At 40.3% G+C, this 60948-nt stretch overlaps 1 protein-coding gene across 2 annotated transcripts; it reads right to left on the bottom strand.

Moving 5' to 3' along the window:
• Window positions 1-23260: 23260 nt before the first annotated feature.
• On the bottom strand, window positions 23261-44502 carry CDCA7L (cell division cycle associated 7 like). Of its 2 annotated transcripts, none has more exons than XM_062569212.1 (9): window positions 44442-44502; window positions 33194-33325; window positions 32337-32693; window positions 30590-30664; window positions 28946-29131; window positions 27331-27462; window positions 26273-26422; window positions 25154-25290; window positions 23261-24485 (listed from the first exon to the last, which is right to left on the bottom strand). In XM_062569212.1, exons 2-9 carry the CDS (start codon window positions 33314-33316, stop codon window positions 24455-24457), a joined length of 1191 nt encoding a protein of 396 aa, XP_062425196.1. In that variant the 5' UTR covers window positions 33317-33325; window positions 44442-44502; the 3' UTR covers window positions 23261-24454. The 2 variants fall into 2 exon arrangements, with proteins under 2 accessions (XP_062425196.1, XP_062425195.1); XM_062569211.1 differs by having other exon boundaries at window positions 27331-27465.
• Window positions 44503-60948: the final 16446 nt, after the last annotated feature.

The raw sequence follows: 60948 nt of genomic DNA on the forward strand, positions 1-60948 counted from the left end.
TAAATTGAGGAATCAGATGTGGGGAAGGACAAGAAAACAGGAATCGCCTTACACAATGTAAGTGATTCCACAACTGGGAGTGAAAGAACAGACAGAAATATCTAGAAGAGAAAGGAAGGAGAAAAGGAGTGGGGGAAGAAAACTGGTGATGTTTTCTCTGAATCGTGGTACAGGTTAATTTATTCATGTCACTCACGCTTTTAGCACTATCCCGCTTAACTGTTGCATTTTTGGTAGGAATGCTGCTGGAATAGATCAAGAAGCATGGGAGTCTTTACAGTAACTGAGAAGCAAGCTCTGTCATAATTACAGAGTAGACAGAAAGCAGAGTACAGGGCACTATCAATTTCTAATTTATTAAATAATTTTTTAAAGAGAAAGAGGGGGTCTTTCAGTAAGGGAAAAAAGATTCATTTGTGTGAGAAAGCAGAGAAAATACATGGTAGCAGGGCAAAGGTGTGTCTTTTTCCCAATATTTTTTTTTTGTTAAAATAATAAAAGGACTAGTAGAAACTGAGATTTTTTAAAATGTACATTCAGCTCATGTGCCCAAACTGATTTACTTGATATAGTTCTGCAGTCTATGTTTACAAAGTCTTAAGTTTTCAGTAGAAAATATGTAGAAAATCTATCCTTCTATTAGCCAACAAACAAAAAGGAAAAAGAACAAAAATAAAGTTAGGGTTTGCAAATTTACCCAGAGTTTTGTGACAGTTTACAATCTGGAGAGTTTAGAATGATACGTGGCACAAGTGTGGTCTACTTGTCCTTCCTTCTATCTTTCAAGAGATAAAAAGGATATGTAATTAGATGGAATTCAGAACTCTACTTTTTCAGTACCAGAGTGTAAAATAATTTATGGCCAATTTTATGTAAGATTAACCTCTCTGTGTAAGAATTATGTTTTCATGCTTGTTTACTTTACCATAAGCAAAAGAAATACAACTGTTGTTGCTTAGCTCTTTTTAAAATCTGGAAGGCTTTGGCTGTCAGTACATAGATGTACAACAATTCATTTTCTGCAAAAAGTTTTGACAGAGAAGTTACTTTTGGTTTTGAAGGTCTTTTAAACAAGTTAAGATAAAAGTTCAGCTCTGTGTGAGTGTGTGAGCATGCATTTAAGAATGGTTTTGCAAAAATGTTACACAAAAACCTAAGAATATAATTCTCTCTATTATAGATTTCAAATAAGTATTTTAAAATACCATTAAAGCAAGATGTAATTATTGGAGTTTTAGAAAATGCAGCTGTAGAAATTCTTACTGCTTTGTGCTCGCTACTCACTAATATTCAGAGTGGTGAATATTTTAGGGCAGAAGCAACTCTGAAGCAAGACCTTTTTCAGTTTTGTGCACTGTCAAGATTCTTCTAAGAAGCAAAGAGATAGAATTCCTTGAATTGGATGTCCTTCTTCAGTTCTCAGTTAAACAGACTTACAAGAGTCCCATTGACTTTTTAACTACTCAGTCATGGAGGGCCATTAGGGTAGGTTTATAAAATTACTTTTCAGTTCTCAGTCTTTTTTGATGTTATTTCTGGAGGCAAGGTATAACTAGATAATGTCAGATAAGGTCATACTTCACAGTAAATTTCAGTAGAAATAGTGATGCTTTCAAAGAGTTTTCTTTGCCTTTTGCATGCATTTTTCCCTTAGATTCTAAGATCATGTATTGTGCTTTATGAGGAAATACTATTTCACCAAAATTTGTACAGTCCCCTACTAATATCATTTTGATTTTCATACTGCTCCTTACTGTATGAAATGTTCAGTGCAAAGTTTGCAGTTTGTGCTACATTGATATTTAACCATACATGGATAGTATGATGATACTGACCAAAATAATCTCTTACAAATAATATTATCCACTTGATATTTATGGCATTTTAAAACAAGTCTTGAGTCCCTTTTAATAATGCTAAACTATGCTTTTTGATTTATCCCAATAGTAGCAATATTTTTCTTCCTATGTAAGACTTTACACACAGGGTAAATCACTTGTATTTATGTCTGTGGTATGTTTCCAGGCTATTGCACTGATGGATGTGTTCAGAGGGTTAGGAAAAGATATTGAAGGATCCACCAAGAGATGGAAGAAGTGGGTGGACTTAGAATGTCTAGAAAAGGAAAAGTTGACTCAGGAATGGAAAAAGCAAAAGCTCCTTCCAGAAACTAATCATATTGAGGGCGCTCCATCCAGATAGAATGACATATGCTCTTAGGTATAAAATCTGATGGTATCACATACGAGGGTTGCTTGAATTTGTCAGTACAGAGAAAATTCATACATACTAAGCTATGCTGTTAATATCTAAACATGTATTTCTCACCGTTAGTTCTCATTGTCTTTTTAGGGCTAGTAGCTAGCACCGTAGGATGACAATTTTTCAGGTCACTTTTCTTAAAAATTCTGTGACACCAAAAAATACCAGTAGTGGATATGGATACTTACCCAACCATTTTCAGTTGTTTGCCTGTTGTACTGTATTAATTGTTTGATCCCAAGTGCTGGTCTTGTAGTCCTGATCCTCAAAACCCTACCACCACTGCTGTTACCTCGTTTGATGCCATATGAGGGGAGCAGCCCAGCCACTCCTGTGTTTTTCCTTTTGTCTCCTGGAGCAGACCTTCCTAAAGGTACGGATGCACTAGGTAAACTCTTGTTTTCTTCTGTTTTAAGGATAACTCGAGTGTGCTCCCACTAAAGAAATAGAATTTGACCTTGAAAGTGAAATGGAGGATACAGGGGGCCATATTTATAAATATATCAGTATATAATATCTATATATACACTTGTGTGTATGTGCAAGCGTGCATACATGAAGTGTATGCATGTATTTTTTCTAAACAGAACAAAACCCTTTAGGACAATCTGTCATTGCAATGAAGTATAAATTACTGTGGTAAAGTTGGACAAGGTTTATTTTCAGCAGAAAATTCAAGTTTTAAAGTTTCTTCCACCCCCACCATGTTCATGCTAAAAGGGGTGGATGAAAAGTGCAAGGCCATAAGCACTACAGTATGAAGAAATTTTTAGACCGAGCATTCCTCTGCTTGGCATAATGCAAGTTTCCTTTGTACTGTTTTCTACCTTTTGACTAGATGAGGGCCAGAGGGCAATTTTCTCCATGCTCATGTAATCTTGTGCCCCCTGTGACTAAATAATGGTCATTATACAAACTATATTCAATTGTATAAGGCTCTGTCGCTTTATGCTTAGGATTACTATTCCCTGCAGACAATACTGAGAATACCAGGTTAATACAGCTGTGACCTCACTGTGCTCAATTTAAACTCGGGCCTCACAAGGTGAGAGGCTTGTGCATTTACCCACTGAACCAATCAGTTAAAAAACTGATGTGATATCTACCACATGTTGCTCCCTTTTTTATAAGGGAATTGCTCTGTACCCCCTGTAAGAGTTTCTAAAGCTCAGTAACAATGCCGAACATCTATCAAAATGTCAAAAGGTTCATTATCTTAAAACCAAGGGAACAGATTTCTGCAGGCTTTTTCTAATACCAGCAATAAGGCCACTGTTGAGAGCTCGCAATTTTGCTTGTTGAAATTTTAAGGGCTTAGTGAAGTGCTTCAGAAGAAGTAGTACACTTTGCACCAGTGATAGTGAAATTAAAGGGGCATTATCATTCTTTTTCCTTTTTTTTTCTCTACTGATTTTCCTATCTCCTCCCCTTCTGTCACTCACCCTCCTCCAAATATTTCTTTTGTAGGCAAAAATCTTTGGTTTACTATAGACTCTGGAAGACTTCCTAACGTCTGTTTAGGACAAGGACAGGATTTGGTTGCAGAGGAGGCCCTAGAGAAGGCTGCCAAACATGGCCATTGGGTCCTTCTCCAAGTGAGTGTCAAACAGCCTCGCTGATGATGACTGTCTGCCCACTTGGAGGGATGTTCTGCATTCTGAGGGATCAGAATGCAAACAGATGTGTGCTGGATTTCAACAAAAGATTTAAACTGCAAATAATCTTTTTCTTTTTTTTGCTTTGCTTTGCTTTGCTTTTGTTTCTGATTGTAACAGGGTAAGTATCATGTTAATTGAGTGAATGTCATATTTTGCTTTGCGTTTTGTGACACTATCTTTGCACTCCCAGGAGGAGCAGGAGAGATAATACAGAAAGCCTCTGGTGACTAGGTAGGATTGTGTCCTCAGGAATACACTTTGCCCGTGTAATTAAGAACTCCTGTTCCATTGAGTAGGCCATAATGGAGACTTGAATAAAATTGGTCTGAGTAGCCCTTAGGAAGCTGGATAATTAGTGCTGAAGTGCTGTTCTTCAGAGATAGCAGTAGCAGCTTTGGCCAGCATTGTATGGTTTGAGAACCCACTCTGCAGCAAACAAAAAGATCTGCATAATACCCTAGTAAACTGTCATTCCTGGCATAATCACGGAGTTGACAGGAGCACTACGATTGTTAATGTTACTGAAAGAAGGTGCTTCCCTCCCACTTTTTATGGTAAATAGCCAGTGTATCTTGTAACAATCGCTTTGTCCTGAAACCCTACCAGAAATGCAGGTCCCACACCTTGCTATTAAGGAGCTCACGTGGATGAGGTTATTCTGGTCATCATTGAAATATTATTGGGAAGGAAGAACATATGGCTGGTTTTCAGTGGAATTTGAAGGTACTCAGCTGTTGTGGGAGCAGAGCATGAAAATGGAAGATGGTAGAAGTCCTAATTCAGCAGTATTGCATGTCTGAAGCAACAGTGATAAATGACGAACATCTGAGAGATTTCTGGTATTACAGATCTTCTCCATTTTCTAGCCAGTTATGCCTCACTTCTGAGGAAGGAGGGAGGTGAGAATTTTGCTAGGAAGATTTTTAGTAGTGAAAGCCTGGGGAATGTCCTAAATCAAACTAAATAAAGATTTTGCACCAAATTCCAAATGGTGCTAAGCCAGCTATAGCTGATGTAATTTGCATGTACTCAGTGTCTCCCAAGCTTCAGTCTTCCGTTTATTGGCCCAAATAGCTATAACCTAAACTATTATGTTTAAAAAAAATTAAAAACCCAAAACAGGAGCAAAAGAGGTAACATTTTTTGTTGGGAGGTGGGGTTGAGTTGGATATGCTACATATTAAAGAACCCTCTGATATTCCAACTAATCTACTATCCTATCTGGGAAATACTAAAAAAAAAATGCCTAATTGCCTTGTCTCTGGGGCTTCCAACTTATGCCCCTGAAGCAGGTACAAAATTTATTGTTGTAGGTGCTTTGAAGGCAAATACTTTTCCGTTACAGTTAAGTTTGATGGGTAACTTCTCTGACCTATCAGTGACATTACACTCTCTTCATATATTAAGAATCTTAAAGATTCTGAAGTGAAATGACTTATGTTTTTAAGCAGTAGAGTAGCTGTAAATATTTTCCTTTGTCTAGCACTTCCTCAGTCTTGATGTTGATATGCATTGGACATGATTTGTCTTAGGTTCCAGCTCTACAGGGAATTGCAGAGAGTCTATCTTTAAACTGTGCTTTAAGGGTCTATGCTAACTTTAAATATAAGCCTTACCCGTCACACACGCACACGTGCATACACTCAGCCAGGTCATTTCACCATGAGTTTGTAATGATTTCATTAGTTGCAGAATCAAGGCCTGAAACTTTAGAGGCTATTGGTAAACACTCTTCTGTTGCAACAGATATCAAGAAATGGCAGCAGCTTAGAATCCTCAGGTTTGCTCTTTGTACCATCAGTTTATTTATTAAAGTGAATTTGAATTAAGTTCAAACTTCAAAGGAACTTTGAATTAAGTACCTGTAAAGGCACACTAACAAGGATAATGAATTTATTTGCTATCTCACAAAAAACATGCTGGCTCTTTTTCAAAAGAATATTCATCTAGTAGCCAAGTGGGTAGGAACCTTGGAAAAACTCCTCGAGCAATACAGTGAATTAAGTCATTCTGATCTCCGTGTCTTTATTAGTGCTGAACCAGTTCCAACTCCAGAAGAGCACATCATTCCTCAAGGAATACTAGAAAGCTCAATTAAAGTTGCCAGTGAACCTCCTGTGGGGATGCTAGCTAATTTCCATGCTGTACTCTACAATTTTGACCAGGTAAAAGCAAGATGTGCTCTTTTTCATTCATTTATTTTAATTATTGCTTGCCCTTTGGAGAGAATTGCTATTGTTGGTGACCGCTTTGTAGCAGACCAGCACTTGGAGAGATCTCCATGCTTCCACACTAAATTGAAAGCCACAAGGCATTCAACCATCTTTGCCTTGCATTGCCTCCACATTTCCTGTCAATGAGGGGCAGGAGAAGAAGAGTGACAACAATGCATATGTTTGTATTATTGGATATCTGGATATATAGATGCACATAGCTGTATCTGGAGAGAAAGAAAGTGCATTTGTGTGTCAGCATCACTCAAATATAGTCTTATGAAAAACTTGACCATGCTTTAAAGTCAGAGGTGTTTCATTATACAGTACTCGCTAACTTTGCTTGGTTCTGAATTATTGCTGTTTTCAACCATATCCATTCTCCCACAAAGTGGATTTATGTATCCAGATGTTCAGGCAATGGCTGAATACCCTGCATATGAATTTCTGTAGTTAGGCATCAAGAAAGGAATTTATGAGCAGGGTTTGCACGCTGTTTGTTGTTTTGTTGCTCGTTCCTTACTGTGGAGCTGCCTAGCAGGAGTTAGGTGAGAGGAAAGACGACATGAGAGCGTGGAAAACTGGAGTGTCGTTGAGCGTGCTTAACCTAATTTCCTCTGAATCCCTGACTATCCCTGCACTGTTACCCTGAGTAACCTGTAGAAAGTTCTTCACATTCAGTGCAAGTCAGCTTCTCCACAGTCATGAAGGAGCTGGAGTGGCAAGGTTATTCATGTCAGCATAACTTACCAATTCTGGTAATTTATTAGCATTTATTTATAGAATGTAGGACACAAGAAAGTAGAGCTCGGATGAAAGGGGTAAGAATTGCTTTTACAGAAATCTCCTTTAACCAATACACAGAACACTAAAAGAGCAGTGTCAAAACTGCTTTGGCTGCAGGTGCATTGATTATGAAGATCACAGACAACTCTGAAAGGCATTTGTGGGAAAGGGAAAATGGCTGTGGTTTTGTGGCTACATAGACAACTTTTAATGCGGCAATTTTTTTCATCCATTTATAGCACATTATAATAATGTTTTTAATGGGAAGCTGAAAAGGCTGGACAAAATCTTTAATTAAGCCATTTTGTATGCAGTTGTTGTGCCACTTCAGGCTGTGTTCAATTCAAGAAATATTTGTATATGTATGTAGCCAGCTCACTTCTAAATTTGAAGCTTTCAGTCATGGGTGTTTGAGGCTTACTACAAATTCCTATGCAGATGCTTTCTTTAATATATTTCTGGTTAAGGCATTTTAATTTTTTGGAAAAAAAATGTAATGAGAAAATCAAACTGCACCTAATTCACTTGAAATAAGTTTTATGTTTTGTGATTCTTTTCTTTAGGATAAAATTTTATGTTTTTATTTTAATGATGATACTCATGATTCTAACCTAAGGGAAGTTTTCTGTAGGATATAGTGTTCTTCACTTCTGCTCAGGCTTTGCTGCCTGTTGCTTGATTAAGGATGAGCTTTTTCCTTTTGGCAGTTATGAGTTTCTGTCTCTAAAGTTTCTCCAAGCCATGTACATTTTCATGGCTATCAAAAATAATTTTGCATCAAATTGTTATGTTAATTACTCCTTAACCTAAAGAACAGAATGTAGTAAAATGTCACAGAATTAAGAATGAATTCCTGCAGATTTTATAGCAAAACACCATGTAGTTTGTCTCCATAATTAAAAAAACAGCTAGATGAAACACTGCACAGAATCCCATTTTGACAAGATTCTTTACTAACATTATTAAGAAGGGATGCGAGGAAAAAATTACCAAAGTTCACTCTTCAAACATGACCTTGGGGGAATGTGTGTGTAAAATCTGAAGGAATAGTATGCTTTTTAATAAATGTTAAACTAGCAAATTTTCTACTTAGAGTAAAATATATGGATGTTTTATTCTAAGAAACCATAGTAGTTACCTGAGTCATATTTATGGAGTTCTGCTTAAGTTCTCTGCTTTTATTGGTTTCAATAATACAACAGATCTCTTCCCTAAAACACATTTATAAATAAATGGGTAACCATCAAGAATTTTGTTTCTTAGTAAATGCTGCAAAAACTATTGCCTAATAATCACTAAGAAACCTGTTTCTTACTCTCCTTCAAACTGCAAGCTTGTGAGCGCTCCCTTTTGGCAGCGGAGGCAGGTACAGCTTTCAGCAGCAAAGCCAGGTGTTAACTGGGCAAACGTATTCCTTCGCTTTGGCAGGGTACCCTTGAACTGTACGCCAGAGAGTGGGAATTTAAAAGCATCCTTTTTCCTCCAGGCTGTTTTCCCACTTGCGTTACCGGGAGACTCCGGCTTGGCCCTGACGGCTTGAATCGCAGACACCCGTTCCGCTGTCGAAACCCCACCGTCTGCGTCGGCGTCCTCTGCTGCTGTTCATGGCTGCACGCGGAGGTAAGCAGCGGCGGTCAGGTAACCACACACCACTGTTATTTTGACTCAGTCAGCTGTTTATACTGACTAAAGGGGACATAATTTTTCTCGGAAGCTGTTATTTAAGTAGCTGACATATGATTCTATTGCTGAGTACAAACATAAACCAGATCAAAAGATGTGTGTGGGGGGGTCTTTTGGCAGTGGATGCTTGAACTTTGTAATATAGGTCAAACCAGTTCCACATCAGTAGCTGAGGGGGAAAAAAATGCCCTTCATTATGTTAACAAAAACAGTGGTTTACATGTGCATATATGCCAAATTCATTAGGCAGGTAATGAAGCATTTGCACAAATGTAATTACATACAGCAATTCTGACAGTTCATAACACTGCATTAATAATCACTACAATTAGTTCTGATGATGGAAGCAATTTACAGCACGTCACATGTATAAATAATGGTGCATTTCCTGCATGTGTCATTATTATGTATTAAGGATGCCACCTTGTTGTGACTTTCTCAGTAATGTTCCCCTTGAGTCGAAGTTAAGGGTAGATGAGTGATTTTATTTCTGAGCTACAGCATATTTTACAGTTGTATGGTTTAAATACTCAGTTGAGGTCACTTCTGTAAGTTCCATAAATGCGATGTCTGAATAATAGCAATAGTTATTCACTACTTAATAGTGCAGATAGTGCTGAATAGGTCCTCCTATTTTTGTAATTAAAGAAATTTAAGATATGTATAGCTGTAAGGAAAAAAAATCAGAGAAATGTTACACCTCAATAATACATATTGAGGCTTTTCACTATATACCTCAACCTGGAATTATTTTTAGAAATTAATTACCCTTTTATCTTTTTCCCTTTTGAACCCCCCTTTTTTTTTAACATGAAACTGCCTTTCCTTCTTTGGGCCTTGGTGTCACATTGAAATTATTCCTAAACGAAATAATAGTGACGATTTACTAAGACTTCTCATTTAGAAGAAAAGTTTATAAAATCAGCATATTCCAACCCTTCTTTTTCATTATTAATAAATCTCATTCTTGCTGCTGTTTGAGCTCTGTTGTTTTCAAACTACAATTCATAAGCATGATAATTAATTTTGCTATTTGATAAGAGAGAAAGTTTTGATGGCAGGAAGAACTAGAAAAGTCTGTAAAAGAATTATTTCATCTCTCCTTTTGGAATACCTTTTCATTGTATTGCTTATTGAGTCATTATATTGCGGCTTCATAAGAATTTTATAACATAGGTATTGTAGAGAGAAAAAGAAAAGTTCTTCAAAACCCAACTATGTGTATATGTGTACGTGTATATGTATGTATATGTGCATATATAGCAATAGTTTCACATTGGGTATCCTTTAGGGACAACTTTTTTTAGACTATCAGGGACTGACCAGATAGCACAAACTAGAAAACTTGAACTAGTCGTTAGTTAGTGGAAATTGTCCTAACTCCACTGACAGCAGTGGAGTGATGATCTTTTATGCTAGTTTATGGTACTTCCCTGTGAATATTTAATCTTCTTGTATCTCAATTTGGCTTAACCTACTTCCCCGGTGGTAAGATGAACTCTGCCTTACAAACCTCTGATATTTAAGGTCTTTTCAGGTGAAGCTCAGGATGCCTGATCCTACCTCATCGTTCTGCTCTTTCCCTTCTACCTCCTTATTCCCATACACAGGTTCATGAAGTTACTGCTCAATATTATGAGGGGAATGTGAGCTCCAGCCCCTCCCATATCCACTTCTCAGTGTCCAGGACTACTAAACATCAGTGAAACACTTCCTGCACATATAGGGGCTGGAGGGATGCTCCTGTGCAGCTGCTGAAGAGACAGACCAAATCAGCTAAGATTTGAGTGATGTGGAGGATGAATTTCTCTCTTTGAGTGCGGTAGGCCAATTTTCTAAAGAATATGATGGCAATTATGCAAACGTGATAGCCCAAAAAGATCTGTAATGCAAAATGCTCGTTTTTTTCTCTTAAATAAAATTGTCCCTCTTATATCATAAGCTTTGATTATCCCAGTGTAATCAATGTCCCCAAAGGTATGTGGCTGAATGAGTTTGTTCTGAGTTAGAATATTGCTATGCTCTGTTAAAGGACAGAGGACAAAAATATTTCTTGGGATAAATGTATATTAAATTTGAAGAATATTAACTACATTTTTTTGCCAGCAAAGAAAAACAGGTTTATTCTAACTGCAACAGTGTTGTTTTATTCTAAACAAAAGTTGTTGATATTTTTCACAGCGATTCTCTGTTCAGGCTTCTCATCACCAACATGCAGCATTGGTTATAATATTCTGGTGGCCTTTCTTTTTTCATTCATTTCAATTGAAAAGAAGAATGGATTAGTGTTTCACACATTCAAATTGAGATAAACTTGTAGGAAGCACACTGGAATACTGCAGCTATGTTACTTGTTCTGTTCTGTCACATCAGGTAATATTTAAAGCCTGTAATTACATTTTTTCTTGAACTGTTGGGAAGCAAATACTGCCCCCAAGGGCATAAAAGTTCCCATCTGGAAAGGCTTCATCACAAACTGGCATATTTTGCAAACCAGAGGGTAACAAAAAGAAGCTTCAAATTTTGTGAAGCCAAATAAAACTGAAAGACAGTAATTCCTTGAATAAAATGTGTTACCTCTATTAATCACAAGCTCTAAGAATGGTATTATAACTCTACAAGAAACGTAATCCTTACATGATGTGGTAGTAATGGGATTAATATTAATTCAATTTTTACTGAAATTCTTGAATGCATCCCAAATTCAAATAATGTAGAATTTCACTTATTCAGTGTTTCCTAGTGAGGAGATACAAAAGACTGCAATCAGATATAAGATTTTTATTTCTCCTCTAAGAAAGGCACAGTAGGTTACCTCCCTGTCACTCATAAGGATTATATTTTTAAAGGGCTGTATGGGAAAGTACATGCACTTGTTAATGAGTTATGTTCCCTTATGTCACGCAGTGTTTTAAAAACGTACTTTGCTCTTAAAAGCTTTTTATAAGGGATAAGGTAGAAAACATAAGGCTTAGATGATTCAACTTTTATACTATTATTGAATTTTAGTAATAAACTTGATATTTTTAATTAGATATTTATAAATACCTTTCATTGGATTGAAAAAAGAAGTATGTTGCAATGTAGTTATTTTCTAAACAAAAATAGGATAATGAGAATGCATAACAACTAAGTTTTCTAAAAAGAAGTAATTTGATTTTCTTTTGTTTCTTTTAAAAGTATTATTCTGAGTAACTTTGGTTTGTTCTTTAGAAAGCAGACCTATTCTATTTAATGATGTATCCTCTTATCTCAGGTGGATTTTGTGGGAAGACTTACATTATCTTTTCGGTGAGATTGCGTATGGTGGCCACATCACTAATGACTGGGACCGCAAACTCTGTTATACATATGTGCAAGAATTCATAAGCCCACCTATATAATTAACTTTTCTATATACCTAAAGCTTTTGAATATGTATATGGCATGTTGAACTTAAGAGAAATTAATCTGTCAGAACTGGAGCCCTCTGAGGAAGAGTAGAAGCTTTCTCTTCCATGGGTCCCACCATGGGTCCCAAGTTCTTGTCTGGCTGTCTTGGAATAAGTTATCCAATTTGTAATGAATCAAATGACTCATCACGAAGAGATTTGGTCTGCAAGGCTTTGTGGCTTGGCCTATTGCTTATTTAAACACTTCTGCAAGCATCCTTGCCTGGCAACTTGAATACAGTGTTTTGCAGCATTGCTGGAATGGCCAGCTTAATGACATAGGATATAGTGCATTAAAGGTTCCCTTTTCCTAATATTCTCTTTTAAGGTGTTGTTGTTTAGAAAGGTCTAGGCAGGCTTGGGAAAGTATCTTTTATTAAACTGACAGAATTGACAGATTCTTAAGTTACAGCAGTTGAGAACTGCATAATCCTCAGGACTTAGGTTTACTGTTTGTATATTTTCTTCTCTGGATAAATAATAGCACGGAAACATAACACCTTTCCTTGCTTTCCTGTTTCCAAAATATAGAAAACAGTTTGTAAGACCACTTTTTCACAGGCCATATCTCTGTATCTGTAGCTTTGTGAGCTCACCACCAGCTGATATATACTGCATGATATGAATTTCACCACTGAATTATGGTCAAATATTTCCAGTTTTTACTAGTCAGAAACGAAAGACAGAACTTTCAAGCAGACACAAAAGATCCCCTGCAGCTCTGTCTAATTTTAGTTTAAAAAAGCTTTGCTTGGGAACTACTTTAGTCTTTGTATACACAGATATATTTGTGTGTGTGTATGTATATAAAATATAAATATTATATGTATTTGTATAAAAACATATATATTAAAAAAACTGACTGCTTCTCCTAAACCACTGAACTAGTCACTTCTGAGAACTGACTACACAATTTGCTAAAAAGAATTGAAATATTCTTCAAATGCTGTTTCCAGACTTATCATTTTTCTTTGTCCGAAGGTAAAGAGCTGGTTTGGGAGGAAAACATTAACGTGTTACGTTTGAGCAGGCCACTTGTGGAGCTGGGGCAAGGAGACGGCGCTTTTCACCCCAGCCGTGCAGCTGCCTTAAGTCTGCCTTGAGGTTCTAAGTGAAGTGAGTTTGCTTGGGTCTCCTCCATCCCTAGCGAGTGGGTTTTCGTATGTCAAAAAGCCACTCTCGGATTAGCACAATTGCAAGTAACTGCTCAGAAGAAGAGGCCCAAGAGTAAGTTGCCGTGGAGACGCAAAGGATAAACACTACTGTACGCGTGACCTCTGCGAGGCTGATTTCTCCAGATGACAGCTGAGGTCGCAGGGGCACGGTGGGAAGCTCCTTCTGCCCGTTCCTGCTCTGTGTCTATCCTATGGATAAGTAAAGAATTGCTGCTTCCAGTTTAGGCAGTCCATTAACCTTCGCAAGCCTGAACTTTCATTCAAATAATTGTAAAATAAGTATAGGTGGTGAAACCTGAGGAGAATCATTGCTATTTGTACGGCCTCTGGAAAGTTTAGGGACCCAACCTTGAGCGTGGATCCACTGTTATTTTAAACAACGAGATGATATGTTTCCAGGCTTTTTGCTGTAATTGTAATCTAGGGAAGTAACATTTTCACCAAGAAAATAGAAATTCATTCACTGACTGCCAGCCAAATGAATGCAAACAGGGTGGCAACACATTTCATCAGTGTTGTCATTTTATGGTCACTGGAGAGATTACCATGTCTTTTACCTTCTTGTCTTGCTGATGAATTCTTCCAGCTATAAATTTATGCCACAAAGTGTTTTGAAATAAAGCATTATACAGTAATTTTGCTATACTTTATTTGGGATTTGTCATATGGACAAAAGAGTAGCAAGTTCCTGCTATGAACTCAAATAACCTTAAGTATCTCATTGTGCGCATGATTCCTGGGAATACAGTAAAACCTGTTTTAAGTGCCACCAAAGAGAATGGTAAATACAGATTGCCTGATAGAATTGGTCTTTCACTCAAGGTGAATAACAGTTTTTTTCAAAACCGAGGTGCTACTTGAAAGTGGTGTCTTAAGACATAGCTTATTGTATGTGAAGTTAGTGGTGCTGGTTCAGGTGCAGATAAATGGCTGGCTGTAGAACCAAAATGACTTCAAAAATAAGTGCTTAATGGTATTATTGTGAGGAGCAGTTTGTTGTTGACTAAATGCCAAAAGCCTTTAAAAATGTGTTATGATTTTCTGGAGTGGACCCTGCATTAGGGAGAAATAGCTGTTGTGAAAAGAACTACTCATAGCTAGAAAGATTTTTCAGCAAAAACAACTTGCAAGACTGGAGTGAATCCGGGTCAGTTCTGTGACAGTAAACTCAGAGGAGCTCTTTGAATCCAGTGAAGTCTTTACAGCTCAGGAGTTGGGAGACTGGAAATCACACACGATTACATACAGCTTTTCTCCTATTCTGTCCTTGGGAGGGTAGGCCACAGAGAGCATATCTCACCAGTGAGCTCTGGCTACTATTTAATTCTTGGCCTGTTCCAAAGTCCTGAGTCTTGTCTTTACCTAAGGAGGCAGGAGCTGCCTGTTCTACAGGAGCAGTGCAGCTCGTAGTACTTGGTTCAGTACTGAGTTGGTTAAGACTAGCATTGGGATCACTGCTTGTGACAAGCTGAGAATTTCTCAAATACTGGCCCGTGCACTATATCATTTCTTCGTGTGCTACTATACTAATTTAGTTGTCTCATTCATCTGATGCTTCCTGTAACATCTTAAAGGTCATTGTGAGCACAATGTGTCTGCTCCTAATTAACTATGCACCTTAAAGTTGTGGTTGCTGTGTTGGGATGAAGGTTCAGAAGTGTGTGGGGCTCTGTTTCTGCCTCTACCATGGGTGTCCTGCATGACCTGGTATCAATGTGTCTCAGACTCCCATCTGCAAAATGAGATAACAATGCTTGCTTGTCTCCTGAGGAAATGCAGAAAATCAGTACTTAAAATGCACCCGTTTCTGTAGTGGTAGTCCTTGAAATAAACTCAGAACATCCTTATGAAGGAAAAAGAATCAGCAACAGTACTTCAATGTTGCAGAAAATAGGAATGTCAGAAAAGTATTCCAACAGAGCTGTGCTGAAAGTACTTTGATAACCATACTCCTCTGTGCCAAAATGTATAGGTGTAATTTTAATAGATTAATAGATTCCAGACAAATTTCTGAAAACTTGCAGGAAAAAATGTATCAAGAAATGATAACAATTTTTTTAAAACTTAAACTAGAAGGGAAACTGGCTCTGGCACCAGATTTCTTGGTCCCACCAAATCTGGACTATGCTAGGCACCTTAAATAAATAGATGAAATGCTTCCACCTAAAAGCCTAGTTCTATATGGACTGCACCCCAATGCTGAGATAGGATACTTGACAGCAACATCAGATAATCTCTTCAAAACTCCTTTGGAAATGCACAGGAGTTCATTTGCAGGAGAGAGATCAGGCCAATCTGCAGAGGAAAAGTACCTTCATCTTGTGCTTTATCATTCCTGTTAATGACACTTGGAGCATACATCTTACTGTATTATGTCAGCAAGAGACTTCATTTCTCAAAAAAAAAAAAAAAAAAAAAAAAAAAAAAAAAAAAAAAAGATCAGATTAACATAAATCAGCTGAGTGTTAATATTAGTGATGAATAATGGGCCAAACTGTGTAATGTGCACTAGTGAAGAATTTGGACCAAAACATAGGATTGGAGGAATATTTAACTTGTTACAGAGAACATTTCTTTTTCACTTTGAATTTAATATGGGTTGGGAAACAGGGATGAATCTGTCTTGCTTTTTTGTTTGTTGTTAAAAACAAATACAGTAATACTAACTTGGAAAACAAATGTTAAGATTTGTTAAGTCAGTGACTTCTGTGCTTTACTCCAACCTGTTGAGCAAGAAATTCCCTTTGTATCGATTCCCTGCTTCTGCCAGACGCAGGAAGGTGCTCCCAGCCTGTAGGACGTGTTTCTTTCTGCCACATTCACAGCACAGGCTGGCAGTGACATGCAGGATCTTTGTGCCAGGAAGAGCAGCCAAAGCAGAGTGTTCTCCAGCTGCCCTTCGTTGGCCCTTCATCTGAATGGGAGCCTTGTGGCTTACTACGAGCCTGCTGAAGACTTCCTCTTGTGAGCAGTGGCTATGGACGAGACTTTCAGGGTATTTTTTTTTTACTTTTTCTGCTATCTGAAGAGGAAAAATCTGGGCAAGGAGGCTGTCTGACAGTCTCTCAGCCTCAGCACCTCTCTTGCGCCGAATCTGTAATTTCAGTAGTACAGTAGCATTTATGTTTTGGAGGTCTTAATTCATAAAAACATATTAAGCTATATATATATATAAATGCTGTGTTGAAGCGAACAACACTAATATAGACATTTGTCACTTAATATGGTAAGTGGAACACTATATTTCTGTTTTCGGTCGAGATAGCTCAAATAATGTTGATACATTACAGCCAAACTGATTCCAGAAAAATTAAAAAGACCGGATTTAAAGCATGGAACACTATGCTTAATACTTAGATCAAAGAAGAATGAGCACATTACATCTGAAGTCCAGGAACTCCACAGAGAGACACATTTTCTAGTTCTCTCTTGATCATAGGTAGAGTAAGATGAGTAAAACTGCCTTGCAAATGAATACCATGTAGATTTACCATGATATGCTAGTCTGTGTGAGCATATTGATGCTCAACTTGTGTTGCTGTGCTTGACTACCTGGAGGCTACTGTAATATACTGTGAGAGATGTAGTTACTATGGGATCCTAATGGACAGTTACCCAGATCATAATAAGCTACCATCATAGTATGATATTCATTCAATTTTGTCCTATAAGAGTATCCAGATTTTGAATTCTCATTGTGCAGATACCTGTAGTCATCAGAGAGACAAGAGAGATCCAGGCTTAGTTTTTGAAAGACAGTCTGTAGGCACAGATCTGTGGAGTTCAGCTGTGAGCACTAGGTAGATGGGGAGGGTTATATACAGTACTATGCCAAGAAGGAAAATTTAAGGGTAAAAATTCCCCCACCTTGTGTCTCCTTGTTGACTACCTTCCTGGTGTGCTCGTTCTGAGGAGTTGCATTCCAAGGAGCTGACTGCTGCATACGAACCTAAAGATTAAAGTTCCTAAAATTTCAGGTGGCGTTTTCAAGTTTTTCACAAGAGAACAGTTACATTCTCCTGTCTTACACTGATGCTGCTACTCTGGTCCAAGACCTGCAGTGTTCATGCAAAAAAAGCACATGATTTAACTCAATCTCCTAAATGATACTGTTCTCTATAAAAGTATCTTGGATAGTGAAGTGGGGATTTATTTGGCAGTTAAAAGTTTTTTCCTCCTTATTAATACTTACTTTCCTGAATTCCTAAGAGCCATCAAACCACTATTAGTGAAGTCAGTTAGCCCATAAATAGTCTCATAACTAAAATAAGACTGTCTGTTCTGCAAAGGCAGTTTGTATCACTACCTGTTTGAATACATTTTCTGGGAGACATTTGTGAGAATTCTCATCCTGAATTTCTGCTTTCCTCTGATTCTTTCTGTACCCTCCTTCCACATAGGAAGCTGCAGGAAAAGAAAATGTATTCAGAAATCTCTGCTAGTTCTGTTATCAGATCCTTCTGTTTTCTTCACTATCTTGAGTGTAAATCTGAGAAACTATGGTTGTTCTGTAACTCTCTCTCTTTCCTTACTCCCTCTTTTTCTTCTGGGCACAATTTTTTTCTCGTCACCATCAGATCATGGCTTGTTTGCAGAGAGGAACATGACAGCTCCCCATGCAAGCAAAAGAACAATGCTTCATTCTTCCATTTCCCTGGGAAACTTGTGGTTTTCACATTGCATTTATATTTCCTACGCACATTAGAGTATGTGGAGAATACTATGTGGCATTCATTATTAATCCTGCCAGAGCTATGTCCTAAATGGAGACTGAGCTGGATTCATATTTTTATTTCAGTTCCTGTTCATTAGTTAAGAATTGTTTTTCATTTCTGTACTGTCTTGATTCCAGAACTGGCCTACAGGGAGGGCAAGAGGCACTTTTGGGGGATGAGATGTGTGTTGCTGTGTGCATGCGTGCATGTGCATGCTGTACTTTGCCTAGTGTCTAAGAGAATAAGGACTGGAGGGAAGATGGCAGAAGCTATTAAGTACTATAGTAATATAAACTGTTAATCATGCTTGGCCATAAAACAGCACAAACTCAAAGATACATCCATGTAGAACAGTCCCAAGCCCAGGGAGAAAATGTTGGTGGCCTATGGAGTCAATGTAACTTAAAATTTTTAAGATAAATAGAGACTGCTTGGTGTTAATTAGTTTGTAATCATTCCTCTCAATATTGTTGCTGAAGAGAGAACAAAGGTAGGGGAGCACTGCTGTCTTATATCCTAAGAAAATAGGATATTTGATCACTACTGCAGAAGAAATGGGTTGCAAGGAGAGGAGTCAAAGAGAGTTCCCCATTACAGTGGTTTCTAAGAGCTCTATTTGTATTGGGCTGCAAAAATTAACAATATCCTGGATGATATTCTGGAGAAACTCCCTCAAAAGTTTAACGTGGCAGGAATTGTGCAGAAGACTACTGTCTCAAGCCCCTATGCCCTTGTTTGCTTTCAAGGATGAGAGGATGAGCCTTTCATCACTTTGAAGGTGAGAGGATGAACCCTCTCATTTCAGAGATAAGTAGGTCTGTTAAACAGTTGGACCTTGGTCTGAAGGCAAGCAATTTATTAAAAAGTCATAGTATTGCTCTTATATGTATTTTGGGTTTTTTGATTTTTTTACATGAAAGAATAACTATTCTTTATGATACCAGTTTGCTTTTTATTTTCTCCAAAGGAAGAGCTGCTGTTTTCTTCTCACGTGGAAATGCTGCAGTGTGCACTCTTTCTATGATGCTGTGCCAGACACATGGACTAAACGACCGTATCCAACCCAGCACAGCCCTGCTCACTGGCAAGTATGCTGCAGTATCTACCAACAGTAACACATTCAGTTTAGCTACTGTGCAGAGTTACTCTACTGATCTAAAAGTAGCAGCTTTATTCCATTTGTTGTGAAAAACTGGTCATACTCACAGAAGTAAATTGTACTTTGAAGTGAATTTTGCAGAAATAGTAAGCACTTCACTGAAGCAAGGCTTTGCCATAAGTGGTAGGGCTGTTCAGCAAGCTGCAGGATTCTTTTCCTCCTACCCTGCTCCCAGCATTTACAAGCAGTTAAACTAGACTGGTTTTAGTCTCTGTGTTTTTGGAAATCACTTAAGTATCTCTGAACAAACGTGTGCTGCACTATGTCTTTATTCAGAGAGTCTCTGTCTTGACTATGGTACTCCTGATTTTTACTTTGCGCATCCTTATTTTGGAAGTTTATGATGTGCACTTCTGAAGATGGTATCAGACAATTTGCATATAAGAAGGTATCAACTGTTACCAATTTTTTGAAATTTCTGAAGGTGCGTGAATATGGTCGTACCCGTTCAGGCTTCTCCTCAGGAAGACAAGTTAACACAATTGTGCGTAGTCGCATTAACTGTGGCCAGCAAACTGTCTTGTGCCAATCACCTTCTACAATTGGGAAAGAAAAAAAATCCACTAAAACATGATGTTATGGTTATGTAAGCATATACTTTCTGGTTACTTCAGCCATGTACCTTCTTCATACACAAAGGAATAATACTCTTACAGTGGAATTCTCTGCTCTATTTTGTCTAAAAAGCACATAGAACAGTTTAAGGCAGAAGCTGTTAATGCTTCTCTTTCAGGTTTACTGATACGGAGATACGGAGAACTTGACAACTGGACACAGAACCTTGTGCTGCCAGCAGTAGTGTGGTGCTCTGGCTTGTTCAGCCTTCAGTCCTTTCTGGCAGGTAAGTAGTGGTTATTCTAAGGATCCAGGATGATTGATTGTTTCATGCCAGGCTGTTTTTCTTTAGTGATTTTATTTTTTTTACCATTGTCTTAGCTATGTTTGTGATGTTGTTTGTTTGGATTGTTAAGTGCAGTTAGCTGAAATTAAAAAAAAAAAAAAAATAGACCAAACATTCAAGCTGAATGAAGAAAGTAAGAAAATGACAAAAAAAGGCACGAAAACTAAGGTTAAAACATCTTAGGTGTAATGATTCATTGTAGTGGAACAGCACCCTTTTTTCTTCTTTGCAAGTATCTCTTCAGAATCTATCTGGCAACAACATTGTTCTGTAACAGGGAATCCTAGCAGTTTTAGCCCATTTTTTAAAATACTCTAGTCCTAATTCTCTTGCAGATAAACTCATTGGTTTCAGAATAATCATCTCTTGAAAACAGAGAAGAACAACCCAAACCCTTCTTCAGTCTATTCAGAAGTGTGAAAACAGGCAGCTAAGGAAATAAATGCTGAATTTCATAGTTTACAAAAAGTTAAAGAGTAGTACTGTTTTTCAAGTTTAATGGTGTTCTCCTGTCAGTATTCTTTAACCAATTCAGTGCATAGTGCATAGCAGTACCATTCTGTCTTATTCCTTGTTATTAACTCAGTTACCAGGCTAAGTGGAAAAAGAAAACCATCTGCCAGTCTCTTCATAAAGTTATTATTACAATAGAGGATTCAAATCTTCAGCAGTGTACTGAACGTGCTGATCCTTGCCACATCCACAACACATATGCATATATTTATACATACTATTCCATTACAGAATAAAACTAGAGAAGTCTATAGGGCTCCTAAAGCAGAGAGGAGAATGCTGAAGCGGGAAGAGGACACTGAAGCCACCTGAGAGCCCAGTAACGCTGTATCTCAAATTCTGAGTGGCTGCTGATGGCACTCAGCCAGTTCTTTGCTGCCTTGGTGGAAAGATGGCCAAGAGCTCACAGGACACCTCTGTCCGGCTGCCATCATTCCCTGGGGGAGGATGGGCAGTGGGGTAGGTCTCTCTGCCAGCGGCTGGAGTCAAAAGAAGGGGAGCGTGACAGTGGACAGGCTGGCAGGCAGCTGCTGCCACTGCTGCTTGTGTGGTGGAAGGGCTCTCCAACTGGGGCTTGTTTGTTTTGTGCCAGGGTTGCAGAGAAGCTTCATCACGTTTTCACTCCTGCTCTCTCTCCAAACTTTCTCTCATCACTTTTTTTTTTTCTTTTTTTTTTCTCCTGTCAAGGCATAGATAGGGTGGTGGGAAGAGAGCATAAGGCTAGAATGTATGTTGGCACTGGCTTGTTCTAAACAGGGACTCAGAGAGACATGACATCTTTTGAGTTATATGGCAATGCAGTCCTCAGCCACTGCCAGAAGCTGGGGAGGGGAGGGAAGGGGGTGGTTGTTGTTCTGTTGCAGTTTTTTTGTGTTATTTCAATGAAAAGCCAAAGGAAAAAAAAAATCTCGGACCAGTGACAGTCTCAGGCTTGTTCATAACCGGCCTGAGAAGGACACATTAAGACTACCAGACTGATCTAAATAACTCAGATTTTTTTCATGTGCTAGACCATAGTGCTCATAGCTTGTTTGAGAAACATACCAAGAAACAAGGAAATACCTGGTAACATCTATATTAGCATGAGGTATAAGGACGCATCTAAAACAAGTAATGCATATGTACTACAAAAGTGATGCATGTGTACTACAAGTAGAATTTTCATGAGAGCTTCCAGGCAGTCAATTACTGCAGGAGCAGTAACACAGTTGCAGGCAGTCCCCATATGAAGCTCATCTACTGAGCTCCAACCACTCTTTTCAGAACTTTCAGAGGACATGCATTGTATCTTGCTCTTTTGAAGCTGTATTTTTCTGAGACTGAAGTGTCTAGTTTAGGAATGACAATTAAGTCCTGTAGTTAAATGGAGATTTTAGTTTTAACTTAGAAAGTTTGTCAATTAAGTTAAAGCTAATTAGAGGAAAGGTGATTGACTCTAGCAATTATAGAAACATCATTACTCATGCTCTTCACTAGACCTGAAGGTAACCAAATGAAAGCAAATCTTTTGTAAGGGAGTTGCTAGTGTAGAAGCTAACACACATAGGGAGAGTGAGGTTGAAGGCCAGAGTGGTAAAGAACAAGACATTTGACTACTGCTTTTGAAAAGATAACCTGAACTTTTTTCAGAGGATTTCTTTTACAGTGTCTGTTACTCAAAGGGCAATACTATCCCTTTCTCCTCTGATTATGAACGAGGTGCCGTGGAGCCTTGTGAGCTGTGGTTTCTGTGTCTGTGTTGGTATTTGCAAATATAAAACATTTCTTGTTGCTACAGAACCATTCTTAACAACAACAATCTGCAACTACATTTTTTTCTATGCTGGTTCATGTTAGAAGAACACAACACACAATGAACTTACTTAACAAACCTAGCAACATTCAGAAAGTGCCAAGGTACTTCACTGGAGTTAAGAAAGATCACTTCTGTACTGCTGAAGTAACTCTTTACTATCTCACCACAAAAACCGCCTCTATCACACCCTCTACAAAAAACACCACTATCTCACCACCTCTAGTTACACTTCAGTGTAATTCCCCAGCTTCTGGACCAGTGAAAAGTAGGAAAAAAATTTAACCACTCTGACAGGCACCCTCCGAGGTCCTCAAAGCCCCAGCTGTGAGTAGTTTCTAGTCACTACTGTCATTCGAAGGGCAAGCTGATGAAACCAGCAGTCCTGTCCAGGCAGGTGCTATTGTGAACTGCTATTCTGAGCATCACATTCATCTTTACATTCATAAAAGCGATAAAGCACAACAGGTCAACAGTCTACACTAAAACTGTATGTTCAAACATAATTTGCGCAAATATATTTAGCAATAAGCAACTGTTTAAAACCAAATTGTTCTGGTGTAGCACTACAGAACACCATTTAAACTATGTGCCTACATGTATTACAGGAGCCAGGTGGGATCTGCAACTAGGGACCATAGCTGAAGCCCGGCTCAATGAACTGCCTCTAGCAATGCCAGTCATTTTTGTAAGGACTATTCCAGTGAATCAAAAGGAAAATAAAAGTGTCCAGTATATAAAACTAAAAGCAGAGAGCATACTTACAATTGGACTTTTAATCTGAAAAGCAAAGGGAAGCCAGCTAAGTGGGTTCTGGCAGGAGTAGCTGTATTCTTAGCAGTTTAGCACTACAAGCCTACAGTGGTATATGCTGCTTTCTCAGAGTCTGCCTTGATAAGTACTTTTCACGATCAGCTAGCACAGTTGATTTGCCTCCCAAAAGCACATTCCTCAGTGAAATACATGTGTTCTATGTTGCTATTTCCTTATCTTTCATGTTGTGTGCAGGGGGTTCTCTATATAATGATTATTGACCTGCAAGCCTTGCTTCATTACACTGGTTAGGGGAAAGTAAATGGGAAACATCGTAGCAGCTCAGTGTATGATTTGACTCGGAAATGTTTCTCTTGATTATTCTTTATTCTCCCTACATAAAATGAAACTTATCTTTCTTACATAAATTTAAACATAATCAGACTACAATAAAAACATGTTACATTTAGACAAAGTTGTCTAAAAACTTGGCTGCACATATTAAAAACAATATCCAATAAGCATTATATTTAAAAAAAATCTGGAAACTGTTTAAACCAAGTGTGATTACTGTAAGATGGCTGGCTCAGGCAGCAGGTGCATTCACATGGAAAAACTGCTGGTGAGCAATCTTTTTTCTTTATTGGGATGAAACTGACAATTTTTTTTAAATATAGAACTTACAAAAACAGTGTGTCCCCCCCTTTTTTCCTTTTTTTTTCTTTTTTTAAAAAAAAACAAAAACAAAAACAAAAAACACTCTTCCACTTTCACGTTTCAGTGGTTAATTGCACTTTGGAATAAAAAAAATAATCATCCTCCCACTACTAGGTCGCATCAGCTTTGGCTGTTTGGCTGGAATATAATGGCATTCAGATGAAAGCATTTCTCCCTTCTTTGCAGGGACAAGGCCCATAAACTAAGCGGTGGAGAGATAAGTTCAGACAGCAATGACTGGAAAGTTGCTCCAGACCTGAGCATAAAGATTCACAAGGGTTTGAGAGTTTTGTTGTTGTTGTTGTTGTTTTTAAAGAGGCAGTATGCTTTATAGGTAGTTGTTAAACACCTTTCTGCTGACTTTCACGTTCATATAAATAAAAGTTATTGCTCAAATCTACAAACATTTCCATCACGTAGTTGTGTAGCCCTATTAGAAATTAACCACTCAAGGTTCAAGAGTGCCATTCCACTTGATGTACAGGTCTGTGCATAACTGAACACATAGATTTCTCTACTGAGACGCTTTCCTGAGAGATCTTTTGCATAAGACCAATCAATCAAAAAATTCTAAATGCAGAAATACATATACTATACTCTACAATTCTATCTTATATAAAACATAGCAATAAACTTTAAAAGTCAAAACTTGTCTACATATTAACCAGTTGCAGGCACAGCTTGAGTTCAGTGTTCTCAATTGTCATCCGCCAGTTGTTTTTGTAAACTAGAAGAAATGTGAGAAAACATAGTTAGTGCTTTTGGAAACTCAGATTCCCCATAAACACAGTATTTCCATTTTTGAAAATGATAGCTTCCGAAACACCACCACTATAAGCCTGAAGCAATCAATATTGATTTCAAGACATGGAAGAGCATTTCATTTTGCAAAGCAAATTAGCTGTTTGCCCACAGACTGCGACTCACTTTGAGGAGGCTGGTTTCAGCTTAGAAGAAACCTGATGTCCAGAAATTTACTTTTGCCTAGGTCCAGGAACTGCCCCAGGCCACATAAGTCCAAAGTATAATTTAAAAGGCTATATATTTTAAAAAGGAACTAGCATAAGTTTCATACTGGTTTAAAATCTAGAAAGTGACGATTTCTTGTTGAAGTAAAACCACTTATACTCAATGTTCAATGAGACTCCAAAGTAGAGAAACACCCTTTACAAAGAGTTATCTGCTGTCACAGAGACTAAGTCTCATGCTATGTTTAATGTCACACAGTTTCAACAGAAGTTGAAAGACCTTGAGCTAAGTTATTTTAGAATGACAAGCTAAGAGAGACTTGTACACCTTTCTTTTGAAAGAAATATTTTGAGAGAACTCAAGTTCAGGCAGTAATTTCAGAGTGAGGCTTAGGCTCACAGGCTGACCACAAGGTAAAGCTCTCACCTTTCAAGGTATTCTTTCACGTTGTCGTAGCCATAGAACTTTGCCAGGTGAATGAGCATGCCTGTGGCACAGCGACCATCACGCTTGCGACAGTAACTGCAGTTACATACTCCACGACATGGAGGACAGATCCAGTCCTGAAAGGGCAGGATTAAGGGTAAATCGTAAGTAAGTTTATATTCTCTTTCCCATTACCCAAACAGGCAAGCACATGGCTTCCTTAGCACTTCATTATTCACAGCAAGATTGTGAAAGTCAGAATCAGTCAGCCAACCAAACTTGTTACACTTTAAATTTCTCAGGATTAAAGAAATGATTAAGTTCTAGTCTGTTTGCTTGAATATTTCTTACTCTGACAACTCAGGCTCACTGAATGACTTGCTCGATATTAATTTAATAGACTAAAAGCACTGTAATACTGCCTAATGATAGATACTTCCCATGCTAGGCTGGTGAACCTTCCAAAAAGAGATGGGTACCCACAGTTACTAAAATTTCATTACATCTGTTAAGAGAGGGCTGCCTGGCATAGTACAGTATTCCTGAAACCATATTACACATATACCCATGCCTTTCCTAGCTGTCTGACAACAGGACATGCAGGTGGAGATACTAAATCTCCACATTGCAGCATAGTAGCTGTTGCTTCACTGTGCCAGGACATTGCTGTCACTAGTTTTCCATAGTCTTTTAGATTGGATCAGAGGACTATCTCTAAAGCAGGTGGAGAGAGGCAGTCTGAAAACAAGCAGAGTTCAGAGAGAATGATTATATTGCAATGCGTTTGCGTACCAATATGCCTCACTCTCTGCCAACAGTCTATGTACTCTGCAGGGTAACAGAGGAAAGGGAGCCAACACCAAGACTTTCAGGAATCATTCTCCCTTTTACTCATACTTAAAAATTAGGATCTGAGACAAACTGCTTTGCAAGGCTACATTACTGAAAGCATAAAAACAAATCTAGCTGCATCCCGGTAACAGCGTCAGTCCTAATAGTGCTATAGATCATTTTATGGCAAAAAAGTGAACACCATTTATCATGACTTTAAACTTGTCGCAGCTTACTAACAAAACCACACAGGTATACTATCCTTCCAGGTCAAAGAAATGTACTTACTGGATCTAGCAGTGCTGATTTCACATCTTCACCGTATCGATTTCGGAGACAAGGGCCACAGAACTGTCCCCTTACACCTCCGCAGCCCTGGTTACGACAGATTGTCTTTGTATCAATTGTCTTTTGTCGACACTGGTGGCAAGTACTACCCTAAAGTTGGAAAGGAAGAGAAATGCACATTTATGAAAGACCTCTTAAATGCTTCTTGTTAAAGTCTCCTACAATACCCTTCTCTGCTGACAGCAAAGCACAAACTCCAAATCCAAATCAAATTAAGCAAAGAAAATATTAGTAACAAAACATAGCTTCTGTTATGATGATCAATTATATAGCACATGGAAATATGCTAGGGATATATATAGACTTTATAGAGAAAGTGCCTGTCCTCAATTGCTTTAGAGTCTCATAAAATACAAACCTTATGTTGCATTTTTGTTCCCTTCCTCTCTCTCAGGAAAAAAGCTAAAACTAGTCAGAAGATGAGCTCATGACTCACCTCTGCAAATATAACAAGGCATGAAACGTATAAGATGCTCATCCAGATCTTTATGACTGCTAAATATACAAGTATAATAATAGTCAAATCATGTGAAGGAAAGGAGGAAGACTTTCATCCACAGCTTTGGAAACTAGCCAGCCCTTACAGAAATGTAATTTCTGGGGGTACAAGAAGCAGCAGGACTCTGTATTATTTAGTGGTACAACTATAGCATCAACAGTTATTAATGTTAAGTGAGAATGAAAGATAAATGGGACCTCAACTCTTATCAGTGGTGAGTCGTAGCTGTATCAATTTCCACTTAATAGCTCTGTGGCAGGAAAGACTTGGTCTCAACAGCACTTCTTAGCAGAGCCAAAGGTGGTGGGGCATAGCAACCAGCAGGGGCAAGCCCACAGAAGCTTGGCAAAGCTTTCAAGCTGTACTTGCACAATGTGATAATGCAGGACTGCACTCTCCAGAACTTCAGGAAGGACATCTTTTAGCAAGACCAGATGAACTGAAAAATAATTCTAATTTAGAGTGAATGTACAGCATAAAGAAAATAACAGCCACTTACTAGAACTTTATCATAGATTTTGTCTTTAACCGTGATTGCAATGTTGTCCAAGTCCTCTTCAGTAATATCCTTTGCGGAACGGTAAGATGAGTACTTCGATGACCTCCTTCTTTTGCGCACTCCACAATCTCCCTGCTAAACAAATTCATCTCAACACCTTTGTTCGGTGGCATGAAGACTCTGTCACCACCATTGGTGACAAATTCTTTCTTTCAGAATGGATATGCAGGCCAGAGGGGGTGAACTACAGGACTGGGGACCAAGGGAAGAACAGGTAATAGAGCTGGGTTTTCCATCTTTCTCTCCCTCTCCTCCTCAACTCTTTCTCTACTCTGTTTATTCTGGTTGTAGGTTCTTCTTTCCCATAATTATCTCCTTGCTACCTCTATTCCCACAAGTCCCTGTCACGTGTTACTGCTACCTCCTTTTCTTTGCATTCCCTGCACACCTCCAGTACATCTCTTCACACATGCATATTTCTTCCCCCTCAAAATAAGGAACTACAACCACCTACTTCCCCCACGCTTTGCTCTTTCAGTCTCCTACCATGCTCTCCTGTGGCTTTCTCTAATAACTATCTCTAATACCCTGCAAAAAAACTTACAAAAAATTTTGGGCTAAACCTACCATACTCAGCTCTTTCTTACTATCCTTTTCCTTATTTGAAAAGAGAATCCTCTGCCCACTGTTAAGTGGTCTTTTTCTTTTCCAAACGTATTTTTCTTTGACTCTGATGCACAGATCATCCACACTTCTCAGGAGACTTCAAATTTCATGTACATGTCTCATCCAATCCTTAGCTTTCCCCTACCCTATTTTTAACACCTTATTTGTCCTTCACTTTAGATCAGCTCTCTTCTCTTCATTTTCCAGACCATGTACTCATTCAGTGCTACTCTACTGTTTTAATAGCCAAGTTCCCTCTGTAATGCTTCAGCTATTCCCATTAGCAGAGCTGGGATCCAGCCTCAACCATGTACAGATACAGACTTAACAGTCTGCCTCATAAAGGCTCTACAGTGAATAAAAACATGCAAGTACTATGGGCCAAAGGGAGGAAAAACAAGAGACGCAAATGAATGTATCAAAAAGAGATTTTTTAAAAAATGAGGAAGAATACAATCTGCAACTCTGAATGGCTAACCAGTGTATCAGCAGTTGGCTGGTGCGTATTCCCTTCATTCATTCAAAGTTCAGCTATATAACTCCTCTCTATCTTCCCTCTGCTGTCTCCAGAGAACAGTTCTGGCTACTTTTTCCTTGGCTTGAAGATAAGGAAGATCTGTCCTGCCACCACCACCAGGCCCACTGCCTTGCCACTCTGAGGCCTTGCACAGTGTGACTCTAACAATTTTCAGATAATAAATAAATGCTAGAACATGAGTAAACTGCCTTGTTATGTTTGAATAAGACACAGTTCACAAATAGAGCCTAGTCAACGGATGAAAGCAGAGGCAAGAAAGCCTGCAAGACATTTTTTTCGGTAGCTAATCCCAAACCAAAGGTTCTCATTAACTTTCTGCAAAATGTTATGCCTGTTCTAAGTGTTGGACAAACATTTAAAGGAATGTTTCCTAATTCTTGATTGCTGGAGATATCAAAGTTGGGTAAATACCACACTGAGTCTTTTCTTCAAGAGGTTTTGCTGTCTGTAGCTACGGAAGTGTTCCGCAAATTTGGCAGCAGACACAGTAAATTTTTCCAAGGCAAACTTCTCTGGTGGACGAGCATTTCTGGTTGGGTTCATGCGACGCTCTATCTGACCTTCAGAAAATGTCCTCCTTGGGATTTTCTTCTGTTTCTAGAGACAAAAAATTTCCAGTAACAAGTGTTTGCAGTGTTAAACATCAGCAATTATCTCAAAATTTCTGCTTGACACTTGTACAATTATGATTCAATTTGTTCTTCTTCCATACTGTATTTCTTAAACCAAACCTCAGCAATTTCTAGCATACTTAAGAATTTTTCCCTACATCCTATAACTTTTTGTTCCTGTAAGAAGATCACATTCACAGGCAAATTCTTTACTGATTAACATCACTAAACAGTATACAACTTTCATGGGTAGCATTTTAAGGTGGAAGCTAGTTCTCATTGTTCTTCAGCAGTTCACGATCTTCAACACTTCAGATCTCCCTATAGCAGTTTGAACACACCTTCAAGGAGTAATTCAAGTTCTAGATTATTTTCTTTTATAATTTTCAATTGAAAGGGCCCTGCAAGACAATTAAGAAGTGTCCTTGCCTACATTCCTGGAAGGCACAAGGTATCCTCTTAATGTCATCATACGTGCCAATTACTGCAGGACTGAATTCACACAACAGGAGTCCCGCAGGGACACCTACCATAAAGGCATCTATAGAAGTATCAGCATATTAAATCTGGCAACATAAACAAGATGTAGAAAGTAACTCTGCTAGCTACCATACTCTCTCATTATTTCCTTAAAGTGAAAGACTTTCACATTACAAGGAGACGTGCTAGAAATCAAAAGCCAAGCAGAAGAGCTAATTAGTATATTCCTGCTGCCCTCCCCCCTCCTCAAAAAAGATACTAAATAAAAACAGTAAGCTTATGTATATATTAAAAACATGTTTTAACATTCTATAATAAGCGTTTACCTAGTTGCAAGGTTCCAGCCTTTTAGAGACTGTATCATTTATTTCCACATTATCATAAAAACAGTTTTACATGGTTTTAATAACTCTATATCCTCCTCAACTATCTTCAGTTCCTAAGACTTACGGATTAACATTACTTAAGGAGATCCTAGAGGAGCTGGGAGTCCTCTGCTTCAAACCAAAAGCTGCTCAAGGTAACTACAGTATCATCCCATTTTTTATGTTGGACTGGTTGAATTTCATCATCAGAGCTGTATGGGGAAATGTGGATTTTAAAAGAAAAGCCAATGACAGGGAAATTAACAGGATCTAAACACAAAGGAAAGCAACTACTCGTCTGTTAACTTTCTCATTCTTGCATGAACAGACATCTGTCTGGCATTTCAGAAGTTGTTCTGGGACGAAAGTGATGAAGTAACACCTGATCTTGGTCTATATATTTGCTTATAAAGTATCCTATAAAACTCCATTACCATGAAACTTCTGGTACCTAAATACTGATAAATAGCAAGTCCATACAAATAAAGTGTCCAAAACCAAAGCAAAATGGAACGTGGTAAAGGTGTTTCATCAGGGAATAAATTAATAGTAAGTTTGGCAAAAATACCTGTCATCTGTAGTCTGTCATGGAGACTTACCGAAGGAGTTGAGGTGGGTGTTTTCACTGGAAATAAGTCAGGTATGGAATTCAATTCTGCTAATAGCTGGGCAAGCTGAAAGGAACAATAATATTATATTGAAAACTCATTGTAAAGTTGAAAATATTGGACATGCATCATCCACTCCCTTCACATGCACTCTGAATTATTATAAATACATTAAATCTTATTGCATGAAACCTTTCTGCAGGCATTTCATTTAAGGGGGACTCATTTATCCCTGAATGAGCAAAACTCTGGTTTGAACTCTGCAGCTCCCATTGACTCTTACTGGAGTCATGCTGCTAGAATTATATCCAATGTTGTCAAAAACAGCAGTGAAGTGTTACATCATGCTTGTGGCAGCTACGACAGATAATGAGAAATTCACAGTTCAGGAGGGGAAAAAGGTAGAGCAGATGTCCTTGGCAACATAGGCGATAATCTAAGCTGTATCAAAAGACTGTAAGAGGTTCTCTGTGGGATATTTTACTAAATAACTGGTGATACACCTATGCTTCTTGCAAGTGAACAAACTGACAAAATGAGTGTCCCCTTAAGCAGTGAGGAAACAACAAGGAAACTGTTGTGATTCACTGTGGTCCTAGTAATGATGACAAGGAGCTTCCTTTTTTTCTCAGCACGAGAGCTGCTGCTGCTTTCACAAACACTGCAATCCGCAATCAACAATGTTAAATACCAACTGCTTTCTTTGAGTTCCCTCTCTGTGCATATACACCCAGGGACACATAGGCACACTCATCTGCAAAATCTTCAGCTCACTGGCCATCCCCCCAGCCACGGTATAGGCAGCACTACAAGCAATTTGGAGGAAGGAAGATTCTGTTGTACCATGTGGAAGATCCAAACGCACATTTACCTCTTAAGAGAAACAGTGACTGACAGGTCCAACAGTATGACTTGTCCTAGAAGATCAGGGTGAGGATACCTTCAGAAAAGCCAGCAATAGCAGAGGTGAACTGGCTAGCAGTTGTCTCTGAGGCAGCCACAGCAATCATAAGATTAAAAGGTGAATGCAGCACTTCTCAGTTAATACTTCTGTGTGGCATTTATTAAGATATATTTTATGTCATTACAGTTTTGTAACTAGGATGTTAATGAATTTAATAATGACTGAACTACAAGGAAGGCTGGAAGGTAAGAAGGAACAGCAGCAAGAATAGCACAACAACAGTGAGAAAAACAAGATAGATTAGAAATAAATACAAAACTAAACCAAGTTTTTACTTGAGAGCTGCAAGCCAACACACCCAAAACTGAAGGAGAAGCTCAGGACTCAAACCTTCACAGAGAGAGTTGGAGGAATTCTGGACAACAGATGGAAAAGTTGTTACGGGATGATCAGAGTCTCTCTCTTCTCCCCCAGGTACGTACGTACGTACGTACGTACACACACACACACACACACTCACTGGCTATATAGCTAAGTATTACTGTAAATACCACATCTCACACAACTGAAAACTTACATGTATGATCCTGGGTTTTTTAGCAGTATTTGCAACTAGTAACTAAAATAGAGTTCTCAGTCACCAGCAGAAATTAGAACTGCTATTGTGAAGATGACACTATGAACCATATGAAGGGATCAGCTATTTCTTTTTCTGACATGTTTTGAATATGAAGTCCCAGCACAGCACCTGCGAGAACCCCAAAATTCAAGTATGCTGAACCTAAGTACTCAGATGCAGAAACAAGAAAACAAAATATTCCTTATAAGTCTTACCATGGCTTTATTTTCTTTAATATTCATAGCTCTTTTAAGCAAAGCACTAGAATTTTCTTCCTGTGTTTCTTTAATGTCTTCTTCAGATTCTGAAGCAGAGCCCTCTAGTTTATGCCATCGCTTGGAACTTATTTCTTTGGAAAGAGGTGTGAGGTCTTTATTGTCCTTAAAAGGTAACTTAGAAAAAGCTGGTTCAGGCACTTTTTTCTCAGAAGACTTCCTGGTGGGAAACTGAAATGCAACACGAAGACCAAAGCTTCTTCTCTTGGGGGAAACCTTCTTTGTCTTATCCTCCTCTTCTTCCTCGCTACCCAATAAATTACCACGTTCTTCATCACTCAAATCCGACTCTACTGCCTACATGCAGAAAGAATTCCACATTATATTATCAGCTGTGACACAAGAAAAGGTTGGTTTTTAATCACTAATCCTAGGCAGCACTCTCATCACCTGAAGGCATTGTTCTAAATTCACCCAAACCAACAAATTTAAAAATGTCACAGCATGCGACTTTTCCCTTTGCAAAGACCAGCACAATATCTACATATTAAATATTATCTGGAGTACAGACAGCACAAATTTTCATGCTGGCTGTGCTCAGAGGAACAATCTTGCCCAGCAATGTCAGCCCCTAATGCTACAAGCATAGGGAGATGTCCTTCTTTCTATTATGACATACTACGTTAAATTAAGCTTTCCTTTCCATACAATACTTATTTTTCTTCAGCATGAATAATGAACATCATAGTGTATCAGAAACATTCCTACTAGAATACGTTTATGCAGAAGAAGTCAATATATACATTCACAGGTAAGTGAGTGCATGCACAGACGTGTTGCAATAGTGCTGCCTTTACCAGAACTTGTTTCTTGTTCACATCCACCTCACTTGAAGCAAAGCCTTCAAACACTTCAGTTTCGGAGTCCGTGTCTTCGGTGAAAATCCTCTGCAACTCCTCAGTGAGGTATCTGGACTGCATTCGAGCATCCTGTAAAAATAACAACCAGTAGCTATGAAAGACTGTCATATATAAAGTAGTGATGCACAGTCAAAATAAGAAGTTCCTAAGGTTTACACAACTATCAGCTAGATGGCAGGTACTGTGAAAACATTTAACAGGCAATATTTGTCAAAAGAAAACAAATAGAAGACATCTAGAATTTCAGCATCAATTCTTTTTAAATTAAAAAAAATCCTCATTTTGAGCACAAGAGATTGACTGAGCTGCTTCTCATGGAGGGGGAAAAGGGGGGCAAAGGGGGGAGGAAGAAGGGGGGAAAGAGGAAATCAACACACCATCACAGTAAGAAAAACCCTCCTTTTCTTAAATTAAGAGTAGAAACAAAATTCTTCTCTGGGTTTGCTGCAGAGGTACTAAAGGCTCCTGGCGATGGAGTCTGTTCCCTGTCATACTATTCTAAAGTAACAGATGCCAACACAAAACTCCAAGATCTTCAAATAGGCTAATTAAAAACCCTCTACCTTCTAAATACTCAAATTTCTGTTTTAGTGCCGTGGTTTATTTTTTTATCATTCAAAGATGTTCTTGGCTAGACAGATCCCAAATTTCTGTCAGACTAGTAAGAAAAAAAGTCATTCCATGAAAAATCAAATAAAATCTCTTTAAAACACTTTCCAGGACATACACATTACATACCGATAAGGCATAAATATAGTGTTTTCTCTGACACTTTAAAAACAATGCAGTCACTAAATCAGAAAATTAATTCCATACTTCTAATTTGAATCAGTATTAGCGCATCTGTCAATTTGTCCCTATTAATCTTCTGAAAGACTTGTTCATGGTAGGCACGTACGCATGTTATACCACACCTGCCTTTTGAAAGTCAGCAACATTTACTTAAGATAAGTTTTTTTTCCCCAATTTTTGTCTGCTATTTCTTCCTCCCACACAAGATAGAGAAATGACCTTTCATACGAGGCACTTGGCTAAATATCTTTATTCCTCCTTTCAATTCCCTCCCTTCTCTGACTTTAATTACAGACTTCTTTAGGTTAAGATAATGTCTGGTGCAAAACAGATACAATAGATGAGTGGAAAAACTTACAGGGGAATGGGAGGGGGAGCTACAGCATATGCTGTTTCTTTGCACTTAAAACATCTACAAATTATTATGGGTAATTGGAATGAGTTTTCTCTAAGCAAAATTACTTTTTTCTTTTGTTGATAGCTGCAGTGCAGCTGCTTGAGAAAGGAACAAACACAATAGGGAAGTTACTTTAAAGTTAAATTGCATTTCTTGGAGGAAAACTCAAGTTTGTATGGGTTCCATGTTTCCATGCAATTTCACACTGATGGTTGGGGGTGGAGGAAACTCTTGACCTGTTTCTCAGCTCAACTGACTGAAAGTAACAAACCGCGAGCTATGCTGTGTTACACCTATAAGGATGGTCTGCATACGGTAAAATAAACCCCAGGACTACCTATGGGAGAAGCCACTGAAACTCAAACCCAAGTGTGGAGATTACAGGGACAGGATTACAGAAAGCCCCACGGAAAAACGGACACGCAGAAGTCAACACTTGCAAAAGCACTCGTGCATCCCCATCCAGGGACCACCTGAAGCACCTGATTTGTCCCCAGGTGACGTGCCACTCATTGCCCCGCAAAGCAGGTGCCTGGCTTTCTAACCACCGCATCATTTTTTCTTAACTTCCCGTCATTTTGCTCTTTCACACCCAAACCATTTTGTTTCCTACAGAGCAAGCGCACCTACGGTCTTTCATAGCAGTAGTGTTACCTGGCAAAAAGTGGCCTTTTCCTGTACCGCTTAGAGGCAAAGACGTTAAGGTCAATACTGCTGGAAAGTTAAAATTACTCACAGCCTAAGGGAAACAGAAATGACGAGGAAGCTGTCTGTGCTGGCTCTATATTCTGAACAGCTCTCATTCGTGGACAAGAAATACCGGGTGGATTCCCCAGCACCGCATACTAAATTAACAGTACCTAGCTCTTACACAGCATTTTTCGTCAGAGGATTTTAAAATGCTCCGCAGCTGAGACCATTATTAATCCTCACTTGACAAACTGGGAAACCAAAGCACCGAAAACTAACATAACTTGCCTGCAGTCACCAAACAAGGGTAGCAGAAGTAAAAGCCTCTGCACGAGGTTTGCCCCACCACCATCTCTACGTTAATCATTCTTCACACTCTGTACAAATCCAAAAATACAGCAGGCTACCTCCTGGTTTCCTGAAGTTACCAGTAGCACTGTGGAGCACCAACACTATAAAAATGATTTAGAGCCCACAATACTTCACTTTTTCTTAGCAACTATCTTTCTGCGTACTGTAGACTGCAGCTCTACTCAAAAAAAAAAAGGCTTCCACATTTTGTACAAGCCTTTCAGGGTGTCATTTGCTTACAAGTCCCAGTAAGAGTACGTGCTCATACAAGACTCATTTTGTTTGATCCCTTTGCTAACACTGATCATCATCTTCATCATCTCTTTACCAGGTACTAACCTGGTGGGCTAAAAAAAGGAAGTCATTTTCAATTTTGTTATTAACGGAATGGAGAGACCTCGGCTAGGACAGAACTGGCACAAGTATCATTTAGCACATTAATCCATCTCTCGCTATAGCTTATAAGCTTGGAAAGAATGAAAAATTGAATTTTATGATAGCCAAGACAGAACACCATTTCTCTTCTCTTCCTGTAACCAATTCAAAGAAAAATAAAAATTAAATCATAAAAATACTAAATCATTATGATGATCAGCTATTTCACCGCTAAAATACCACAGAATTAGCAAATCTCAAAATAAGAATAAGAATTAATGCTTTCTGTGGGTCACCACCATTAAAACAATTTTAGTACAGAAGCAGCAGTAGGAGGATATGAATTTCTGAAACAAACACTGCCCATCTGCAGTGATACTCACAATACCCATCTCTTGTAATGCATTGCTGCTTAGTCTTATACATCCATTGCAGGCTACCGCTGGATGGTTGTTTTCTCTCTCTTAAATACTGTATTGAAGAGTTATAGATACCTATTTCACTTAAGCTCATCCTCTAATGAAATCCAGTTTCCTTTTTATATTATGAAAGAGTGTTAAAAAGTAACCAAACTCTGAAAAGGATACCAAGCTCATTTACATTTATTTTTAATAAAAGGATTACAGATTCTGAGTTTTTGCTATAAGTTATGGCTTGTGCAGTCTTGATGTAGGCTCAGAGAAATACTACTGTACCAAATGAGCATAACCAAGCCATGGAAATCTGTTCCTACCTTTTTGCCTGATTCCAATGAATCAAAACTATCACAGCTGTCCTCTGACAACAATGTCTGTATGGGAGCATCTTCCTGAAACCCCAGAAAATCTTCATCATCACTGGGGGCATTAAAAATGTCAGCCATATCTTTGGGTATCTGCTTCCAATTCGAAATGAGACAGAAGATAAAGTCAGACATGCCAATTTACTAGGAAAACTCAAACTGGCAATGGTAAACTTCATTTATTTTTACACTCTTATTCAAGTAGAAATAAGTATAAGAAATATTCTGTGTAGCAAGACTGTATCTCATTTAGCTAAACTCCAGGAAATTCCGTACAGACTGTTTTAATCCCTAAATACAGACTCCTAGATCTGGGACTAGAGAGGGGGTGCAATATGCAGATGTTTAACTATGCACCTCAACAGTGCACCTCTCAGATGTAAGAATATCTGCATGCCTAATCTTCACAAGAGCGTGATCAGGGTCCCCTTCGTCAGCAGTGACACCATTACCACTCCTCCTCTTACGGAGGAGGCCATCAGAAGTGAGGCAACACACCTCCAAACATAATCAAAGGCTGAACAAGTAAAATGAAATTTCATCATGTTATTTGTAACGGTATTTTACATATTTTAACAGACACTTAGCTAATTCCAAAAACTAAAATTTGGAATTATTAATTAAAAAAATAAAACAAAAACACTCTTTTTTTGGTCACTAATTATGCAGCACTTATTTTGAGACACATGGTAAGAAAGTGAAAACCCACTTTATGAAGAATACTTCTTGTTTGCTTGAAGGCCAAGATTTAGCCAGCCAGGGAGCACTGCCACAGGCACTTTCTGAAGTGACCAAAGTCATGACATAAGAGTCCAAGAGGTTCAGTCTCAATACCAAAGGAAACTTGTATCACCAGCGCTAACATTTCCCATGGTCAAGTACTTTATCAGGCATTTCAGATAAGCCTCACTTCGTAACAGGACAATCAGGAAGCCTTCAGACCGCTCTGACCCAGGCTATTTTAGGATTGTATGTGTGGAAGGACAGGATGAACAGATCCAACCTTAGAAAAACGAGGCAGGAGGTATTTTGCACTGCCTAATTAATGCCCATTTCCTACCCTAAGCCTCAGAGTACATCTTTATGCATATTTGTATCACTTGCAAAACCATTTTGCCATTCACAGAAATGCTCAGGGCGACAAGTGTCTGAACTGCTCACTGGGGACGAAACATTTACATTCTATATCCACGGGGCATACATTTCATGCATACTGCTTGTACTAAAAAAGAGCCTCCCTCACTGTATTTTGTACACTAAGGCTGCAAGTGGAATTTCCATTGTTCTGATTAAATCTCAGAAATAGTGAGCGAGTGAGATCAACAGCGGACTGGTGAGGAAGATATGCTTCTTGCCCAAAGGAGAAGGTCCCTAGCACTGCAAGCTCTGGAGAACATCCCCAAGATGAACTCAGAAATAGAGAGTAGCCTGGACTTGCCCACTGTCACAGACAACCAAGAGGCTCAGGGCCTCGTGTAATAATTTTTTTTGGTATTTTTTATTTGTGCCAAGACAAACATCCCCTAGGCAAATCATTCTCTAAAAATAACATTCCTGTTAAAACTCCATTTCTGTTAGGACAAGAAGCAGCATCCCGATCAAAGCCTCAACTCACTGAAATAAGTAACAGGCATATACGGGCTTAATTTCTTGCTTAAATTCTTTCTCTGCTTTTACAAAACTGACGTAAACAGACTCAAAACTGATTTACAATGGCTTAAGCAAGAGCACAATTCATCTGTAAACAAATGACCCTTGCAGGCATATCACAGCACCATCCAGCATGCTGATGCAGAAGTCATGCTGTCCCTATTAGAGTCCTTTTGGCTATTCCCTCGCCCCACCTCTTCAAAGGAACAGCCAGAGTCCCGCTCCATCGCTGTGAGGGAATACACTCAATATGGAGCAGTGTTAAAAACGAAGCATTATGCATTTTAATGGCGTGATGAAAAAACATACAAGGAGCCGCGAGCCTTGTTGCTATGAATAAATTGCTTCCAGGAGCCACTGCATTAGTTCTTGTGCTATTGTGCTGCTGAGTTAGCCACTGCTGCGATTACTGTATGCCTAACTAATTTCTTCTTCTCCGTCTATTACTTCTGCATCTGCACCAGAGGAGCCATTATGGGGGTGTAATTACTGACTTTGAACAAAGAAAAAAAAGAAAAAATATTTCCCAGTTGAGGACCTTTTTTTGATCTTTACCAAATACTGAAGTACTGATTTAAGTAACTTACTGCAGAACTTCAAAGCTTTTTAGTTGGTGACCTGCTCCCCACAGTCTCATACAATTGCTCAGGAGTCTCCTTTCCACCTAAATGTCTTAATTTAATAACAGAAAACACCTCATTCATGTAGGGTGGCCATACCCCAGGAGTTTTAAAAGGGCACCCTGATAACACACATCAACAACTGTGTTCTTAGCACAGTGAGCTGCCCTTTTCTCCTCTGGCTCCTTCAAAATATTCTGCCCAGTTATTTACTGCCTACTGTGAAGACCAGATACAGTACAATGTTGTCAACGTTATGTAGTTAGTCTTGCAGCCTGTAGGGCAGTAGTACTTAAAAAAAAAAAAAAAAAAAAAAAAAAAAAAAAAAAAAGAAGAAGAAGCATCACCTTTTAGAAGCACAGGAAAATGATGGCTCATCAGAAGGGTGATACTAAATTACTGAACTTGACCAAAGTCTCAGTTATCTGCTTCAAACGTTGCCAGATTTAAAGCAGAAATCTCAAACGTGTCAACAGCTATTTTACAAAAGACTAATTAAGACTTGCACTTCTAAAACACCTGGTTCCTATGTCAAGAAACATGATCAAGACAAGTCCAGTTTCAAGCAGCTCTTAGAAGCAAACAGGATGTGAATATAAGAATAACTCTGGCTCTGTACATGTGTGCAGGTCTTAGGCTTCAAGTATAATTCCTAATTTGCTGTAAAAAGCAGTGCCTCTACTCATTTAAAGAAGCCTTTACCAACTCTGCAAAACAGTCTTGATTGAAGTTTGCCAAGGAACGCACATCCAGCTCACCCTGCACCAGACACCTCCGCATCCTTCTCACCCTCCACCTCATTGCCAGTGTTTCTATCCAAGAAACCATGTGTCAAGTGTACTGCCAGTGTGAGTCCTTCGCCATCAGCAGGCAGACTGACATCAAAGGTGAGCTAGCTCCAAAATCCTTTACTAGGATGCATTCTTGTATTTCTTGTGTAGTCCTGGAAGTTTGTGGATTTTTTCAGCCTGATGTTTTAATTAAAATACATTTAGAAACCAATTAATTCAGCATTACATCCTATCAGTTTAGCTCTGACAACAAAGTAGACACATGCCAAGAAAGAAAAAATGTATTTGCCTAAACACACATGTTATAAAAGTAATCTATTCTAAGCACTTCAAAACAGCAGGCACTTCAAGAGAGGGTTTTTTTGCTACTATACCTTCTCAGAAAAGAAAAGAAAAGAAAAGAAAAGAAAAGAAAAGAAAAGAAAAGAAAAGAAAAGAAAAGAAAAGAAAAGAAAAGAAAAAGAAAAGGATAGGAAGCCAGAAGCCAGAGAGGTGCTGAATATTTCAAGTTTGATTAGAGAAAATATTTCAACACGAAAAAACACAGGTTCAGACAAAATAGAAGTCTGCATGAATACTGTAGAAACTTGAGAAATAATGTTTTTCAAAGATACTAGTTCCAAAAAAATAAGTACTGAAAATATAGTAAAAGCTGGGAACAATTCATAGGTGCTGAAAAAGTCTAAATATCGTTTCTTGTAAAAAATGTTATAATATCTAATGACTTAAGTTATTTTGGCACATAAACTAGTTACTTGTTTAAAATACCCACAGGTCACTTTTCAAAAGTAGAAGAAAATATTCCTTGCTATAAACAGCACACAATCCAACACTTCCCAGAACAACGAAGCCTAAGTATGTTTTTTCAGCAAAAGATCAAAGTTCAATATATCCTCAATTCTAACTCCCCTTCTCTAAATCTGAAATAATAAAATACCGCCAGCACATCCAAAAGTAGACTGAAGAGAATTACTGTTCTAGAGGAATTGAGAGAATTTAGCTCATTTGCACCCAAGCAAATTGTCTGACCTGCCACGAACAGCAACGAATGATGAAGACAGAAGATGAGGCTGGCGGAGACATTAGAAACCGTTCACTCCAGTATTCAACACAAGCAACAGACAGTAACACACCTGATGTCTCCGCAGTCAAAACAAGATTTTTTTTTTTTTTAACTGCTACCCCACAAATTTTGCCTATCTTGTTAAGCAAGAAGAAAAAGAAAAGCCTTGGGTGAGATTTTTTTACATTTCACATCAACAGTAAGAATTCTAATATCTCAATTGAGAAAGCAGCCTTATTGATACAAAATATATGCAACTTCAAAAACAAATGCAACTTCCCCTTCTGCACGTTGGTGCTCTGCCAGGCTAAAAAAAGAGAATGCTTGCATGTACACCCTCTATTTTGGTAGAAATCATGAAAATTAAGTTATCTGTACTCCACTGTCAACCATATCCACAAATATCTCTTGCACATTTTAAATATTGCCTTCATTGCCAATTATTCCACCCTAGCATGTTTTTCTGTAACAAAACACTATCAGGAGAATGTAAAGTATGAGAAAGCAGGAGGAAAGGAAATTCCCTATTTTTGTTTCTACCAAAAAAAATGTCCTTCCCTCATTCAAGTTTACACAATGTATAGACGCTCATATTTCAAGCAGATAATGAATAATTTCAGTAATGTTCAAATCTTTTATTTATTCATTTCAGTCAAACTGAAGTCATCCTAGTCTAATCTCAAATTAATATTTATACAAACAAAATGCGTTTAAAATCACATCTTCAACCAGTGCTGTGGAGACCTCTCGAGATGCTCAGGGCTTGCGATGCAGGCAAGCCCCCGGGGATGCTACCCAAGGGCTACAGGCACTGCATTCAGCACGCGTCCCCCGAGTAACAACCGGACAGAGAAGCAGCTGACAATTGCCACCAGCGTGAGGAGAACAGAGGGCCCTGCCCGAACGCTGGTAGCTGCCAAACCAAAAAACCCCAAACTTTTTGCAAGTCAAGACTCCAGTTGCTCCCCTGGAACCACAGTGGTGAATCGCACTGTACATCAGCTCCATTTTAAACATCACACAAACTTCTGAGAAAGAAACGAAAGGCAGAGAGCAGCAAAGCCACGCATGATGGCGGGGAGGAATCACACAACCACACACGGTCATATTGACTGTGAATACCATCTGAACAGTCTGAGGCACCAGATACCCCCTGTCCCCTTCCCCTCCCCAAAACAAAGGAAAGATAGGAAATAGGGAGTATACCAGGATTTTTCAGCAATTTCTCAAAAGCATCAGAGCACAAAACCCTGAAACCTTCTGGATGACAAAGTATTCCCAGCCCCAGTGGTAACAAAGTGGAAAGCAAGAAAGTGTTACCAGACAAAAGAAGATTAAAAAAAAAGAAAGAAAAAGAAAAAGAAAAGAAATACAGGTCATCACATCATTTTAGGAGTTTTGAGTAACACTTTGATTCCATCCAAGCTGAAGATGGATTATCCCTGTGCCTGTCTACCTGTCATAGCAAGGTCTCCTGGGACTTTCAGGGTGGTTCACCTTCCTATGAAAAGTTATGGTCATTTTTACCCTAGTCAACATACTGCTAAATGTAAGTATTCCATGAAGTTTTAGTAAATTTGGCTATGTTCAGAATAGTAAAGCATCATTTCTACACTGTTTTACTTAAACTAGTAATTAAATAAGTTCAAAACCATCAAGCTATTTATCATAAGCACAAGGTAAAGTATTACCTTTTGTAGGTAGCTACCTGAAATCTATCCCATACTTTTCAAAAACACTGACAATGTAATTACGAGCCTTCCAGCATACAAACACAGCCCAAATGCTGCCTACTGCTACAGCTATTCTTTTGCAGTATCTAATCCCTCAGTGATCCAAACAGTAGTAACTACTACTTCTGTATTAATTTTGCTTAATTCCAGAGTATCGCTTTTATCTGTGGTTTCTAATTGCTTCAGAGTCCCAGAGATCCAGGCAAAACAGCTTTGCATAACATCACTGGCTTAAGGAGTTGAGCACTATGCATGCTTTAACGGTACAAACAGAAATAGGCACCACAGTTCAAGAGACTGCCACACTGTTGACGCACGGGACGGGTCCCCCCTTCATACTTGGGCTGCCAGCGTCCGAAGCTTACTTAATCAGCACCCCTTTAACAAACTCCAAATTTCTGAAGTTGCTGTACAAAAATCATTTATATTAGTCCCAGGTGGCACATCACTTTGGAGAGACAAGGAAACCTACGTCTTTCCGCTTCAGCCAGAAGCGAATCTGCTGCTGATCGGTGCAGCAAAAAAAGGAGCCAGAGCCACAGGAAGGCAACAGGCCCTGCTCAGTCAAAAACAAGCTCCCACAAGAACCGAAGAATCACAGAATGGCTGAGGTTGGAAGAGACCTCTGGAGAACATCTAGTCCAACCTCCTGCTCATGCAGGGTCACCTAGGGCACGTTGCAGAGGGTTGTATCCAGGCGCATTTTGAATGTCTCCAGAGAAGGCGATTCCACAACTTCTCCAGGCAAGTCTCATGCTCAAAACAGGAGAACACTGAGGAAAGGTGGCATCTTTCTCTCCTTTGCTCAGCCTTAAAAGAAACCTACTAGCGTTTACCTATTGCAGAAAGGTGCCTGCCAGACAGCAAGAGCCTCTCTTTACAGCATCAGGTATGACAAGTGCTATTCACGTTTATTGTTTCCTGTCAATCAAAGGTTCTCACGGTGCTTTCCAAGCAGTCGGCACTTTACAGCGCTGTTATCCCCACTTTGCAGGCGGAGAACCTCAGGAGCTGGCTACACAGAGGCGCAAAGTTTACAAAGTACCATGCAGGCCACAGGTGCCATCAAGCACTTCAGTCTCTCTACGACATCCCCCAATTCTTCTTTCACAGAAACCCACATAAAAATCAAACCTTCTGGCAACAAAAGCAATTAAAACACTGGTTTTACCCCCCTCCCTCGGCATGTACGAAGACTGCAAGCACACAAGCAGCCTCGCGCGTCAAGGCGCAGGTCGCCCTTGGACAAGAGGACACCGGGCGCTCCGATGGCAGCACGCCTGCGCCTGACGGTCCTAAGCGTCCAACGCCACAAACGCTCATAGTGTCCCGGCGATTCCCGCTGGCGCTTGTGCATCTGCGAGGACACAAACCGCGGACACACGCGCTCCGTTTCAGAAAGCCACGACTCCTACCCTTCCGCGGCGGCTTTTCGCGGAAAAGCTCCCCTCCAGGAGGCCAAAGCCAACGCTCCAGGCTTTATCCGAAGCGCTACGCAGGCCGGTAGCGCCCGGGTCCCCCGAAGGCGCCGGCGCGCTGCCTGGCTGCCACGGATACGCCGACACCGGCCGCGCCGCGCCGGGCCGGGCCGCGCCGGGCCGCGCCGGGGAGGAGCCGCCGCCGCGGGCCCGGTGAGGCACCAGCCCCGCCGCGCCACGTGGATGCGGGGAGCCCCGCCACGGCCCGCGCTGCCCCCGAAACAGCGCCTGTTCTGGGGGGGAGAGGGGCGTTTTTAGCCCCGCCAGCGCCGGCGGGGCAGGCAGCGCCGCCTCCCCCGCGCCGCGGGGGCGAACAAAGGCCGCCGCCAGCGCCAGCGCCCCGGCCCGCGGGCGGCCCCGGCCCCGGGCCCGGCTCCTCCACGTGGCGGCAGCCGGCCGGGCCGGGCCCCAGCGCGGGCGGCCTGCGGCGCGGAGGGGGCGCGCACGGGGACGGGCCGCCTCACCTTGCCGCGGCTCGCCGCTGCCGCCGCCGCCCTCGTCGTCGGGCCCGCCGCCGCCGCCCTCCGACCGGCCGGCCGCCGCCGCCGCCGCCGCCCGCGCCGCACCATCGCGCCCGCCGCCGCCGCCGCTCGGCTGCTGCGGGGCGCGGGAAGGAGGGAGGGAGGAGAAGGGCGGGGAGGAGCGCGGGGGCGCCGCCGCCGCCGGCTGCGCGGGCAGCGGGAGGCGGGCGAGGCGGCGGGGTGGAGCCGGCCGGCGGCGGCGGCGGGAAAGGCGCGGCGCCGGGCCGGGGCCTCCCCGCCGCGGCTGCGGGGAGGGGAAGGGGCCGGGGCCGGGGCCTGGCGGCGGCGGCGGGGCCCAGCGGCTGCGCCCGGGCCGCGCTCGCCCGGGAGCGGGGGTGACCTGAAGCAGCGCTCCGGCCTGACGGAATAACCGCTGATCCTCCAAGTAACTTCCCTGCTTGTTTTGTTTTGTTTTGTGTTACTATCAGGCAGGCGTAAAGCACGTGCGTTTTGAAAACGCGAAAAAAAGACGAAGGGCAATAATTCTGAAGAGCTTTCTAGAAGCACTCTCAGGCTTTTCAGCGGTGGGTACCTTTGACTCGGGGTTGTTGTGCAAGTGGCCTCTGAAGACGGAAACACACGAGAAGAAGCTGGGCTGTTCTGTTGTTTTTTTCAACATCAGGCCTGGAAGAATTCAGATTTCAAAATGCTGGAAAGTAGATCGAGTTGGAGTATTTTAATAAAAGATGGGGGAAATGGGAATATATTAATTGTGGAAACAAAAAATTGATATATTTTCCTGAAGTGATTTCCTGCTTTTTTTATATATTCTTCCAGACTTCAGCTAGCAGGAAGAAAAATGGACACAAACATAGAGAAACACTATTTTCCTACTTTTTTCAAATATCCTCCTGCAATCCTTGGTTAGGAGTTCTATTTTTAATGTTATAAATTTTTATGATAGTTGTTACTCTATTAGTCAAATGAATACTGTATTAGGCATTTTATCTGGTGATTACTGAGTGGTTCAGGAAGCAAAACAGCCCTTTGAGCCAAGACCGGCCAGGAGATGCCTGGTCCCAGCCATGTGCAATGAGTGGTGGTTGTGATGGTCCCTATGCAGCTTTTCCCTGCGCTGCTGACACTGAACCCTCGATCGCTTAGTGCAGCGTGAAACAGGTCACAGAAACCTGTTGAGATGATATTTTCCGTTTGTGGCTTTGGTAAACAAAAAGTGTAATTTTCAATATACGTGTAACTAACTTTATACTGAAGATTTCTTCCTGGGTGGGCCTGGAGACTACCACTCATCTTCACGGTAGTCTACCTGCTACTGTCCTCTCCAACTGTGGGTATCCTTAACCGCTGACCAGTGATCTCAAAAGGATGGACTCTGCAAGTGGCTGCCAGATATAAAACTCTCTCAAAACTAGCTATGGAGTATCTCCAGAGTTTGCAATTCCATAAAATGCATACATGTCCTCTTAACTCTACTGTTCTCTGGGATTAGTGAAAACAATGCTCATGGGCTGTGTCTAAACCAGGGGATGTGGGATAAGGCCTGGGGCATGCTCTTACACGGGTTTCTGTCTAGTAGCATGTCATGTACTTCCACAAGCTCTCTAGTTTGGACATTTGGACAAGGAAATCAAAGTGCTGATCTGCCCTGTCATCTAGCTAAAATAGGCCCATGACAACAGTCTTTGTAGTTTTTGCATTGATTTATTTTTTTAAGATGAACCAGTTATGCTGGTAGCATATTAGGCAAGCTCTGTAGCTTGTCTTCAAACCCATTTGTGAATCACCACATGAGTAGCAAATTCAGAATGCTTTCGACTCTTTTAGTACTTGCTGAATGCCGTCGAATTACACATTGCATACGTGTTTTACTTTAGGGAGGACTCCAACATTCATTGTGCACTCTGCCTACTAATTTTCCTGTATGAAAGTGAAAAGACAGATGAGAAATTACCTTCTGTTGCTCTCTGAAAAGCCACCCAAAAAAGTGGTAGAAGAGCCTCTCCATGTAGCCTCTCCAAATAGCGTAGTATTTGATCCTCAGTGTAACACACACTAATTGATTTCCAAGGTGACTACCCATTTGAGCCACAAAGTACTTCCAAGATATTATATTTTAGCCATATAGAGCGTATTGTTAGAACTGAATCTGAAGCAAAGTGGTTACATGCAAACAAAGAACCGTTTAGCTAGAGCAGGCCATTTAAATACAGGTTTGCATTGCAGTATCCCCTATAGAAACACCTGCAGTTGTCACTCAGGGTACAGAAATAAGCTTTGTGGATGAGGTAGGGAGGAGGGAAGAAGGCAATTCAGTAGAAGACAAAGTGTGGGAATTACATATAATGTCAACAAAATTGAAATGTAGACTTTCTAAAATAAGAAAGTGTATAAAATCTCTTGTGTAACAATACGTAGCCCATATACTCCTTAAAGACCTGTATTTTATATATTCTATTGCTGACCCTGTTTTTTCTTTTCCTTGTCCCCAACAGCTTACAGTACTTCATTTTGTAAAAGCTGTCAGAGCACTAGCTTGGATTATGAACAATGGTTTTGAAAGAAATGTGTTGACTCTGCTGAATAAAATTGCATTCTGTTATAATAGAGATGTGTGACTATTGTGCTTATATATATACATTAGGAATTGCCTAATACTTCATGCAATTTGTTGCTTTGTTTCTTTTTCTGTTAACTTTCCATTTCATTTTATACTTTGATAATCATTCTCCTTCCCAGCATTTTCAAGTCATTTGTGTCAGATACTGCTCTTTTTATCGTTCTTTTAGAGTTGAGGGTTTTTTTTTAATTTCTTTGGTTTAATTTGATAGCAACTGTATCTCAAATTCTTCTTACTGTGGGTTTTCTATTACTGAATTTGTGCTCATTTTGTTTACTTCCTTTCATATTGCTTCAGAGTTTGTTTATCTAATCTCAATAGCTTATGTATTATTGCCTTGTCAGTAGAATCTCATCAGCTCCTCAGATGAGATGCAGTTAGATTTTAGGTACTCTTCAACTTCAGCCTTATATATTAAACCTGAATTATTTTGCAACGACTTGTTCCGTAGTAGCCTTTGACCTTGCTCTTCATCCTGTGAGAGTATTGCTGATAATTTCTCCAGCCAGATTTGGATTCTTGAACTATATAAAGAAACTCACAGCAATAAGTTCTTTCCTGGACTTGGGGTGACTATTAGAATCAGACTATTAACTTTTTGAAAAGAACAAATGTTTACTGAAGAAATTATTAGCTACTCTGAATATGTGTCAAGTAAAGTAGCTCTATCAGTTTTTGTGGTCCATCTCACTAACGTGCTGAGGTACAGTAAAATTACTGGATAGGACCAGCATCTCTCTGAAGTGGCCTTGTAAATGATAAGTACAGTTAGTATTAATTTCAAATGAACAAGTACCATCCTAGGTTATAATTCTGGATTTTAGTACTGTCAGTTCATCAAGCTGGATGAATGTGAAAATCAGTCCTAACTCCTGAGCTATGTTTTCAGTGCTCCCTCCAAAAGTCCCTAATTTGGGGGCCATTGTAATCATGATTGGGAATTTTGCTCCTATCTTCCTGCCACCACATTTCTCTGCGACTTGTCAAGCATTTTAAGTAGCACGCACTTTCCCACACTTCTCAATGAATGCTGACATACCTAACTTAAAAGGATTACTTTCTGCTGAGAGGAATTGTAATCCTCTTTTCCTGCTCTGCAAATCCTCTAGTAAGTGAAAAAGAAAGGCCAAGATCTGTTCTGCTGTGCAGGGCAAATCACCATCTCAGAAGATATAGAAGAAAACAACGAATGTAAGATTTACTTGTGGTCACGCTTGTCCAGGAGCTGTGTCCCCATGCTCATTGGCATCTTCCATCACTATTTTTGGTGCTTTGATATTTTGTGTTTTAGTTTATAATAGCTGTTATGAATACATGCTCAGTTGCTACATGAATGGTGCTCAGGACAAAACAATTCTCTCTAAAGTATTTACAAAGAACTACTGATTGCCTTAACTTGAACACAATTTTTAATATTAACTTACGTATTCTGTAAGCAAATCCTAGAAGCATACTTCTAACATGTTGAAAAAAAAAATCAGTGGTTTCCAAACTAAGGACAATCTGGACCTTCAGGAGAGATTGCAAAAAGTGATGTTTAAGACTAGGTGGAGGTTTGGTTTCTGAGGGCAGGTTGTCAGTAGCAGCTGACACAGGAACGCAAGCACAAATGCCCTTACTACCCTGATTCCCAGCCACCCATCTCAAAACTTTTTCCTCACATGCAGTGTTTGATGCAACAAATAGGCTGAGGGTAGGTGAGGCTGAGGACAAAGTCTGTGTGATGTTACTGTACCACCTGCTACCGCAGCCTCGGATTATTTTGTTGCAATAGTAACCTGAATACCGGCTAAAGAAAGTCTATCCCTACTCTCCCATAATTCCCTCAGAGGAGCCACAGTAAGGTTTATACAGTTTTGACCAATAAAATTTACATTGTTGAAATATTAATTTTCTTGTTTTATACTACAAACTGATATTTTGTTTCCAGTCATTCAAAAAGATGAACTAGGATTAAAATTCCCACTTTCATTACTCATATTAGGCAGCAAGCTATACTTACAAGGTTATTGAACACCTGCTTCCATCTTCCTCGCAAGAGGGTTTTTTCCTTCTCTGAGGCACTACTACGGCAGCAAAAAGTTACACTCTGAGGCAAATTGCAGCCTTAGGAGAACATCTTCGGCGTTCATCTAATTCTGCAGGTCTCAGTTCAAGGTAAACAGCCATCTGGTAGTCTTTTGCTGAGTGGTCCTAAAATTCCTTGCCAATATTAGGGGGTGTTGTCTGTTAGTTCCTCTTTTTATTAATTCCTAAGTGTATTTCAGCCCCCTCTGATTGTTAGCTGCTTCCAAACTGCCTGTGAAGAGTTTGTGCTAGTGCTAGCTAATTCCTCCTTGGGTACATTCTGCAGCATCAGCAAAGCTGGACTGTTTTAGTTGGATGTGGGGAAAGTCCTTCTCCCCTCTACTTTCCCAGCCATTCATCTGGGACAAATGAGCCCTGTTGTTTGAGAGAAATGAGCTTTTCTATCAGAGGAGGTCATGTTTTGTAACCTGTGAGCTGCGATCATCTTGTGAGCTGGGATCATCTGCCCTTTCCCTTCTTGGTCTCCGTGGATCAAAAAAAGGCTAGGAACACATGGCAATGTCCCATTTTATGATAACCCTATGATCTTTCATTCTTTTAATTTCTTTCTGATATTGATTTCTCAGTTCTATAAAACCTGCTGAAGATCATCATTTTTAGCAAACTCCACATTAATCAAAACTTGCCTGGCATAAATTTCTTCCAAAAATATGCTGTGTCCATGCCAACTGTTAGTCTATTTTGACCTTTGAAACTGTGAAAGCAACACCAGCTGATTTTTCATATGCAACACAGTATGAGCAAAAGTACTTTTCTCTCGTATGAACCGTCACCCTTCATCAGTTCTGGGGATGCTTCTGGCTGCTACTTTCACTACTTCTAGCAAGTTCAGTTTCAGTTTCAATTTCAAACACGTTAGTCAATATCTGAGTTTTGCAAGCACTGCTACCACGTGTCGTAAGAGTTTCCTCACCTCAGTTACATCGTGAAACAACAGCTTTTTTGCTTGAGCTTCTGGATCTGACTTAGAAATCACGCTACGATTTAAACAATGAGTTGGAAGCAGAGAGATTCACAGGTTGTTTCATGTAGAAGGAGAGAAATGAAGATATGAGCTAGGTATTTCTTTTGTGCATTTCAGTTTACTTACAATGTGCTTAAAGTCTCATCTCTGCAAAAAAAAAGTATGTTTTTTTTGCTGTTCAGGTAGTTTAAATTTCAGATGAGGAAGACAGTTTCCCTTATACTGGTTTTCATGCAAGAAAAGTATCTAAAACATTCAAGGAGTAATGTAATGTTACAGCTGGCATTGCACATTGAATAATATGTAATAAACAAGTCTATCATTGATGTCTGGGTCCACAATGCTAGAGGAGGCAAAGTGAAACGCATTGCGAGAGAAAAGTTGCAGGTTTTGTCTTCCTGTGACAGAGCATAGTCCTATCTGGTTTCTCAATAAATTCCCAAGTATGTAATGTCCTGTTCCTTTGCAAAGCCTTCAAACTGAAGATGGAGATTAACTTATTACCAGGAGTTGCTAACAGTGAGCCAGTTCATAAATCTATGCATCAAGAGGCAAAGGATCCAAGATAACTTGCCATAATACACTAAAATGTAGTTGCTTGGATAATGTATTGCTTTTGCCCATTTGTGTCTGTGCTTTATTTTCTGACAGCTAGGAGATGCCACAAGAAATACTTCTATGTAAGCAGCATTCTCTTAGAGACATCATCATTTTATTAATGGCTTACATTTAATTTTATCAACTGGAAATAAGGTGACTATAGCCAGTAGTAAGAAACTCTGGCCCTCACCCAACTTTCCAAATACTTCTGAGATTAATTTACATGGAGCACAAAAATGGTATTTGGGCTAAAACATCTTCTCCTCTTAGCTCAATCTTGTGGAAGCATCATTGTTTCCCTAGTTCTCCTGGATGTAGTCTGAATTCTAGAGGTGCATTCACAGCCTGCTGCCACCAGCCTATGAAAGCAGCATAGCTGACACTTTTCCCCTTTTCTTCTCATAGGTTGGGCAGGATCAGCAAATGACATTCTGCCAGCACCACACATCTGCTCAGAGTATCATAAAACCTTCAGATGGATGTCTACATTTCAAGCCGATCTTCATGCCCCAAAGAATTAGACAATAGAAAAATAACAGCACTGAGAGAAGCTGAATCTCAAGTATTATTTCCTGGCACTTTGAACCTGCCTATATGTAAGTTTCCATAAACTTTTCTCAGTCATCCACGAACACCTGTGTAACATCTGAGCAAGGTTCTTTCCTGTTTATATACTCCAGAGGGGAGCAGATAATGGCCCCACTGCAGCTTACTGAAAGCCTACAATTATTTTGGAAATGCTGCCCGTCTTTCACCACCTGCAAATGAACCAAAGCAATAACTCCCCTGAGCAAGCATCCAGCACTATGGATTTAATAGGTGATGTGCCAATTGCAAACCAATTAGCCAAGGATCTGTAACAATCTGGGCAGACACCATCCACTTCTGGCCCTTTTCATCTGAGTACATTGTAACCACATGGGCCAAAACAAGCTCCTCACACAGCTCCAGAAGTATCAGCTACTTCATGCAAAATGTCTAGGCCCACTACCAGACATCTCCTGTCTGTCTGAGGGCACCGTCTGTAACTTTGGCTGGAGGAGCCTTCCTGTTAGTGAGAAGTATTGCCTACTTCCTTGCTCCCTCCGGAAGCATCAGACTGCTGACTTTAGAGGTAGCCAGGATCCTGTGGAAAGATGTGTGTGTGTTTTCTCCGACCAGAACAAGGGAGTGCAGAAGGATTCGCCACCTTGTTTTTGTGTTGGTCTTCTATCATAAAGCACAAAACCAAACTCCTCGTAGTCTGTTGCATTTTAAAAATATTTTCTTGCCCAAGTCAATGGGTCAAGGAAGTCATGAAAATAAAAGTACAATCTCATGTAGCAATAGGTCCACTACTTTCTTCTCTGTTTATGTATTGATAACCAGAATTATCCTCTGCATTGTATCAGTGCAAATACTCTTTGGATCAAACCCTCTCCTTAGTAAATGAAACACTTAATCCATTAGTCCAAAGACTTATGAGTGAATCTATTACAAGGAGATAGGTTTATACTACCATGCAATTAGGAAAGCACTCTATATTTAAAAGTCTTTATGTCATTTGCTAATCTCTCTCTCTTTTTTCTTTTTTTTTTTTTCCTTTTTTTAGTTCCAGAGGATGGTGAAGTAGTAATTAAGTGAATTGTACACACTCCTTACCTGCCCTTACCAGAAATATAGTCTAAAGGATGGCTAAGGGAAAGGCTACTTCCCCCACAAACAGCCAGAAACTCCTGCATGCTGCTTAGGGGTCCAGCTTTTATTTCAGGATTTCCTATGCTATTTTAGCCTGCATTGCCTCTCTTCCTTGTACTTCCCATTGAGTAGTTTTGTCACCTATTTTTTGAGAAAATAATATATCACCTTCTGAGGAAATGCAAAAATCAGGAACTGGGAACAAGGCAGATTCAAAGATTCAAGAGGAGTCGTGGCCTCATATGTACTCCCAAACCATAAATATTTCCCTGTAGGAGCAAGGGAAGAATGCACAGGACGGGGGAAGCCTTTTGATACTGCCAGTCTTTTCCCAACATTAATAGTGGTTGTCCTCAGTGACCCCTCTCCCATATGCACCCACATTACACAATGTATTTCTGTGCAGCTCATAAGGCAGCAGGTACTGGTTGAGTCTAGTACATAGAGGACCAGATAGGAAGGAAAACAGTTTGCAGGAAAGTAAAACACAATCAAAAAGCTGAAGAGAACAGTGATATATCCTTGCTGGCTTGTACTTTGCCTGCGTATTACATATATATATTTATCAGAGAGCTCCCCATGACAGGGACAATATCTTCTACATGTTTAAACAGAGCCTAACAAGATAACGCCTCAGGGCATTCTGGCAACACAGTCAGAAACCATCTATGTAAGTTAATTGACAGAATGTGGAGAGACAGATCACTGTGCTTAAATTTCTCTCAGAGTGTTCCTATTACAAATGTGGCAAAGCCATCACTGAATCCCCTAAGCCCCTCAGGACAAAAGGTGATCCCTTTACTAACATAATACAGCCAGCAGCAACAAGAGCCTGGAATTTTTCCACAGGGATGACTGCTATTAAAAGGGTAGTAGTGCCTTGCTTGGCTGCCCTCCACGACAGACTCTGTGCCTACTCTGCTCAAAGAAAGAGAGGATCTAGACGATGGCTCAGGAGCAAACACGTGTGTGGCCCTCTTCAAATCCAAATACTTGACTGACTTCAAATATATATTCTCAAATATTTTCTCCCTGGGAACCAGACAGAAATGCAAGAAAATGAGTGACTGACTGTTTCCTCACAGCCACATAGAGAATGCAGGAATGGGAACAGGCGTGCATGAGTGCTATCGTTCTGCCTGGCCCCTTTTCTTAGGCAGCACTGGGCACACCGCAGTTTGGCTTACCCGTATCTATGCAGCTGGTAGGGCAGTAACGCCCTCCGCTCACGGGATGTGAAGAAGGTGGGCTGGCTGGGCCTGGGTGTTTTTTCTTTCCTTTCTCTACTAACCAGCATCTCCCTGGGAGTAACACTTCAGCCCAGTGCCCCTTCCCTCCTTCTGTCTGGGTTCCTGACAGAAATTCTCCTTTTATAATCAGGAAGGTAACTGATAAGAGTTGAATGGAAAAGTGGGACTTTGGCAGACCAAGAAGAAGCTGAGTTCTTGCATCGCAGCAAGGAGATGGTGACAGCCACAGCAGAAGTGACACATCTCATCAAATATGGCTCAGCATGAGCAAAAGTGTTTTGAGGAAACTTGCATTTTTCAGAAGGGTTCTGAGCCGCTCTTGAGGACTCTTGTACTACTAAGGATTTCCTAGCTCATAGGAGAGCCAAGATTCATTGCCTGATGGGAAGAAGATGACTTCAGGATAACTGGGTGATGGGGTGACCATCACTAATGCGTATGTCTTGCCTCCAGTCTTTGCAGTGGTAAGATATGTGTACAGTAACATTTGTTGAATAGTGAGGGCACAAGATGGTCCCCAATAGCAAAGCTATGTCATGTCTGTATAAGAGAGAGGGCACTCAGCACAGTCCAAAGCAGCACAAACCCCAGGTCTACTGGACCTGAAGAGCCAGGCTGTGTGTGTACAACCTGCCCACCAAAGAGAAGCCACAAATATTTCTAACAAGAGGACACTGAGTAGATTAGGAGGCATTAAGATCTGTAATGGCCTAAACAGAAGTGTGGTACTAAAAATAAAGCTTCACTAGTATTTTGGCAGAGGTCCTTGAAAAGTCTATTTGATTCTCCATTTGTTAGACTCACATATTCTATTCACATATCCAGTCCCATCTCCCTCATGCCCATTTCTGCCTCAGTTTCACTAGTTACTTAAAGCATATCACTTCTTTTCAGAAAGTGTTAGGTTTTATGTGCTTTTGATAATCTGGAAGAAAGGATGACACACTGTAATCAGTTGCTGCATCTCCCAGGGGATGAACATTTTGTAGGCTGTTCCCTTAGCACGAGGTTAGGAATGAGGAATACCTACCACGCTCTTATTTGCATGCTATGTCTCCTGCATTATTGCCATACAAACCTTTTATTAAAAAAAAAACAAAAAATACAAAAAACAATAAAAAGCAAAAAAAGCAAACAGATCAGTCACTCTGAAAACAGTTGTATACCTGAACTTTACACTGGGACATGGGATATGAAGAAACGCGTGCAAAACCGTTGGCCTGTTCAATCTAGTAGGCCAACACAGAGCTGAACAAATAAAATACATTTTTTTAAAAAAGCCCTGTGCTTCCTGCAGAATACAGCTTTGTTTGCCATCATTGTCTGGCAAATAGGAAAGGGCTTATCTCTTCTTACCAGAAACTGTTGCTGCTATAGAAGAGCTCCAGAAACTTGTCAGTCTTTACTAGGAGAAAAATATTGGTTTAACAACCCTTGCCAGGAAATTATCTGAACCTTCAGAATGAGAGAAGGTCTAAAAATTAGCTCACTGGGCCATGCCATTCTTCACTGATTTTTAATGTTCAGTTCAAATTCCAGGATCTTATCAGGTATATTTTCAGAAGTGAACAATGTAACCTTTAGCATTAGACCATTTCCATATTAGATATTTCTTAGTTAGCTACATAATTAGCATTTACCCCTCCAGTGCAAAATATGCCATATTTGTTTGATTAATTTGTAATTAAAATTAAAGCAAGTGTGTCTTGTTTCTAGCAGATGGATGCAAAGGCATAGTTTTGACCCTAGTTACAGTTTTGTTTAACCCCCTCCAGAGAAACATAGTTACTGTGCATTAGTATACAGCCTTTCACCACCAGACCTGTTAGTGTACATTATGGACTAATAATACTAATTATATTGTCAAACAATTCAAACTGCATAACAATACAGCCTCCTCTGAAATGAGAAGCGCTATAGGTAATGAAACCTACTTTCCTTTATACAGCCAGCTCAAACCTCTTTTGGAGCAATCTGATGTTAAATAAATAATGGACCTGATTGCCCCCTTCCCCAGGAAAAACCATGGGAGAGAGGAGAGTGGGAGGAAATCTCCAGAAAGTTTTCCTTGTCAAGATTGTGCCCAGGCTTTTCTTTGTGATGTTGCTTATTCCCTACACTGACCTCTCTTCCCTTGCATGAGAATGGGGATGTAAAAAGACAACCTAGGTGCAGGAGATTTTTGTGACAGACTGAGGAGGGAAGGAGAGGAAAGATGTGCTGTCTCTGGCACGTTGTGGCCACTCAGGCCACTGCAAGTGGAACAAGGCACTTGTGGTTCCCAGGATATGCAGGAAAAAACCCTACCACAGTGACAGCTCTTCTCTACAAGGACCATTGGACATGAAGCTTCCTCTTGGCTCCAGGGCCATGGCCCAAGCTATGTGGTAGGACATATACCCTATTTTGACTTGAACAAGCATTAATGACCTAGACATTTCCAGAATCTTACGGGTCTCTGTGCCATCAATGAACTTAATATACCTAAATGACTCATACTTCTCACTAGCACATTTTGTGAAGTTATTCTCTCCTTGAAAACAAGACTGAAAGGAATATGGAGATCCATGAAGTAGGAGAAGCTCAAAGTCTCCTCCCACTTGAGTGCTGTAGAAGCTGGAGGAATCTGGCAGATGTTTTCCTAACCTGGAGCATGTTCTCGTGCAGGATTAGTGCTATGAGCAGAATGCCCAGGATGCAGTGCAGCCTGGGCTGTTGAGGAGGAGGTTAGTTTGAGGGACTTTGTTGGTAGTTGTTCATTTCCAACTTTTTTGTTCAAAAGTTTTTTCCTCACAGGTGAGATGCTGCAATAGTTATAGTCCATGTCAGCTGCCATAAATCTTTGTATTCTGTGTGGCTAACTCTGCCCTGAACTGGGGTGGGAGATCATTACACACAAGATCATTAATGTGGCTGCTAGGATGACTACCTTCAGCAGTGATACAACAAACATAAAGAGAAAATAATGTCAGTTGCTTCTGCTGTTTTGGACATCTCTGTGTGATTCAGGACACTGCTGGAAAGCAGGTATTTGCAAACAAAGATGGAGGCATCAAGAGAACATCATGAGGTGGGAGACAAATCCATTAGTCCTCTTCACACATTGGTAAACTGACTGATACCAGGTGGAAACATGCTCTTCTAGTCAACACTACATGTGGGAGAGAAAAGGAATATGAGTTGTGGTATAAAAAGGGGAAGATTCAACTACTTATTCCACAGGCATGTTTTGACCTTGACACTTTTTCCTTGTGAAAACTCTCTGGGGGTAGACCCAGGTAAAACTTGCCCTCACCATACAGTGGAAATTTTCTGGCACCTGCCTTTGTTTTTCACCCCACCAGCAAGCCAGATAGCCAGATTTTCCGTGGAAGTGCTGCTTGCTGCCTGCGCTGGCCGAGGAGCCGTGCCCAGACGTCCTTCCTCTGCCGGAGCAGCGGCAGCGGCGGCAGCGGCGCGGCGGGCGGGCGGGCGGGCGGGCGGAGGCGGCGGCCGCGCTCTGCGCGCCCCGAGCGCCGGCCGCGGGGCCCCGCCGCGCGCTGTTCCGCGCTGCAATGCTGCCATCTCCTGGACGGCACCCGAAGAGCGACGTCTGGCCCTGCTTTTTCTTACGGTTTGATAGAAAAGTAAGCTAGAGATTTTTTGCCTCTCTGTCATCACCAACACTGCACTTGGATTCAAAATGTTTGAGTTGGAGGAGAGGCCAAAGGACTTGATGCGTACATGTGAACGACTTGCAAGTAAGGGCTTGAGGCATATGTGTGAGCACCCTGCATATACCATCCTAGGAAACCCTGTGTCCTGGTGACTGTAGAAATGTCAATGTACACAACTTGGGGAGCTGCACAGAAAATGTTAGCCAAGACAGCTCCCGGGGGCAAGCAGACTAGATTTGCCAGGACTGCACTGGGACTCTTATGAAGAAATTGGTTTTGAGAAGCTCAGCTGAAAAATCACCATGAATGAAATATTGACTTGCACTTGTCTAACTCCTTGGATTTTGCTAGAATGAGTCCTGTGTAAGTGAGAGGAGAGCTAGGTCCACAGCTAAGTCATCCTAGCTAGTACTCAGAGCTTTGCATGCACAGAGAACAGTCATACCTGGCCACCAGTCCCCAGACCACCTCTCCCCCTTCTCTGAGTTATATATTGCCATAGTAACACTGTTTCGGGGAAAACGTTATGACTTGACGTAATAGTGAAACTAGGTAAACTTTCATTCTGTTCTTTGGAGCTCTAAGCAAATGGAAATGCTCACTACTAAGGCAAGAAAATAACAGGGATCTGAAGCATTTCTAAGAAAAAAATAAAAACCCTAGAAAATTTGAGAGACCTATTAGTTCATTCTATCCACCCCCTGACAGTCACAGAAACAGTGAACAACAATTCATCCTATAGCACACTGTACTGTACGGCAAAGGCCCAAATTCTCCGCCTACTTATATTGGTATAGATCAAGAAGCCAGCAGAGTTACACAGGTATAAAACTAGCATTATCAGTTCCTAGGTCTTTTTAAGTATTACTGAAACCTACTGCTGATTCCTTCTTTCTTTGCCTGTTAGAACTGATTGTTAAAAAGGCACATGCATTTAGCCACAGTGCACTGTATCATGTGAAGGGGTTCTTTCATTTGCTTTGATCTTTCTTTTTACTTTTATTATTTCTTTGAAAAAATACAGGATTATTATCTCAAATCTAGCCAGCTGGCCTGCTGGGGCTCCCTTTGCTACATCAGGGGTTTCTCTTTTTTCTAATCCTCTCTTTATGGATAATCCGTCTCTACCTCCTAATGACTCTTGGCAAAGGAGAGTATTTTGTTATTACTACCTGTTGTTTAGAAATTCATTTTATTTGGTGTAGGTGTTGCTAATTGTTTGCTAAGGAAAACCTTATTACAATCGATGTAGGTCAGGATTATGCTGGCCTTCATGGCGATTAACTCTTTCATACTATCTATCCTTAGTTAGATTTCCCTATGCACTTCTCAAATTTTAAATATCAAGCATAATCCTCTACCCTCCAAGGTGGAGGGTTCTGTGCCCATGAGAGTTTAGAAAAGGCAAAAGTTGGCATTTTGTAATCTGCAAAATGTTTGTACATCCAAATGCAGTAATGTGTAAGTAACCAAGAGCAAAATGTTTAGGACAATTCTGCATCTTCAGATGAGAAATGAAGATCATTCCATTTTGCATAAATGTGGATACTATTCAGGCAGGGAAGACTGTGTGCTCTTAAGCACTCTTTGTCCAAAGTTTCTGCGCTTATGCATATTATTTGTATTCCACTATATTGTATATGTTATCTAGAAACAAAATGTATCTTCTACACACACAATATAAAGCATAAGCCCTGCCTAGAAGAATTTATCTTTTAGAAAGACTAACAAATATCAACAATGCTATGAAGACAAAGAGCAGCAGCTGCACAACATAATAAAAATACAAAGCTTGATGGTTGCAATTCTTTCCTCCTCTTTTGTTTTATTTCTTCCAAGTGACCTGATGTCACAGGAGTTTCTCTATATCCACACTATGGAAATGAGTAAGGGGCTCAGGCAGGTGAATCCCCAGCCCACACACAGTCCTCCTGGGCTCCCACCTCTGGGGTCCCAGAGTCTTCAGGAAGGTACCGAGATCTGCTGAAAAGAAGTCAGATGCAGGACAGATCTCCTCAGGCTGACGTGCCCAAGAAGCAATCCAACTGCATCCTGTGCTCACCTGCATTCATACTTATGAAAGTGGATTTTTGCCTCTGCTTCAGAACTTCTGGAAGAAAGATGAAGCTCCTTCTACATGAGGAGAAGCTGCAGATGAAGCTTACAAGAAGAAGAACACTCCTGTGCCATCTTCTCTCTTCCTTTCCTTATGAACAGAGAATTGGGCTTATTTCACTTGCAGTGGATATCCCCTCTGTACGCAGAAACTTTGTGTGAATCGAAGTGCATAGCAGTGTGCTCTTCTGGAAAAGTTACAGCCAGAAGTCCCGGTACTTCAGCATAGAAAAGGGATTGGACTCCTGCTGAAGAGAGATTCATAAATCTGACTTCTCACACTGCTGAGGGCAGTCATAGCTCATCTGTGGCTGGATGTCACTCCCATACTGAGCAACCTTAGGGCTTTTGTGAATTGATTTTACCTCAAAATAGCTTTGCTTTTAAAGTCCTAAGCCTGAATGTCTTCGTGCTCTGGAATGTCTCAGATTTGAATAACAGGGCTCAGAATAGTCTTTAACTTAGTGCTTTACATGGTATATACTGTATTAGCTGTAATGAAGAATTCTGCACTGTAAAAGACAAAAGTAAAACCCGAAACACTACCGTTGTTGGTGGAGATAACAACTCTAACAAGCAAGGAAGAAATTCATACTGAAAAAAGAGAAAAAGGATCATATCTGAAGGGCCTAAATAGCTTTTGTTTGTTTGTTTCAGTATTGTCATGGTTGCTGAATACTAAGGTGCTTTCACTAACTCTTTTTCATCAGAGTTGAGACCTTGCTGAGTTCTTTTGACAGCTGACTCTGTAAGGCCAAAGCATTCTGGTACACCACTAGGATGTTATTCAGCTGATCCCTCCATAATAAAAATATAAATGTCTTTATTATTTTTCCAGTCTTCATTGCCAGTTCTGCAGGATGCCAGAGAACAGCGTTACTGTGTGTGACTGATGGCACTCTGCCAGTCTTGTGTAACCATATTATTCATTTGCTCATTTAGGCTCAAAGCTAAAGCAGGTTGGCGGACTTCAGCAACTCAGTGAGCAAAAAGGGAAAAAAAGAAGGGTAGGGGAGCTGGGGCAAACTAGATATAAAACTGAGGAGCCAGGGCTGCTGTTAGCTTGCATGGGTCGCCTTTCTAGTAACTCTCTAGGGAAACGAGGGAGTAGAAAAATGAGGAAACCTGGATACTGCAACAGACTTGAGCTTCTCCCATAGCCATTTGGGTGACACTCTCCATCTTCTCCCATACAGCTCATACTTCTTTCGCTCAGATAGACTATCTAAATGCATGGTGGCAACCCAGCTACAGTGCCAGCCAGGCTGCATGTTCTCTGCATTGATCCCCGGCAGCCAGCTCATCTCAGAAGCAGGACAGCCACATGGCCAGCACTATGGCTGAGCTGAACCAGCCTGCCAGGCTGAAGCTAGCACTGGCCAGGCTTCTTACCTTGGGCTCAGTGCCAGGCACTGCAGGTGACTGCTTAAAGCACTGCTGGCTTCAGCAACAGCATCGTGGCACTGGTGCAGCGCTTTCAGGTAATATGCCAGGTTGGACCCAAGCGGGCTTGCCTAAAGTG

This window comes from Rhea pennata, chromosome 2 (genome assembly GCF_028389875.1).
Source record: "Rhea pennata isolate bPtePen1 chromosome 2, bPtePen1.pri, whole genome shotgun sequence".
NCBI classification, from domain to species: Eukaryota; Metazoa; Chordata; class Aves; order Rheiformes; family Rheidae; genus Rhea; species Rhea pennata.

Excerpts from the sequence above, each read along its gene's own strand:
- CDCA7L (XM_062569211.1), bottom strand. The coding sequence starts at position 33,316 with ATGCAGTCCAGATACCTCACTGAGGAGTTGCAGAGGATTTTCACCGAA. Across the intron at positions 29,132-30,589 it reads CACCCACCTCAACTCCTTCG|AAACAGAAGAAAATCCCAAG; the intron begins GTAAGTCTCCAT and ends TTTTGTCTCTAG. Across the intron at positions 26,423-27,330 it reads AAATCTATGATAAAGTTCTA|GGTAGTACTTGCCACCAGTG; the intron begins GTAAGTGGCTGT and ends TTCCAACTTTAG.